We start from the raw sequence: 72,089 nt of genomic DNA on the forward strand, positions 1-72,089 counted from the left end.
GAAGAAGGAAGCAGAGAAATCTGAGCCTTCCATGGTGCTGTTGGTGTTCTCACTGTGCTGGCAGCAGAGGATCTGTCTGAAGGTGGTACTCATCTCCTTGTCTTGGTAGGAGTACATGGTGGGGTTCATGTTGAATTCAGCAAGGAGGAGGAAAAGGCCAGAACATCACACTATGGACAACACACATATAGTAGTAACCAGACCAATCCAGGAGTCCAGCAGGTGATAAAAGCACCAAGCTTAATGACCACAGTTTCAATAGATTCATCATGGTGTCCTGATTCTGCCAGGGTCCAGAACTGTGCTGATACATTCTCATAGTCTTCTGGGGAACATACCCAAAGATGTAAGCAAAGATAACCACCATTACCACAAAGATCACCAAAATGAAAATGGCCCAGAAGACTAAGTAAGAGTCATTATAGAGGGGTGCCATGTTGGAACAATTTTTGAAATCACAGATGCACACTGGGCATAGCACCCATAACAATGTCCATAGACCAGATGACTACAATGACACCATAACCTGCCAGTTGCTCATCTGTAGATGGAGCTGCATGCAGAAAACTGTAATGGGTTCATTGACTAAAATAGCCAGTAAGTTGGCCACAGATGCTATCAGGATGGTGTCAATGAGGCTTTGATGGAGGAGCCATGTGGTAATGGTATTAAGACCTGTGTTAAAATTACATGGAAGTAGACCAACCAAGCAAAGAAATCTGCAGCAGCCAAATTAACCATTAAAGTAATAAATAGGAAATGGAAGCAGCAATTGATGTAGATTACCACCATGATGAGTAAGTTGGCCAACATGATGAAGACACAAACCAGCTTTCTGACTGTGTTCTATTCTGTGGCAACATACTGTCCACTCTGGTTATAGAAGAAGGCGATAGACTCATTGTGGAAACACCATGGTTGATTCATGGCTATGAACTGGAACTGTGAAATTATATGGAGTAGAAGTAGATGCAGCAGCCATGATAGCTCTGTGGTTGTGGGAAGTGATCATGCTTCAGCATTATAGTGCCACACACAGGAACCAATTCTGTAGGTTCATTATTCATTTTTTTTCTGTAGTTGCTAACCAGATCAGAGTTATACTAGAAGAAACTGTGGACCCCCTACTTGAAGGAATTTCAAACAAACTTCAGGTCAAATGGAAACTCCATGTCAGAGGGGGGCCTTACATGTCTCGTTTTCTACTGTCCTCCAGTATATGGTGGAAGCTCAACAATTAATTGGGTGGCTCGCCTAAGTCCCTGTCTTCTGCTTTTGACCATTTATTTTTCTTGGTTTTGGGAAGTGAACCCAAGGCTTTGTTCATAGTAGGCAAGTGCTCTACTACTGAGCCATGTTCCCAGCCCCATTTAACCACTTTTTCTATACACCTGGGAATTGAATCCAGGATCTCTCACATACTAGAAAATTCATCTACTACTGAACTATAGCCTAAATCCCCATTTTAAATATTTTTAAGTGTATAGGTCAGTGGCAGTAAGTATGTTCACATTGTTGTTCAACCATCACCATCACATGTCTCCAAAAATTTTTCATCATTCTAAACTGAAACCTGTACCCATTAAACAATAAGTCTCCAATTCCTATCCTCCCAACCTCTGGTAACTACTCTTCTACTTTCTATTTCTATGACTTTAATGACTAGGTATTTCATATAAGAAGAATCATGATATTTGTCCTTTTGTGTCTGGCTTATTTCACTTAAAATAATGTCTTCAAGGTTCGTTATTCATTTTTTTTTTAGTTGTAAATGGACACAATATCTTTATTTTATTTTTTTTTTTATTTTTATGTGGTGCCAGGGATCGAACCCAGTGCCTCACACATGTTAGGCAAGCACGCTATCATTAAGCCACAACCCCAGGCTTAATGTTCATTTTTAATATGCAAAATAAAATAAAAATAAGACATCTATACTGACAGGGAAATCTGTCCAAGACATAGTAAGCAAAGAAAAAATGCAAATTTATATGTATATTATGCTATAAATTATATATAAAACAATGAGTGACTTGGAAAGTATGGGGTAAGAGGGAGATTTATTTTTTATTGTGTATATTTTTGTATGATTTAAATCTTGGTCAACCTATATATGTATGTACATATGTGTGTATTTTCCATTTAATAGTTTTTCAGTGCCCATATTCTTTGTCCTTGTATTTTGACTCCTAGGTATTTATAGTCAGGAAATAACTGGACAAACACTTAAAGATATACAAGGCTATTTCCTGAAGCATTATTCATAATGGTGAAAACTTGGAATCTGTATAATGTTCAGCAATAGTACACTGACAAAATAAATTATGATATGCCCATTAAGTGGAATTGGCCCCATATATGGCAGGCCTCATATATGAAGTATAAATTTATGCATTTATTAAAATGGAAAGATGTTACAAAGTATTATAAACTGAAAAAAGAAAATGACAAAACAGTATGTCTAGGATGATCCCATGTTCATATATATGCATCCCTATATAAAGATGTAAATCTATAAGGACACACACACCAAAATATTAACAGTGATTATCATTGGGTGGTAAAAGTTTGAGTGGTTTAAATTATTTTTCTGTTAATATATCTTTATTTTCCAATTTTTTCTTAGTCTATGCTATTTGTGTGTGTGTGTATGTGTGTGTGTAAGTGAGTCTCTAAGACAATTATTATTGTTGGGGGCTGGGGATGTGGCTCAAGCGGTAGCGCGCTCGCCTGGCATGCGTGCGGCCCGGGTTCGATTCTCAGCACCACATACAAAGATGTTGTGTCCACCAATAACTAAAAAATAAATATTTAAAAAAATTCTCTCTCTCTCTTTCTCTCTCTCCCTCTCTCACTCTCTCTTTAAAAAAAAAATTATTATTTTTGGTACTGGGATGAACTCTGGGCACTCGACCACTGAGCCACATCCCCAGCCTTATTTTGTATTGTTTAATTAGAGACGGGGTCTTACTGAGTTGCTTAGCACCTCACTGTTGCTAAGGTTGGCTTTGAACTCGTGATTCTCCTGTCTCAGCCTCCACAACCACTGGGATTACAGGCATGAGCCACCACGCCTGGCTCTAAGACAATTATAATGACAACAATTTTTTTTATATCCTTAAGCACTGGAAATGTACTAAAATGTTAATGATAAGTTGTCTTTGTGAGGTGGCACTAGGGATTGATTTTCTTTATTTTACTTTTGTGTCTTCCAGATTTTCTATAATGAATATATATTATTTTATGATAGTTTTAAAACATTGTAGAATGGCAGAGACCAGCTTTCACTTTTTAATTTATTCATTTCTGTAATGTTTGAATGTGTAGGAGCAAGCATGTATTATTTTGCAATGAAAACTAACATCAAAATGTATTTCAGGGGCTGGGGCTGTAGCTCAGTGGTAGAGTGCTTGCTTAGCATGTTTGAGGCACTGGGTTCAATCCTCAGAACCACATAAAAGTAAACAAATAAAGCTATTGTGTCCATCTACAACTAAAAAAAAATATTTTAAATTATTTCAGAATTCTTTTTTCAAATAAAAGCTAAATCATCCACACAAAAACCTTTGAATAACCTGGGAATAATAGCACAAACTTATAATTGCAGCAACTCTGGAAGCTGAGGCAGGAGGATTATAAGTTTAAGGCCAGCCTCATCAACTTAGTGAGACTCTATCCCAAAAGAAAAAATAAAATAAAAAGGGCTGGGGGTATGGCTTAGTGATAGAGCCACCCTGGGTTCAATTCCCAGTGCCACAAACAAACAAACAGAAATTTTACAAATCACATGAATATTTATAGCAGCTTTATTCATAATTTTAAAAATTTGAAAGAAACCATGACATCTTTCAATAGGTCAATGGATAAATTGTGGTACATTCAGACATTGTAATATTATTCAGTGATAAAAAGAATAAGCTATCAAGCTGCAAAGAGTTGTGGAGAAACTTTAAATGTATATTGCTAAGTGAAAGAAGCCAATTCAAAAATGGGTACATACTGTATGAGTCTAAATACATAACATTCTGGAAAAGGCAAAATAATAGTGACAGTAATAGTATTAGTGGGTGCCCAGGGTAAGGGATGGGGAGGGAGGGATGAAGAGGTAGATCACAGGGATTTTGAGGTTTTGGAAACTAGCATGTATGATACTGTGATGGTGGATCATGTCATTATATACTTGTAAAAACCTATAGATAAAGATGGTGATTGTGGTACATACCTGTAATCCAATTACTTGGGAGGCTGAGGTAGGAGGATCACAAATTCAAGGCCAACCTGGGCAACATGATGAGACACTGTCTCAAGATAAAATAAGAGGTCTGGGGTTGTAGCTCAGTGGTGGAGCACTTGTGAGGTACTGGGTTCAAACATCAGAATCACATAAAAATAAATAAATGAAATAAAGGTATTGTGTCCATCTACAACTAGAAATATTAAAAATAAATAATAAAATAAAGGTTGGGGCTGTAGCTCAGTGGTATAACACCTTTCAAGCAGATGCAAGGTCCTGTTTTCAATCCCTAGTACAGCAAAAACAACCCCCTCCAAAAAAAAAAAAAAAAAAAACCTAACCAACCAAACAAAAATCCTGCATGAAACCAAAACAACAGTAAAACAAAACCTCAAACAAGCAAAACAAAACAAAAACCACACAACAGAGAGTGTACCCAATGTAAACTAAACTATCGACTTTAGTCAATAATAATAACATGGTATTCAATACTGGCTCATCAACTGTAACAAATGTACCACACAAATGCAAGATTTTGATAATAGGGGAATTTTTTGTGAGAGGGGGATGGGCAAAGAGAGGGTCAATAGGAACTTTCCATACTTACTGCTCCATTTTATAAAAATATTTATTTTTTTAGTTTTAGGTGGACACAATATCTTTATTTTACATTTATGTGGTGCTGAGGATCGAACCCAGTGCCTCATGCATGCTAGCCGAATGCTCTGCAACTGAGCCCCAGCCCCAGCCCCATTACTGCTCCATTTTTCCATGAACCTAAAAACTGCCCTAAAAAATTGAGTCTATTATTTTTTTTAAAGTTAAGTAATCATAAATGAAGAAAACCATGGATATATTCCCAAATGGCAGAGCAGACCTTCCGTTCTAGCTTTGTGGAGCTCTAGGTGTAAATCCTATGTCCAGGGCCTTCCCCAGGCATTTCTCATCAGGCACAGGATGCAGTGTCCTGTTCAATTCAGTAGACTGCTTCACTTCAATTTCAGCAGGTTTTCTACCCAAGAAAGGATTAAAATACGTCAGAATTAGAAAAAAGAGTTAACCAAGCACCTCTTAACATTAAGCAAGCACAAATATATGAAATAAATAATTGTGATATTAACCTTTTCTATAAACAGACTATTGTGTGTCTATAACTGGATGGGAATGTGAGCAGGAAATGGAGGAAGGTGGTTGGAGGTTAGGGAGAGATTGATGCAAAAGGGGGAATTTGGGAGGTAAAAATGAGGAATGAATGTGGGCCGGGTTTGTGGCTCAGTAGTAGAGCGCTTGCCTAGCATGCGTGAGACACTGGGTTGGTTCCCGGGAACCACATAAAAATAAACAAATAAAATAAAGGTATTGTGTCCTTCTACAAGTACAAAAATATTTTTTAAAATGAGGAATGAATGTATTTCACAATATTAGAGAAATCAGATAATGCATGTTTCCCTCCAAAATTTGTAAGCTGATGCCCTAACCCACAATATCTTAGGATGTGATTATATTATCTCCATAGACATAGGGCTTTTAAAGGGGTGATCACCTTAATCTAAGGGTATAAGGGTGAACCCTAATCCAATATGATTGTATCATTATGAGAAGAGGGAATTTGGATCCTCAAAGAGGCACTAGGGATATGTGTGTACAGAGAGGAAAAAACATATGAAGACAGAGAAAGGAAACAGTTGTCAGCAAACCAAGGAGAGAGAGGAAAGAGGAGGGGTGGGGACTCAGGAAAAAAACAAATCGAGCAGTACCTTGATCTTGAAATTCTGGTCTCCAGAACTGTGAAGAGATAAATTTCTGTGTCTAACCCACCCAATCCATGGTATTTTGTCATGGCAGGCCACACAAACTAATTCAATTCAAAAAGCATTTAGCACGATGACAAGTACTCAATAATTGTCTTCAATTCCATTAGGGTTGTTGATAAAGAAAACTATCTTTGTCAGCCTGGCTCTGGGTATAAAATACAAGTCTTGTTAAAATTAAGAAGCTCAGTGGTAGGGTGTTTTCCCGGTATGTGTGAAGCCTTGGATTCAATACCCCACACTGCTCAAGAAAAGTTCTTTTGAAATTTAAGCATGCTTTCAGTTATTGAACAGAAGTCATGATTTTTTTTTTTTTTTTGGTACTGGTATTGAACCCAGGAGCTCTCAACCACTGATCCACATCCCCAGCCCCTTTTTATATTTTATTTAGAGTTGCTTAGCACTTCTGTTTTTTTTTTTTTTTCCTTGATACCAGGGATTGAACCCAGGGGCACTCAACCACTGAACCACATCACCAGCCCCATTTTTGTATTTTATTTAGAGACAAGGTCTCACTGAGTTGTTTAATGCCTCACTTTTTGCTGAGGCTGGCTTTGAACTCAAGATCCTCCGATCTCAGCTGCTGGGATTACAGGAATAAGCCACTACCCCCAGCCAAAACGCATGATTTTAAACTCTATTGACAAAGCACTGACCTGGCATAGTGAACCAGCAGATATATAGTTCAGGAAACTGATTTTCTTTCCCTTATACTTGCCAATATTACCTGTTGGTTTGGTGTTTTGCTATAATGTTGTTTATACCTTTTGAATTGTCTATGACAACTAAAATTTTCACTCATTGTAGAAAATTTGGAAAATAATGAAATAATTTAAAAATTGAAAATGAAAACACCCAAGACAACTACAACTATTTTAATTTATTTTCTTCTACTATTTCTCTGCAGAAAATTTAATATTGTTGCTGGGTGCAGTGGCACATGCCTGTAATTCCAGCAACTTGAGAGGCTGAGATAGGAGGATCGTGAATTCAAAGCCAGCCTTTGCAACTTAGCAAGGCCCTACGCAGCTTAGTAAGCACTGTCTCAAAATAAAAATAAAAAGGGTGGGGGATGCAGCTCAATGGTTAAGTATCCCTGGGTTCAATCCCCAGAACCAAAAGGAAAAAAATATTAACATGGTTTAAATAATTTTGTATATACAATCATGTGTACTTCTTTTTACATTTAATTTTGTATTAAGAACATTTCCTGGGCTGGGGATGTGGCTCAAGCGGTAGTGCGCTCGCCTGGCATGCGTGCGGCCCGGGTTTGATCCTCAGCACCACATACCAACAAAGATGTTGTGTCCGCCGAGAACTAAAAAATAAATATTAAAAAAAAATTCTCTCTCTCTCTCTCTCCTCTCTCACTCTCTCTTTAAAAAAAAAAAAGAACATTTCCTTTAGTTGTACAAAAGCTATGTAAAAATAATTTTATCCTTTTAATTCCTTTTTTGTGGTACTAGAAATTGAACCATGGGTCCTTTACATCCCCATCCCTTTTTATTTTTTTATTTTGAGACAGGGTCTTAATAAGTTGCTGAGGCTGACCAACTAAGGATCCTCCTGCCTCAACCTCCCAAATAGCTGGGACTAGAGGTACACCACTGTGCCTGGCTTCTTCTTTCCCTTTTCTTGCTGAGATTCCATCATATAGCTATACCATAATTTAGTTAGCCTCTCTAATCTTGAGCATTTAGTATATTTCCCTATTATAACCAGAGCTGAGATGAACATCTTTGTGTCAAAATCTTTGTTTTTTCTTTACTTTTTATGATTACAAAGTTATAACACATGTTGTGAAGTATTTAAATATTTCAGAAATGTATATTTAGATCATCGTCTTTCAAATGGTGGATTGGGGACTCAATATACTTGGAAGCAACTGACATTTTGATATTTTACTTTATTTTTGGTGCTGAGGATCAAACCCAGAAACTTGCATATGCTTGGCAAACCCCCTACACTCCCAACCCTATTTTACTTTTTATCATGAGATACCACATGAGAAGAAAAGTAGAGAAAAGTGTATCATGAACTATCATATACACATAACCTGTATTTCTTTTTTGCTTTTGATACCTTTTAAAGTTTACACGAAGTAAAATTCACTCCTTTTAGTGTATAGTTAGTTCTATGCAAATGCATATGGTCATGTAAGTACCACCATCACGATCAGAATAGAAAATAGTTATATCATCCTTCAGAAAGTTTCCTCATTCTACTTTGTAGTCAAGTCTTTCCCCACTCCAACTTCCATGCACCCATCTGTCTTCTATTCCTTTTAATGTGTGTGTGTGTGTGTGGGGGGGGGTATTTTCTAGGATGCCATATAAACAGAATAAAATAACCCAGGCCAGGACTAGGGTGAGGCAAGTGATATTACTTCAATTATTTAAGTAAATAAATAACACATAAATACATACTTACATAAGTAAGTAAAAAATTAACAGATTTGTTTAGTGGCATGACACATGTAGTCTCAGCACTTGGGAGGCTGAAGTGGGAAGATCAGTTGAGCCGAGAGTTTGAGGCCAGCCTGGGCAATTTAGTGATAACCTGTCTCAAAAAAAATTAACAGCAAGCTCATGCAAGGCCCTGGGTTTGATCCCCTGCAACACCAATAATAATAATAATAATAATAATAATAATAATAATAATAATAATAGCTGGGTGTAGTGGCCCACAGCTATAATTCCAGTAAGTATGGAAACTGAAGTAGGAGGATCTAAGTTTGAGCCCAGCCTTGGCAATTTAGTAGCACCCTGCCTCAGAATAAAAAATAAAAAGTACTAGGGATGGACCTCAGGGGTAAAGTGCCCAGGGTTCAACCCTCAGTACTGAAAAAAAACAAACAAACATACACACACACACACACACACACACACACACACACACACAGTTAACACCTTAGAATCACCTAAAACCTAGTCATATTCAAATTTCCCCAATGGTGCCTAAATGTCTTTAATGCTCTTGTATGAAAACATCAACCAGAATATAAAATGTTAGAACGTGTTGCATGTCGAAAGAGCATTGTTTCCTTCCTCCTCCTCTTCTGGCACTCTATCATTAAACTATATTCTCAACCGTTTAAATTTCTATTCTGAGAGAGGGTCTTGCTAAATTGCCAATGCTGAACTTCAACTTGTGATCCTCTTGCCTCGGCCTCTCAAGTCATTGGGACTACAGGCATACACCACCGTGCCTGGCAAGAGCATTGGTTCTTTAAAACAAAACTGTGTGTGTGTGTGTGTGTGTGTGTGTGTCTGTTTCTGAATGTACTGGGATTGCAAAATAAAATGTTTAGGGGAAGGCTGCGGATGTATCTCAGTGGTAGAATGCATGCTTATGTGCAAAAAGTTCTATGTTCAATTCTCAGCCCATCTCCCAAAAGTGGTTTTTTTTTTTTGTTTTGTTTTGTTTTTTTACTGTGAGATATATTTTAAACAGCTGAAAATCTTTAATGTAGAAGGTGAAAGCATCAATGAAGACAGAACCAAAATTAAGGTGTTCAACAACCCTGCTTCGTGTCAACATTTTTCTGGAAATTCCAGTCAATAAGAAAGAGGAATAAAAATGTATAAATACTGTGTTGCAAAGGAAGAGAAAAATTGTCATTGTTTGCAGATAATATTACTATTTCTAGAAAATCTGAGAGAATAGTTTATCAAAAATCTTTATTATTATTGTTTTTAAAGTAATCACAAAAATGTAATTCACATATGTTCAACCATCCATATCCAAATCTTCCTGATATAGTTCACTGTCGTTCATAGATTGGTGAATGGACCAGGGTCATAGGGATCTGATCAAACTCACGGGAAAATGAGATAGCATCTGTAATGTTTAGATATAACAACCTTGCTTTGTATATGTCTTCTTGTGTATATTTTCTGTTTTCCTGACATACTTTTTCCAATCCTTTCATTTTTTAGCCTTTTTTAAATACTTTTTTTAGTTGTTGATAGACCTTTAATTTATTTATTTGTATGTGGTGCTGAGAATCGAACTCAATGCCTCACACATGCCAGGCAAGTGTGCTACTGCTGAACCACAACCTCATCCCCACTTTTTAGCCTTTTAATTCAAGTACATACACAGAAAAATGCACATATTATGAGCTTGAAATTTCAGAAACTTGGGCTGGGATTGTGGCTCAGCAGTAGAGCGTTCACCTCCCACATGTGAGATCCTGGGTTCAATCCTCAGCACCACATAAAAATAGATAAATAAAATAAAGGTAACTAAAAAATGAATATAAAAAAATCCTAGGCTTTAAAAAAAAAAGAAAAAGAAATTTCAGAAACTTAATGCACCTATGTAATGAACAGTCAATAGGTAACACTGTTAGAACACGAGAAGCCCCGTGTGCCTTTCAGTCACTACTCTCCCAGCACCCCTCAGATAATTAAAACAAATGTAACATATTTAAAGCACTACCTATGAATTGAATTATTATAAACAATCATATTCTAAAAACTTGCTATAAAGCAAATAACCTTTTATAATCAGTAATCATCTGTTACCATTTATCATTTGAACTTTCATATATTTTTGGTTTTATTAAAACAGAACACATTTTAAAATGTACTCCAGAGCCAAACTGGTATTGTTTTGAATTGATAGTTTGAATTATTTATGAAACCATTCACATTTATTCATGAAAGCAATTATGGGTATATATAGTATATCATACTTTGTGTTTAAAGATAATGTGGCTAATAGTGAGTGAAGTGTGGTTGACCAGTTATTATGATAAAACTCTGCATAGTTTAGCTGTGCATGGTGGGCACACACTATAGTCCCAATGATTCAGGAGGCTGAAGCAGGAGGATCACAAATTTGAGGCCAGCCTCAGCAAATTAGCAAAGCCCTTAGCAACTTAGTGAGACCTTGTCTCTAAATAAATCTAGAAAATGCTAGGGATGTGGCTCAGTGGTAAAGTGCCCCTGGGTTCAATCCCAGTACCAACAATGTAAAACAAACACCTTCTCAAACCAACAAACAAAAAACTATGCATAAGTGAATATTCTTCAGTTTCTAACTGTAATAGAGTCTACTGAAATTTGTGAGCTTCTCTCTTGTTCTATGACTAGGCCAATGTCTAAATGAACTTTCTTTAAGTGATTCTTAAAAGTACTTGGGGTAGAGCTCAAGAAACCCGGGCTAGCAGCAGGAAGAGACCAGGATACAATCTTGACGTGTGAAGACTCCTAACAGCAAAGTAGCACATGCCAATGCTCCACATTGAAACTCCAGGACGTTAGCATTCCACAAGACCAGAATGGCTAAAGAAAAAAATAGAAAAGCAGTAACCATCCTAATGTTGTGGGACAAAATAAATCCTGTGCTTATATAGGTTAAAAAAAAGTACTTGGAGTACTTGATAAAATTTTTATAGCTCCCTTTTCATTTGCATTACATATTTTGTTAATTTGCATTACATTTTTGTTCCACTTGGAATTTCACCTATGTTATGATTTAGTAAATTTAGGTGTGTTTCAGACATCCATATGATAAGCTACATGGAACTAGGCTGAGTTTTTGTCATGGACTCTCCATTTCCACATCTTTATCCTACTATTTTTGTCTCTCACGTTTCATCCTAGTTCTCCAATACCCATTATTATTGTATTTCCAAGCCTTCCCTCTTCTGGTAGTATTTGTTGCACTATTCCTTTTAATCCCTTTCAGCATAAAAACTCTAATAATTTCTTGTTCCCATTTCAGGACAATAGATTACTTTCTAATGCATAATATGATGTTACTGGATGGTATTTGCCCAATATGTTAACCCTTCAATGCTCTCTTTAGCCAGGGATTTCCAAACTGTGACCTAAACTTTGCCCTAAGTGGTAGAGTTTTTGTCCCTGGTAGTTCAATGCAAGAAATCTGAGCAAGTTGGCCACTTAACCTACCCTGAAGACATTTGAAGATCATCATCCATTTTTTTTCTACATCTGTAGCTGTCTGTATATGACCCAGAGACTAAATGATTCAATAACAGTTCCTCACATTTTGTGATCTCACTGTTGTTGATCTTTTCTATTTTCCAATGTGGCCCAAAGCAATTGCTCATATTTTTTATGTGCTTGGGATCATCCTTGAAATTTATTTTTTATTTCTTCTTTTGAGATACACATGACAGTAAAACGTATTTTGACATATCATACATACATGGAGTATAACTTCCCATTCTTGTGGTTGTACATGATGTGGAGTTTCACTGGTGATGTATACATATATGAACATAGGAAAGTTATGTTTGATTCATTCTACTCTTTTCTATTTCTATGCCCCTTCCCTTCGCTTCCCTTCATTCCCCCTTTGTCTAATCCAATGAACATTAAAAAATTTTTTTTTTTGTTTTTAGTTGTCGATGGACCCTTATTTTTGTTTATTTATATGTGGTACTGAGTATTGAACCCACTGCCTCACACATGGTAGGCAAGCACTCTAACACTGAGCTACAACCCCAACCCCTAATTCAATAAACTTTTATCTTCCCCCTCTTTATTGTGTGTCAGCATCCATATATCAGAGAAAGTGTTTGACCTTTGATTTTTGGGGTTTGGCTTATTTCACTTTGCATGATAGTCTCCAGATCCATCCAATAAAATCATCTATGACGACCGGAAGAGGGAAAGAAGAAGTCTCACTGCCATAGAGGATGCTGAATGCATCTCTTCTGAGGATGCTGAATAATCTCTTCTGTAGATTTCTTTTTTTAAAAAATATTTTTTCAGTTGTTCGTGGACCTTTATTTTACTTATTTATATGTGGTGCTGAGAATTGAACCCAGTGCCTTACGCATGCTAGGCAAGCATTTTACCACAGAGCTACAACCCCAGCCCTCTTCTGTGGATTTCTATTGTGGTTTTATGGTATCCAGATTCTCTAGGCATTTTATAGTCCAAACACATGCCAGTTTTCTTGATTTCTCTTCCCATAGGTTCACTGCTGGCACACTGGTATTCAGGGAGTCACTCAGATAGCAGAACTTACAGATGGCTTCGGCCTCTAATTAAATGACAAATCTTGGACTTTCCTGATATAGCTTAGGGATGGTCATGTTTCTCCCAGTCTACGTTTTTTTCTTTTGAAGTTTTAATTTTGTGTTTTGAATGAGGAATGCATTAACATGGTTCAAACATAAAAACAAAACAAAGCTTACATTTGAAACTTCCATAACCCACTCCTGTTCATATATACCCTGCTCTTTCTACTCTTTAAGGTAACTATTTAATTGGTTTTTATATACTCTCTCTTTCTTTATGCAGACAACAAGCAAAAATATATATTCATATTTCTCCCGTTCCACAAAATGTAGCATACTTCCATTCTTTTTTGCATTTTTATTTCTTCACCTAACTATATCCTGAAGATCTTTATAAATCAGGACTTAAAAAAACTCCCTCATTCCTTCTTACAGCTTCTTTTAACATCATATAACCATATCAATATAACATAGTTTATTTAATTAATACTCTATTGATAGAAATTTTTCCTGTTTTTGTTTTCTATTTCACATCTTTGTCTCTAAATAATTTTTTAAAGGGGTGGGGATGTGGCTCAGTGGCTAAGTGCCCCTGCATTCAATACTAGGTCCCCCCACCTCCAAAAAAAAAAAAAAACTAGGCCAGCCATCTTAGATTCCTTATCAGCCCTGGACCTCTCACCTCTATAACTGTCAACATGAAAAAGAAACCAACTTCTATCTCATTTAAATTACTTATATAGAATCTTGGGTCTCTTTGTTACAGTATCTGCCCCCTCCCTAATAAAATCATACTAAGCTAACCTTGAAAAAATGCAAAAAGCACATTCTGAGTCATTGGAAGATGAGTAGGCAGAACAATAGGACCATATAATAAGTCCACAAATATTATCAGAGGTGTAAAGATGGACTTTTATTTTGTACCAGTGGTCTTGAGACAATTGTGTAATTATAGAGAAAAGATCGATTTTTTAATTTTTATGTTTGTGGTGCTAGGGATTGAATCAAGGCCTCACACAGGGTATGCAAGCACTCTGTTACACATTCACAACCCTATTATTTTATTTTGAGATGGTATAGCTAAGTTGTCTAGGCTGGCCACAAACTTGTGATCCTCTTGCCTCAGCCTCCAGAGTTGCTGGAATTATAGGTGTTTGCCACCACACCTGACTCAAACTTAATATTCTTAAAAGTGGCTTGACATTTTAAAAACTTGTAAGCTGGTTCACTATTATAATCTCAGCAACTCAGGAGGCTGAGGCAGGAGGATTGAAAGGTCAAGACCAATCTGAGCAATTTAGCAAGACCCTGTCTCAAAATAAATAAAAGGCCTGAGAATGTAGCTCCATGGTAGAGTACCCAAGTTCAACCCCTTTACCTCAAAAATAAATAAATAAATAAATAAATAAATAAATAAATAAATAAATAAATAAATAAATAGAAAACTTGCATTTTATTTACTCATTAATCCAAAATTTATGGGGCAACTACTATTTTTCTTTTTGTGGGGATAAGTACTGGGAATTTATCACAGGGGTACTTTGCCACTGAGCTATATCCCCAGCCGATTTTAGTTTTTATTTAGAGACAGTCTTGCTAAGTTGCTGAGCGTATCACTAAGTTGCTGAGTCTGGCCTCAAACTTGCAATGCTCCTTTCTCAGTTCCCAAATTTGCTAGATTACAGGTGTGCCCCATGACATCAGGATTATTTTTCTTGCTTTCACTTAAGTCAAATTACTAATAAAGCCTTTATAATCAAGTTTTTTTACATAACTTTTGTTTTATCAATAGTAATGCTAGTAAAAGATTAAAATTAAAATATAAATGTATTCAAAATGTATAAATTTTATTATATGGTTTATTATTTTGGTAGTACTAGGAATTAAACCCAAGTGTACTTTACCACTGAGCCACATCCCCAGTCCTTTTTTTTTTTTTTATTTTGAGATAAGGTCTTGCTGTGTTTCCCACCCTGTCTGGCCTGACTAAGCTTTTGCCATCTCCCATACAGGAGGTGTGGGGGAGGCCAGAAGATAGCATGGACTTTTCTTTTTAGGGTCACAATGTGGAACTTGTTCACATGGCCAATTCTATCTGCAAGGGAGATGGGGAAATACAGTTTCTTGCTGGATAGCCATGTGCCTGACTAAAGCTCAAGAGTTACACATCTTAGTAAAGAAGGGGAAAATGATTTCCATTTTAATGGGGGCCTGAGGCTAGAAGGTGTTGGAACATTGCAATAGAAATAATGATATACACCCTTCTCTTCGGGAATTGGCAGTGAGTGACTGGTGCAGAGGAGTGCAGGGTTTATATAGGCTTTCCCTTCTTGCTCTCACAATTTTGGGGTTCTTTTCGCTCAGAGTTATATTTACTATTTGTTAAAATTCTTGCTCTTTTTTCATCCTTCTGCCTATATATGTTGCCATATGTGTGTATTTTTGTTTGTTCTTCTCTCATTGCTTTACTCACATGTCCTTAGAGATATCAATCTATTTATGAGAAAACTCTTGGGGCTTGTTAATGAATTAATTGGCAAAAAAAAAAAAGGCTTCCCAAGGAACAAAAGTCAGAGCCTGTTCATACCTCTGAACTTCCTATCTCCCTTCCCTTGATACCTCACTTGAATGTGATAAAGAATGGACACTTGCAAAAAAAAAAAATGTATGAACAGTGAGAAGTGACCTTTTCACATTTACAGAAAGCTAAGTTGCATATTAAGGGGATCTGGATTGTAGACATTGCTAAACTAAAGGATAGGGATAAAGCCACCAAGGAAAGATCCTGTAGCCTTAGGGAAACCATATAATTTATCATCTAAACTGGGAAACTTCAGAGAGTTTAAGAAATTAAAGTAATTCAATATATTTGAAGTATTTTTCTGCTGATTGACAAACTGGTTTTTCATATTCATGGAATACAAAATAATTCTATAAGACACTAACATCAAAAATAAAAATATTTCTAAAAATAAAACTAAAAATATCTCATAGAGATAGAGCAAAAACTCTTATTTATAATTGATTCCCTGAACATTAAAAATAACATAAACAGAGGGGCTGGGATTGTGGCTCAGCAGTAGACAGCTCGCCTCTTATGTGCGAGGCCCTGGGTTTAATCCTCAGCACCACATAAAAATAAATAAATAAAATAAAGGTATTGTGTTCAACTACAAGTAAAAAATAAATATTTAAAAAAGAACATAAATAGAATAATTTCTTGGTACATATTCACATACTTTGATCACATTCTTAGCTCTATTTGTCTTAAATACATGTTACTAGTATTTTTTTAAAAATGTGTTTTTTCAATATTATCTTTCTATTTTTATTTTTTTACATAAAATTGTCTGCAATTTGTTTACAATTTATGGTTAATAAATTTGAAATTATAGACTTCTTCAATTGACTCTTCTCTATATGTCATATTGTTTTAATTGAGAAAATACTCTCTATAGGAATAGAAAAGAAATCTGTTAAGTGGAGGATAGTCTCAACACTAATATTTATTAGAACTGTGTAAATATTTCAGATCAACTATTTTCATAGGTTGTACATTTTTGCTTCCATTTGGAGTATATTTCTTGGACATTTTTTCTGCATGTGTGTGGGGGGAGTACTGGGACTGAATCTAGAGGCCCTCTACTACTGAGCTACATCCCCAGTCTGTTAAGTTTTTATTTTGATACAAAGTCTCACTAAGTTACTGAGGCTGGCTCAAACTTGTGATCCTCCTGCTTCACCTCAGAGTCACTGAGATTATAGGCATGTACCACCCTGCCTGGCAAGGTTCACATTTCCTTCCTTTCTTCCTTTTTGGCAGTGCTAGGAATTGAACCTAGGGCCTGTGTATGGCAGGCAATTGCTCTCCAACTGATCTACATCCCCAGCCTGAGGTCTATGTTTTCTTGCTGGCTATTCACCAGAGGCTGCTTTCTCATCCAAAAGTCCTGCCAGAGTTCCTTGCCACATGGATCTCTTTATAGACCCTTTCACAACATGGTAATTTACTTCAAAGCCAGAGAAAGAGTCTGTAGTGCATACTAGTAAGACAGAGTCTTATGTTCACATCTTAATTTAATCATGTGAATGATATTACATTACTTTGTCATAACATGATTTAAAAGCAAGTTTCAGGCCAGGTGTGTTGGTGTGCACTTTTAATCCCAGCAACTCGGGAGGCTGAGGGAGGAGAATTGCAAATTCAAGGCCAGCCTGGGAAACTTAATGAGACCTTATCTCAAAAAATAAAAATAATAAAGGTCTGGGAATGGGTATATAGCTTGGTGGTAGAGTACCCTGTGTTCAATCACCAGTACTGTCCAAAACAAACAAACATACAAACAAACAAACAAAAAACAAGTAACAGGCTCAACTCACATTGAAGAGAAAGGAATTATGCAAAGATGTGAATACTAGAGGGTAGAGATCATGGGAGCCATCTGGATAGTCTTTCCAGGATCCCTAGAGGCAGGTTCTGAGATTGAGATTTGTATGAGGATTGATTCTGGGAACAACACCATTTTCACCCCGGAGAGAGGAAATCAGGATTAGATAGAGAGGAAGAAGTTGCAATAGAGATTTCAGCCAATCTCACAGAAAGTTCTGGACCAAAGGTGATCCTTTAGAAATGTCACTGAAACCAGGGATTTCTAACCAGATTAATCAATCATTGTTTGATGGATCTCCTTGGGAATGGGGACATAACCTGAGATAGGGAGCTTCTTTCAACAGAGGACAATTTATGTGAAGGGACTCAGCTGTAAGCTGTCAGCAACCAAAGAATAACTGCCTGATTTCTGAAGGGGGTAATTTGGTGACATATTTTATATAATCATAATAGTTATTAAACTAGAATATATCCTTAATTAGTACATATATTTTCCCACCACTGTGAATAAAGTCTGTTGAATTTATTTATTTTACTTTTTAAGTCAGTTGAATTTAAAATAATAAAAGCATTCTAAGTTCAGGATTGTTTGGACAGTGGGTCAATGTGTGGGGCTATGTGTTAGTTACTTTACCATTACTGTAACAAAAAATTGAGGTAAATCAATGTACAAAAAGGCAAGTTTGGTTTTTGCTCACAGTTTCAGATGTTTCAGTTAATGACTGCTTTGGACCTGTGGTAATACATCACAGTGGGAGCACACTCACCTTATGACTGGAAATGAAAAAAACAGAGAAAGAGGAAGGGGCTAGGGTCTCACTATCCCCAATATCAAGGGCATGCTTCCAATGACCTGAAATCCTCCTACTAGGCCCCACCTCTTAAAGGTTCCATCACATCTCAATAGTGCCATAGACTGTGGCATGGACCTTTGGGGGACACTTAAGATCCAAACTAGGGACGATTACTTGGAATAAATAATGGTGGTATTGAGCCATAATGTTGCAGAAGCTGAAGGGTATAGTCTGGTAGATAATAGCTCTTTCAAGCTTTTCATTAGTATGCAAAAAATCATGGGAAGTCCAGGCTAAGATAATAAATCCCTTAAAGCCAAGGATACATTCCAGTAAAATATAATAAGAGAAGCAGGATGAACTTTAACAGGGAAGAAGTCTAAGGTCCTCTCTGTACGTTTAGAAATGAAGGAATTTCTAATAATTTCTAAATTATTTGTATAAATTAAGGAAAGAGGAGCCATGTTTAAATAGCAGTTCATGTGAAAAATATCTGAGAGGCTTCATTTACCACAAGATTAGCATGATGATAAGGCTGAGGAAAATGATAATGCAACCTTAAGCCTAGTTAACAGAAGTCTAAGTTATTGCAAATAATAGTTCTAATGTACTCTGTGCTAACCAGACCTCATCTGTGCCAGTTTAAGACAGTATTTTATATGAACACAGAAAAGTGCATGAGTCATAAATATACAGCTCAATAAATTTTCACAAAATGAACACACCCATGTAACTGTCAGGGTGACTGACCAACTATTTCAGTTTTTCCCCAGGACTATTCTGGTTTTAGCATTGAAAATCTTATATCCTGGTCCTGGGCAAATCAATCTGCTGATTATTCTAGAAAACCCAGATTAAGGAATATGAAATTACCAGCATCCTAGAAGTCCTCATATGGTTTATTAGTGAATACCCACCCTTCCTTCTTAAAGGAAACCACTATACTGACTTCTAACACCACAGATTATTTTAAGACACTGTATTTTAATATGGGTGCTATGAACTAAAGAGCAGAGGTTATAACCTCATGGCCCATGGGCTGAATCCCAGCTGGCAGACATGTTATGAGTCATGCAATACTAGCCTGTAGAGCCATTTTCCCCACACTAATTTAGTTGGTGGACAGTTTTATGAGTTATTTTGTGTGTGTGTGTGTGTGTGTGTGTGTGTGTGTGTGTGGTGCTGGGGTTTGAACCCAGGGCCTTGTGCATGCAAGGCAAACATTCTACCAACTGAGCTAAGTCCCTGCCCAGTTTTATGAGTTTTAACACATATATGGATTCATACAACTCCTACCACCACCAGGATACAGAAACTAGTGAGGGACAGGGCATTTAAATAGATTCACAATATCTTCACACAAATTACTTACTGATTACAGTAAGGAAAAAAGAGTAACTTTATAGTAGTGAAATTTGTCAGATACTGCCTTAACCAAATGATCAAAATTATCATTGCCAATAATTATATCAACCAATATCATGTATTTCCTAATATAATTGAACTGAGGAAGATGCAACATCACAAAGTATTCCAACCAAAAATACATAGCCAGGGGCTGGGGCTGGGGCTGTGGCTCAGTGGTAGAGCACTAACCTCACACATGTGAGGCACTGGGTTCAATCCTCAGCACCATATAAAAATAAATAAACAAAATAAAGATTTTTTTAAAAAATACATAGCCAGAATAGAATCATGAGGAAACATCAGACAAACTCAGTTGAAGGAGTTTATTTCTACAAAATAAAAAATAAAATAAAAAATAAAATAAAAAGGAGTTTATTTCTACAAAATAAATTACTTGTATTATTAAAATGTCAATGACAAGAAAGATAAAGATTGAGAGACTGTTCCAGATTAAAAAAGATTCAAGAAATGCAAAATAAAAATCAATATATGATCATGGATTCAATCTAGGAGCAAAATATTTGCTATAAAGAATATGATTAAGACAATCAATAAATTTGAATGCTATTAGATAATAGTATTATATTGAGATTAAATTCGTGATTTTTATAATTGTATTATAGTTATGTAAGTGAATAACTTGGATTTTGAGAAATAGTCACAGATGTATCATAGGTAAAGGAGTAATGGCATTGGAATATCTATCTATCTATCAATCATCTACTTAGAATGGCTTTTTTTTTTTGGCAGTACTAGAGAATGAACTCAGGGCATCATGTACACTAGGCAGGCACTTAATGGCTGAGCCATATTCCCAGCTTTATCTATCTATCTAGTGTCAGGATATATAATAAAATAAATGCATCAAAATATTAACAACTAATACATTTGAACCAAAGATATATGGGAGTTCTTTGTATTATTTTTCAAAATTTTCTGTAAATTTGAAAACATTTTCAAAAGAAAGTTAAAAACATTTCAGTATAGTACTAAAGTAAATGTGAGCATGTACAAGGCCCCGAGTTCAAACCCTGGCACCAAAGACAAACAAATCAAAAAATCATTTTAGTAGATAGGGTAAGACCTCTTCAAAAGATCTTTTATCATATCTAGAAATTTTTATCAAATACCATACAACCAACAAATATCTAGTAATTTCTTGTTCAAAATTTTCAGGTTGTTCCATAAATGTGTATGCATATGTACATATGTGTTTACAGTTGGTTTGTATGAATTCTAACAAGGACCACTCATTGTACTTGTTTGAAATGTCTCTTGTTTCTTTAAATCTATAGGTTCACCCATCTCTTCCTTTTCTTGCCATTTACTGAAAGAACTAGCTCATTCTACAGAGTTTCCAACATCTGGGATTTTGCTAATTACAACTCTTTAATATAAAGATTTCCTAATAATTATATTTATCTAACAATGTAACTAAGTGCCCTTTAATGTAGCCATTCATCATTGAACACTCAAATAGAAGCTAGAAGCCTTCAAAGGCATTTTTATAGTATAGAAGGTAGTTGTTTGTATATGTGAGACTTTCAGGATTTCTACTTATTGCAAATTTTTATAATTCCATAAAAATATTAGCATAGACAAGACATGGGTAGAAGTATAGGCAATCTTCAGAGTGGAAGAAATCTACTCTTTTCATTATTCCTCAGTTACATGCATCTCTTCATGAACTAAGGAATATGTGATGTCAGACACCATCTGGCCTAGTCTTCAGCAAAAGAAGAGCCAGGAAAATTGTATGTGGTTTTACATAGGAAAAAATTAAAAACTTTTTAAAAGTCCACAAAATTTTTCATACATTTTCCTTCAAGAGATGAAACCCCATACCCCTCCCAAGTGTGGACTAGACTTAAGGATAAGTATATCTGATGAATAAAATATGACTGAAATGATGTTGTGTGACATCTTAAAATAGGTCATAAAAGATATTGTAGCTTTTTTTCCCCCCAGGGATTGAACTCAGAGGCACTTGACCACTGAGCCACATCCCCAGCCCTATTTTGTATTTTATTTAGAGACAGAATCTCAATGAGTTGCTTAGCACCTTGCTTTTGCTGCGGTTGGCTTTGAACTCGCGATCCTCCTGCCTCAGCCTCCTGAGCTGCTAGGATTACAGGTGTGTGTGCCATTGCATCTGGCTTGTAGCTTCTTTCTTGTTCTATGTCTTGGAGCATTCATTCTGGAAATGAATGGAAAGCCAGCTGTCATATCATGATAATACTAAGTCTCATGGAGATGAACACATGGTAAGAAATTGACATCTCTTAGCCAGGCGTGGTGGCACATGCCTGTAATCCCAGCAGCTCAGGAGGCTGAGACAGGAGGATCGCTACTTCAAAGCCAACCTCAGCAAAAGTGAGGCCGCAATCAACTCAGTGAGACCCTGTCTCTAAATAAAATGCAAAATAGGGCTGGGGATGTGGCTCAGTGGTTGAATGCCCCTGAGCTCAATTCCCCAGTACCAAAACAAAACAAAACAAAAAAACAAATGACATCTCTTGTCAACAGCTATGTGGGTACTATCTTAGAAGTAGATCCTCTAGTCTCTGTCAAGTCTTCAGATAACTGTAACTTGACAAAAGACTCTTTCCTTTGGTCAAAATTTTAATTCTGTACTAGACTAAGCTTCCATCCTTGTCATAGAAGGACCTACTTCAAAGAAAAATCATGCTAAGTTAGTTTAAGGAAAATACTCCACAATTGTCGTCTGACCACCCTCACTACTATGTGAGGGGTATTAAAAATTTTAATTTTAATTTTATTAAAATTAAAATAATTTTATTTGATCATGGATTTGGATGAGAAGAATCTGTGCTTTATTTCTCATGAGGGCTTCTCTATTTCCTATTTATCTTTATTCAGAAGGTGTTGCCCTTCAGAGTAACTTCTGGGGTTTGTCAGATCCCCTTCTCCTTGGTGGTCTCTGAAGTCCTATGAATCTCACCAAAGCCATCCTCATCTTTTAAGCCTCTCAGTTACTTCTTCTGGAATTGGCAGATGCCCTTGTAGGATAAACAACCTCAAATACAGACTTCTTTTCTTCTTCAATCTTTTATGCTTCACTGTCCTTGGTAGTTATCCAGTACCTCAAACAAATGCTTTGTATCCAGTTTTTCTATTCTTTCTCCATAGGAGGATTAGTCCTAATTGGACTAGATAATCAAAGGTTACCAGAAATTAAACTCCCCTGAGAATTTATTTTTAAAATGTAAACATCTCTCACTTAAATCACTTCAACAGGGTAACAAGATGCTTTCAGCTACAAACAAAAAGTTGGTTACATCAGTAGATCACTGATGTCATCAGGGGCTCAGTTTTGTTCTATAGGTCCACTCTTCAATTCTAGATGTTTGGGTGATTATTTACCCTTAAAGCGTCAAAATCATTGTTGGAACTTCATATTAATTATCTATTGCTGAGTAACAAAATATCTCAAAACAACAAACCTTTATTATTTTATACTTTATGTGGGTCAGAAATTTGGGAATAGCTAAGCTCCATGGTTCTGGCTCATGGTGGCTCATGAGACTGTGGCTGGCATGTTGGCCAGGGTTGCAGACATCTGGAAGCCTGACTGGGACTGGAGGATCCATTTTCATGATGGATCATTTAAATAGCTACTTGCAGGAGGCTTACCTCCTTACCATGTTGGCTTCTCTATGAAGCTGTTAGAGTGTCCCCATGATATGGCAGCTGGCCTTCCCCAGAGTAAAAGATACAGAAAGCAAGGAGGAATCTACAATGACTTTTATGGCCTACTCTTGGAAGTCATCCATAGTTACTTCTACCATATTTAACTAAGCATAAGAGAGCCAACTATGTATAGCCCACACTAAAGGGGAATAGAACTAGGGTCCACCTTTTGAAAGGGGTATGGGTATCAAACTGGGCAGCTATGGTGTATGTTTGTAATCCCAGGTACTGGGGAGGCTAACGTAGGATAATCAAAAGTTTGAGGACAGCCTGAGCAACTTAGTGAGATCTAGTCTCAAAATTTTTTTTAAAAGGGCTGGAGATATAGTTCAGTGTTAGATCTCTTGCCTAGCATGGGTGAGACCCTGGGTTTGATCCCTAATACTGAAAAAACAAAAGAGAGGTATCAAATATAACATATTTTTATTTCATTAATTTATTTGTTTGAGACAGGATTTCGCTAAGTTGCCCAGACTCACCTTGAACTTGGGATCTTCTTCTTGCCTTAGCCTTCCCAGTAGCTTGGAACGCAGGGTGTGTGTGCCACCATGCCTGGCTGCACATTAAAGCCATCAAAAATTCTAAATATAATTTTCACATAGAATAGTATCTCAAGCAAGAAGCAGTGGCCAAGGGCAAAAGAATATAAAAGTTTTGCTCTTCTATGTTTTTTCTTTTATCAGAGAATAAAGTTTTTTTTCCAGATGTGTCAGTAGACTTCCCTTTATCTTATTGACCCAAATTGGATCAATGCCCATTCTCAGACCAATCTGTGACAAAGGGAGATAGGAGTACCATGCTTAGTTGAAATCAATTGAGATTCACCCCTTGGGGCTGACAGATAAGTCTATCTTCCTTGAGCATATGCATTACCCCAACACTCAAGTCAGATTTCTGCTAGCCAGAAAGGTAGCAAATGGGTGGGAAATGGCTATTGGGTAGGCAATAGTGACTGCAACACATGGTTTCCCATTTCTCTTAGGGGAGAAATTATAGCTTTAAAAAGTCATATCTTTAACATGATTATAAATTCCAAGGGATCTGCCCCCCCTTTTTTTCTTTTCTTGTTTCTTTTTTGTTCTCCTTAGGTGACTATTGTTTTGTCTTTTTTTTCTTCATTTAAAAAAATTAGTTATACATGACAGTAGAATATATTTTGACAGAATATACATACATAGAGTATAACTTATTCCACTTAGGTTCCCACACTTGTGGTCATACATGATGTGGAGTTACCCTGATTGTATATACAAGTCTAAGAAAATTATGTCCAATTAATTCTACTCTTTCCTATTCCCCCGCTTTCCTTCATTTCCCTTTGTCTAATCCAATGGATTTTTATTATTTCCCTCCCTAACCTCCCTTGTTTTGGGTTAGCATCCACAAATCAGAGAGAACATTCAGCTGTGTTTTTTTAGGATTGCTTATTTCACTTAGCATGATATTCTCCAGTGCCATCCATTAACCCACAAATGCCATCATTTTATTCTTCTCTATAGCTGATTAATATTTCATCATGTATGTATGATTTGGTCCCTTTTGGCAGTTGCCTCACTCACACAATTTTAGATATCTTTTCTCCTCCACTATTTTCTAGCAACACTGGAATTTCTGTATTGTCCCAGGCTCTTTCCTATCTTAGGATCTTTGCATCTCTGCTGCTGCTTCAGATCAGTAGTGGATGAAGCATCCTGATCTTTATGAGTGTCAATATAATTATCCATAAATGGGGATATAATAGTGCCTACTTCATAAAGCTATTGTGAGGAGTAAGTCATGTATGTTCAGCTCTCAGCGAATAGCAAGTGTTCCATAATTAAGAAGAATTGTTAATTCCAGGCTGTCAGATCGTATCCTTGTTCTGTTTCCTTGCTGAATTGTCCTTTTCAATTCTACCTTATCCAAAAACAATTCATTCCATTACAATACTAACCCAGGTGGAATGAAATAAGTGCTCAATGTATTCACAACAGACCACAGGATGGCCAGGAGGCCCAATCAAACCTCAAATGTAGACTTATTTGGAAGTAACTTCAAGCAGTCATTTCCCAAGGAAGTTTCTCATAATACACAGTGACAGGATTCAAAGAAATTGATGTTTATCTTATAACTTTAAATTTATGTGTCATTATTAGACATAATTGTGTATTAATATCAGTGCACTGCGAATTACTATGTTCCTACATTTTCTTGCAGTACTGGGGATCGAACCCAGGGGCACTCTACCACTGAGTTATATCCTTAGCTCTTTTATTTTTATTTTTTTAAAATTTGAGACAGGGTCTTGGTAAGTTTATCAGACTGGCCTCAAACTTATAATCCTTCTACCTCAGTCTCCTGAGTTGCAGAAATTATGGTATATGGCATTATTCCCAGTTTATGCTCCTATATTTTATATGGACATCGAGCACATATAGAAAAAAATTTGTTTCATATTCAAGTTATTTCATTCGTACTAACTCTGTAAACATGCTCAACACTGAATACATAGTCCCTAGCAAGAGCATATATAATGTTAAGTGTACGGATTCTAGATCCAGATTGCCTAGGCTTTAATCTACTAAGCTCTGAAATCCTAAGCAAGTCAATAAACTTCTTTGTGTATCAATTACTTCATCTGTAAAATGATGATGACAGTATCTACTTCTGAGTTTGGGAGCATTAAATTAGTTAATTCATGAAAAATGCAATGTGTGTGTGCTTGCCATTAGCATTAAAAATGTAACACACAGAATAATTACATTGTATTTTTTTTTAATTCTTAAAAAACGGTGGGGTGGGCCGGGAGGATCTGGGTCTCTTTTGACTTCTGAAAGGTCTCGGGATTAAGTAAGGCCTTACGTAGCAGAAATCCATTTTGGGAAGCCTGGACACCATGTTTTCAAAAGGAGGTGGCATTCTGCTGAGAATTCCACGGGTGGGGGTGAGCGCTTTTCCTAAGGCAGCCTAGGACTAAAGCAGCGACACAGATACTTTGGGTGTGGCTCCTGAACCGTGGCTGCAGAAGCTAGGGGCCTCTCAAACTTTCTACGTCCAAGTCGTAGCACGACGCAGCTCCCTTCCGCCCTACCTGCAGGTCGCTAGATGCCGCCTCTTGCTCCGCCCCTAGTCAGGAAGGTTCCCCGCAGCTCGCAGCGTGCCGGACGTGACAAATGGAAGCCGCACGTCCCACCAGTACCCTCGCAGACGGACAGCGCCTTGGAGCAATGGCAGCGAGCCGGCCCCTTTGGGCCGCGGCCAATAGCGGCCGCTCTGCTTGGCGCGCCCTGAGCAGCGGCCGGGAAGGGGCGGTGCGGGAGGCGGGGCGTCGGGGGGCGGTGCGGGCGCGCTCCCGGTGGGCGAGGTGCTCAGCAGTCTGCACGCGTCTGGACAGCACGTCGGTCGCGTTATCCTTCTCTCAGTCTCCGACCTCTCGCCCTCGCCTTATTGCCAAAATGTCGCTGTCTAACAAGCTGACTCTGGACAAGCTGGACGTTAAAGGGAAGAGGGTCATTATGAGGTAATTTTATAAATCTGCCTGCGCGCCCGCTAGGTTCTGCCGCAGCCTTGTTGGCCCCGGGCGGATTTGCTTTCCCATCTGCCCAAAGTTTCTTTCACCATTCAGCGGGATCCCTGGGGTCTTAGGTTTGCAGGACGAGGCTGCCCTCCATTGGGGCTGAGGCTGTGCCCGAGTTTGTGGGTTCCTAACCGTATTTCTTTTAGTCCAGGAAGCGGCTGTAGTCACCTTTTGGGAATAGATCCTACCAAGAAAGGGCTAAGATTGCCGGGACCAGTTTTGCCCCTTTCTTGCTCCTGAAATGCACTTACAGCCCTTCATTGGCGAATGGGACCTAATTCTTAGCCCCAAAATCTTTAGGCCCCAAGAAAGGGACCTTGAAAGGTCATTTGGGTAATTTCCCTTCCCCCACCATTCTAGACCTTGCCAGACAAATGAAAAATTACCCTCATTTTAAAGCTCCTTGCACAAAAGAATATGTTTCTCAGGATGTTTCTTTAAATGTTCAACTGTGGAAACCTCCTAAAGAATTGAGGTTGAGAGGATGGGGCGCACCGGATGAGGCCCCACAGAGTTTATGTAACAAGCCTCTGCTGCTCTACCGTGTCGTTGGACTTCGGGCCAAGGGGTTTGCATCAGGATTGTGACACATACTGGGTAATGGTAGCGCAGGGTGTGGCTCTTCGTACTTGCTATCCTCCAACCTCATTCTGCCATGTGGGTAGAGAAGCAGGATATTAGAAGTGAGTAAGCCTCCCCAAGCACGTGGGGGTCTCTTACTCTGCCGCATGTGGAACCGTGGTCATTTACCAACATGGCTTCTCCCTCATCTGCCAGAATTACTAGCATGGTATATGGAACTTTACATTTATGTATCCTTTTTGTAATTTATGATACATTTCTGCATGCCAGGAATAAAGTGTATGAGGATGGTTAGGTATATAATTGATGAACTTGACTGTTCATGTACCCTAACAAGATTCAAAGGTGATATTTTTAAAGGGCCATAAGAATTTCCATTGATTGCCTTGGGCAGCCCTGACCTTTTAGGGAAGTGGTTGGTTGATGGGCATGTATGTGAATGGTGTGATTTAGTCCCCTTTACAATGTGGGCTAGTTAAGTGAGGCCATCTTTTGGATATTAAGGAATGCATAAGGCAGTAGGGGAGTAACTGCTTTAAACATGAAGGCATTTATGAACTAGAGAACTAAAAATTAATGTAGCTCTCCCCTTCTCATTTCATTTTGGCCAGGAGTAGTTTGCAGATTGCCTTTTTTGCCTTGCTATGGAGATAGACAGAACCCAATAGGATTGTCCATGAGAAATACCTGATGTCCATATTTCCCCAAATGGTATAGGCCTTTGTAATCTTGGCACAGCAGCCATCCTAGTATTAGATAAGGATTCTCTCTGGACCTTCTACCATCATCCTAAGCAAAGGGGATAGTCCCACTGGAGAACAGGCCAGGTGGACATTGGCCTACAACAAGATCTTAGGTTTTAATCATTTTTTCTCATTTCCACAGTGCTTAAAGCTGACTTTTTCAAGGAATGGGTCATTGTGCTAGTCACCTTGCTATAAAGGCAGTAAGGAGCTTTATCTCCTCTTTGTAGGGAAACTGGCTTGACGAATTAATTGGGCTGGTTGCACGTGGGAGCACAGGAGGTGCTTGTCTTTTCTGCCTCTGCACCCAGTAAAATTTCATTTAACACAGATTTCTAACCCTGAGCCTTGAATTGATTGGCTAGTCCTATTTTGCTGATGGAAGATGACCTGTTCAAGGTTACTGAACTAGCAAGTTTGGCAGAGCCAGGACTACAATTTGGGTCTCTTTGGCTACCAATCAGATCCTCTACATACTTGAACATAATGACTAAGGACAGGTTAAAATAGACCTTTCGTCTGCTGAAGGTTACAGTCAATAAATTTCCCACTATAAATTGTATTTATTTAGGCTGAAGACAGGAAGTTACTTTGTTCCCTGTATCTTTTTTGAACAGAGAGTCACATTGTGGGATTATTATTTTAGAAAAGCCCAGGCAGCCCTGCATGCTCAGCTCAATTCCTTTTTGTTTCAGTGCCTTTATGTGGTGGTGGCTGGCAGTGTTTCAGAAATGGGGCCTCCTGAGTAGTGGCTGCTTCACTTGTCTCCTTTCCTTTGTCCTGTGGAAGGGAACTGTGGTGTTTGCTGATTTGTCTGATGGTCCCCTGGTTTGAATTGCCAAGGGAAATCAGCCATTTTGTTGGGGGAAACCTGACTGGTTAATTATCAGGTTCTACATCAGTTTTTTAGGACTCTCATTGACTTTACAGCCTCTTTGAGTAAGTTTCCTTCTTATTTTTTGCAATCTCATTTCCTTTCTTTTCTCTCATAGGTTGCCAGTCATCCTTTGCTTGCTTGTAAAGCATTTCCCCTTTCCTTGTTTCCTCCTGTTTTTTAAACCTCACTGGTTTTCTCTAACTTGTAACTTGTTAAGCAACAGCCCTGATGCAGAGGAAAGAGAGAAAAAAACTCAAGAGCAGGAGAAGAAAAGGCTCCAAAACAGCTATAATACCCCAATTTTCTAGTCAGGGACAGTGATCAATAACTCCCTTTCTGGGAGGCTGCAACAGGGAAAATGACCCACTGTAATGGGATACTTGATTCTCTTTGGAATGTACTTTGAGGCTGGCAAGGGCCTTGTTCAAGATATTTTAAAAAGATGCTTAGAATCAGAATCAAGTGGACTGAAACTAAGCAGAATATATTTCTTTGGTTAGAGGCATACTTATTGCCTTTTAGTTTTGAAGGCTTTCTTCAGAATGATTGAATATAGAACTATTTCCCTCATTTTACCTTTGGAAAGGCCGCTATTCCTGAGGTAGATAGGGGCTCAGGCCTAGGACATATAGAAAATGTGGTGGTTTTGTCACTAGTTCTGAAGGATTTTGTGGTCATCTCCCAGCCCTCAGCTGTTGAGAGGAAGCAGGTGGTGCAAAGGGAAGAAGGAAAAGATGGGAGTTTTATGATCAAGGACAGCAGCAATTTTCTTGACTATTTCATACTTTTCTATAGTCCCTTAGCAAGTTTTTTTTTTTTTAGTAATGCTGGTTGGTTCTGTCTTCCAAATCACAGAATTAAAATTTGGACAAGCATTAACATATAATATATAACACTTTTGTGGCACATAACTGTGCTAGATACTCTATAAGCACTTTACAAATTTAATTCTCTTAATGACTGTGAGGTAAAGTCTATCATTCCCATTCTACAGATAAGAAAACAAATAATGATCTTTGCGGGCAAAACAGACCTTAAAAATGGGTGATATAGGGCTGGGTTTATGGCTTAGTGGTAGAGCGCATGCCTCGCATGTATGAGGCCCTGGTTCAATCCTCAGCACCATATATAAATAAAATAAAGGTCCGATGACAACTTTAAAAATATATAAAAAGGTGCCATACATTATTGCTTTCAGTCACATAGAAGTAGGCTGAGGTTCCAGGGAGTTCAGAATTGGTTCTTAAAAATGGTAAAGCAGTGATCTGTTAGGTTAGAAGGGAAAGATTGTGGTACATTATTAGCTTGTGACATTTGACTAATTCCTTCTAATGATCTGTCAGGTGGGCTAAGGCATGTCTCATCCTTTCAGGCTTTTTTTAAAAAAAAATTTTGTTGTTGTTGTCAGTGGACCTTTATTTAATTTATTTACTTATATGCAGTGCTGAGATTGAACCCAGTGCCTCATACATGCTAGGCAAGTGCTCTACCACTGAGCTTTGACTTCAGCCCTCCTTTCAGGCTTTTTGTATTGTCTGTTCTGAAGGATACTGTCTGAGCTTGGTACTTGACCCTGGGTTTCTTCCTAGTCTTAAGGCTGCAGGCTTTCACCAAAAAGAATGATAGTCTTTTTTTTTTTTTTTTTTTTTTGATTAATTTTTCAGTACCAGGGATTGAACCAGAGGTGCTTGACCACTAAGCTACATACGCAGCCCTTTTAAAAATATTTGTTTTAGTTGTAGATGGACACAATACCTTTTTATGTGGTGCTGAGGATCAAACACAGTGCCTCACATGTGCTAGGCAAGCATTTTATATTTTGAGACAGGGAGGGTATTGCTAAGTTGCTGTAGTTGGTCTCAAATTTGTGATCCTCCTGCCTTAGCCTCCCAAGTCACTGGGATTATAGGTATTTGCGACCTCCACCAGGCAATGATATTCTTTTGATGTGTGTGTTTTTTCCAGTAATGGGTGTAGAATCTAGGGGCACTGTGTCCCTCAGCTACATCCTCAGTGCCCCCTACCCCTGTTTTATGTTGAGACCACTTCTTGCTAAGTTGCTGAGGCTGGTCTCAAACTTGAGATCCTCCTGTCCCAGCCTCCAGAGTTGCTGGGATCACAGGTGTGCACCAATTTATTTTAATTTTTATTATTTTTAAAATAAATACATTATGATTATATATAATATTGGGGTTCATTGCAACATTTATATATACATATAACATAATTTGCTCCATTTCATTGTTTTGTATTTCCCCTTTCCCTACTCATGATCCCCTTCTACTCTACTGATCTCCCTTCTGTTTTTAATTGGTTAATGTGTTTTATTCTTCTAATTAATTTTTTCCTAGTTCTTATAATTTAAGTTAGGCTTTATTTTTTAAATTTTTTTAAAGTATGCTTTAAAAAAATTCAAAAAATAAAACCTAACTTAAACTTAAAAGGGCATAAATCATAATCTCAACAAATTATCACATAATGAGCACATTTGTACGATCACTCAGGTCAAAAAGAAGTAGAACATTACCAGAAGCCCCCTCTGGTATTCTATCCCAGTGCCTAATTATTATCTTGACTTTTAATGCCCCTGGTTTTGTGTGTGTGTGTGTAACTGGGGATTAAACCCATATTCTTGGGCATTTGAGGCTAGCATTCTACCAACTGAGCTATATCCCCAGCCCCCACCTCTGATTATTTTGAAGGTGAGGTTTGAACTTCTGGCTTACTTAACTGGTTCAGTAAAAGCGCTGCTCCTGATCTTGAGAGAACAGTAAGTTGATCTTGGTTCTGAAACTGAAATTTTTGTTTCTTTTTTAGAGTGGACTTCAATGTTCCTATGAAGAATAACCAGATAACGAACAATCAGAGGTAATGTTCTAAATCTAAATCCTAAATCTGGGCTGGGTTTAAGATGTATGTTGGTGTGAATATATAGGATAAAATGGTTTACCTTTCATATTGTAAAATTATAGTAACTTAAGCCATGATTTTGGCTTTCTTTCAATCTACCATCTGGTTTGCTTTCTTAAGAGAATGTAAGAATTGAAACATTCTAAATTTTAAAAAACATTTTTAGTTGTAGATGGACATAATAAGTTTATTTATTTTTTTTATGATGTGCTGAGGATCAAACCCAGTGCTTCACATGTGATAGGCAAGCACTGTACCACTGAGCCACAACCCCAGCCCCTGAAACATTCTAAATTTATGAGAAAATACAAACTGAAAAAAATCATCCTAAGAAAGTGATTTTTCTCTCTCCTTTTTTTTTTTATTAATTTGAAGAATTTGGAGTTGTTCTTTTTTAAAGAAATCAAAGTTTTAGGTTAATTGACTTCTCTTGTAAAATAACTATGCAAGAGAAGGATTTTTTAATACCAATAATTACATATAGTTTTGTAAGACTATTCCAGATAGTTTATTTTCTCTTCCTGTGTTAGGATTCTACTTACATGAGAATAGTGATTATTTATTCTAATTTTTATTTATTTATTTTGGTACTGGGGGTTGATCCCAGGGGTGCTTTACCACACTGAGCTACATTTTTGAGACGGGGTCTTGCTAAGTTGCGAGGGCCGGCCTTGAACTAGAAATCCTCCTGTTTCACCTCCTGTTTTGGCTGTTTTTTTTTTTTTTTTTTTTTTTAACTTTTATATTCTTTGCACCTAGAATGATGTTACTGGCACAAAAGAACCATTTAGTAAATGTTTGAAGGAAGCTGGGCAAGGTGGTGCACATTTGTAATTCCAGCAATTTCTGAGGTTGAGGCAGGAAGATGATAAATTACAAAGATGTTGTGTCCGCCGAAAACTAAAAAATAAATATTAAAAAAAAATTCTCTCTCTTAAAAAAAAGACACCTCTGAGTTTAATTCAAAGTAAAAAATGCTTAAAGGGAGTTTTTTATTATTGTTACTGTTTTTGATGGTGGAGACTGAACCCAGGGCCTCCTGCATGCTAAGCACATGTTCTACAACTGAGCTGTGTTCCCAGCCCCAATTTTTTTTTTTCTTTTTGTACTTGGAATTGAACTCAAGGCCTTGCTTATGCTAGGTAAATACTCTACCATTGATCTACATCCCCAGCATTTTTGTTTTTATTTTGGGACAGGGTCTTACTGAGTTGTCCAGGCTGACCTCTCAAACTTGTGATAATCCTGCCTCAGCCTTCCAAGTAGCTGAGGTTACAGGCATGTGCCACTGTGCCAGCTCAGTCCCAATTTTTTGATTAAATTATAATATAATAAATGTAATACATTATAGAAATCAATTTCTATATAATGTGTTTATCTTGTGTATATAAAAAGTGATTTAGTATCTATAATGGATGCAGAAAAGTTGCTACATATTTCTTATTGTTTTCCCAAATATCCTTTGTGGTTTCAGGATTTGAAACATTATGTCTTTTATCATCACTTAAGAGTGGTGTTTTCAGAAGTCTCCAAAAACACCTATGTATTCCATAGTGAGTTTCTAGGACTCACAGGACTCGGCATATAATTGTTCTTATGTCCAGACTTTATTAATGTGAAAGGATACATGACAAAATCAGCAAAGGGAAAAGACACAGGAGGAGTCTGGAGATTTCCATGGCACAGGCTTCCAACATACCATGAGGGGACATATTAGATGGGCTCCTTTCTCCACAGTGAAGAGTATAGTGATTGCGTGCAATGATTTTGTCCTGAGAAGTCTATTAGACTCTCATCCCATTATTTTTTTGTTTATTTTCACAACTACATATTAGTTGTATGTATTAATGAGATTCAGTGTAATATTTCCATACATGCATACAAAGTGCACTGATCAAATCCAATCACCCTTTTCTGACCTTTCCCACCCTTCCCAATCTTTAATAATCACCATTCCACTTTAAAGATGACTTTGTTTAGATACCACATATGAGAGAGAACCAGTACTTGTCTTTCTGGTTTCATTTAATATATTTTCTAGTTCCATCCATTTTGTTGAAAATGATAGAATTTCATTCTTTATGGCTGAATAATACTTCCTTGCGGGGCTGGGGTGTCTCAGTGGTAGAGCACTTGCTTAGCATATGTGAAACATTGGGTTCAATTCTCAGCACCACATATAAATAAATAAGATAAAGGTCCATTGACAACTAAAAAATATTTTTAAAATACTTCCTTGTGTGTATATACACATGATGTGTGTGTGTGAATTTTTTTCTTTACCCATTCATCTGTTGTGGGGATCTTGACTGATTGATTACCCTGTCTAAGCTATAGTGAATAGTGCTGTAGTAAACATGGATATGCAAAGATCTCTTTTGTATGCTGATTGCATTTCCTTTGACTTTACACTCAGGGGAGCTGGTTACATAGGTACCCTTTGCCTAGCAACCACCCAAATTTTAGACTTCTAGATGGGAGCAGATGTTCAACATAATTACCTTGTTTATGCAGTTTAGAACAGTGAACAGCCTTGCCAGTTAGAGAGCTTAGAGAACATTTTGAAAGCCAAGTGCCTAGACACCTGCCAAGGGTCAACCTTCCAAGCAGGTCCTCCTATAGATAGAATTTTCAGGCTTGCTTTGCTAACTCTTTTCTGCACAAGGAGCACATCCGTGATGACGCTACAATCCTAGGTGGAATATTTGCATCATATTTAATTTCTTCCCCTGACACAAATTTAAGGGATACCACTGACTTGCTGACAGTACATTTGAAGGAACTTGGAAAAGTAAAGGGGCTTTAGGTTTTTTAAGTCATGAATAAAGCATGTCCCAGTAATCCCTAGGAATAACATTGTTTTGTCAACTATATGTATTTATTTTATTTTATTTTTTCAGGATTAAGGCTGCTGTCCCAAGCATCAAATTCTGCTTGGACAATGGAGCCAAGTCAGTTGTCCTTATGAGCCACCTCGGCCGGCCTGATGGTGTTCCCATGCCTGACAAGTACTCCTTAGAACCAGTTGCTGCAGAACTAAAATCCTTGCTGGGCAAGTAAGTGCCAGGCTCTGGTGCTGGTTGAGTATATAGGAGGACAGATTGTCAGGCATGTTGTTACTGGTTTTTGATTTTCAGACTGCTTAAGTGGCTTCATCTGTTGCTCCCCCTAGGGATGTTCTGTTCTTGAAGGACTGTGTGGGCCCAGAAGTAGAGAAAGCTTGTGCCAATCCACCAGCTGGGTCTGTTATCCTGCTGGAGAATCTTCGCTTTCATGTTGAGGAAGAAGGGAAGGGAAAAGATGCTTCTGGGAACAAGGTAGGTCCTGTGATTTTGACATTATTGAAGATAAGGTCCTGAATCTGAAAGAGACTATGATGGAAGAATACAAGAAGCTTGTATTTTTTCCTAGACACTTTCTCATTGAAGTATAAAATACAAGTAAGAATGCACAAAAACACAACTTGATGAATTATCACAAAATAAATGCATCTTTGTAACTACCACCTGGCTCAAGGATAGAATATTACCAGCATTCCAGAAGTCCTTCTGGTACTCAAATGGTTTTGAAATATATGTGAACATTCTTGGGGTATATGTTTATTCAGTGAATTTGATGATCATGGTGATATTACCTTGGATTTAAGGTATTTTTCGAAGAACTATAAAACATTTTCCTTGAATCTATCTTTAAGATAAGGGGGTATAGGCTTCATCCTCATTTCAGGAAAAGTCTCAGGAAAAAATACTAAGTTTCAGAAAGGTAGTCATTTGACTAAGTTAATGGTGCTATTGCTGGACTTTGTAGCTAAGGTCATTAGATCAGCAAACTTTCTGAAGTGGCTAGATAGTAAATATCTTAGGCTTTGTGGGTCTTACAGTCAGTCATAAAGGCCATATAGTCTCTGTTGGCTCTGCTGGGCTCTACCATTGTCATGCAAAAGTAGCCATAGATAACCCACAAAACACGTTACTATGACTTGACAACCAGAATTCTATTATTAAATGATCTTTGAGCATGATTTTTTTCTTTATTCTTTCTAGTCATACATGACAGTAGAATCCATTTTGATTTATTTATACAAGTATGAAATATATCTGATTTTAATTAGGATCCCAGTCTTGTGGATGTTTGAGCATGATTTTGAATTTGATTCACTAGAAGGGAAGCTGAAGGCAGTTTTTAGTACTTTCTTCCATTCTGCTGGTCTTTAGCATCTGAGAACACATGCTCTAAGGCTGGTATCTCAGTCCCCTTTCGACTTCTGACATTTCTTAAGGTCATTGGGAGTGACTGCTTTCAAGCAGTTTCTTTTCTTAGTAGCACAGCACAGGTTTTGCCTTATCCTGTCTTTGGCACAGTCTTGATAAAGTACTAGGAGTCAAATGCTGACCTAAAATTTGGTGCCCTTTTAAACTGAAACCCAAGATGCACAAACTCTAGGGCTTAGAAATGGTGGGAGGCAAACTGGCAAATTGGGCAAAATGTTTTATTATATGATGAAGTGCTTATGCTATTCCGTGATTTATTTTTTAGTAGTTAATTCACTTGGCATTTAGTGTCTGATGGCTTTAAATACCTGAAATTTCAGGAGCCTGGTGATAAGTTCAAACTGGATATAAGAATACAGTGAGGACCTAAAATTTTTATTTTATCCAGTATAACCACATTGATCTTTCAGAATGAACATTATCTTCCTTTTAGTTATTGGCAAATTAAAAATGAAGAATGAGTTATGATTATTATCGTTTGTTCCTATGGCACTTTTTTTGTGGAGAGACTTCGATTTATCCCATTTTTCTTATATTATTATTATTATTAGTAGTAGTAGTAGTAATAGTAGTAGTAGTAGTAGTACTGGGGTTTAACCCAGGGGCACTTTACCACTGAGCTACTGAGGTATGTCTCTGGTCCTTTTTAGTTTTCACTGAGTTGCTAAGGGCTTCACTAAATTGCTGTGGCTGGCTTTAAACTTGCAACCCTTCTGTCTTACCCTCCTTAGACACTGGGATTACAGGTGTGGGTCACTGCACCTAGTGGCTTCTTAAAGAGCTCTTAAAATGGAATGCCTTTTTGGTTAATAGGAATAGTTGAAGGACAGAGAGTAATTTCCCAATGGCTATACAGTAAATTAATGTAAGAGCTAGTCCTAGAACCCAAGTCTTCTGATGTTTGAGCATAATTAACCATTACTTCATTTATCATCTTCCAGTTACCAATGGTAGATGGCTTTCCATCCTGAAGAGGTTTTAGGGGCTCCACAGTCTGTATTTTTAGTGTTCATGGCTCTGTGATTCTTTGGGTCATAGTGGAAAATGCCATTCTTTGTGGTGGCCTCCTTCACCTCTTAATACATACAAAATGGGAGTGGGCAGTTATTAAAATAAACATCTGTTCTGTTCTGTGCTGTGTACTATTCTGTGCCATGTCCCTCTTCGTCTGGCATACTTCCTGTGTATCCTTGCTTAGATGCCTGCCAGAGACTTTATTTTGCTCCTCCTGCCATTCTGTTTCTGTCTCCTTTGGGGGAGCCCTGGATGGTGAGCTGATACCTTGCACTTGTGTTTCATTTCTTTTCTACTTTTTTCCCCTCTCTCTTCATAGAAGTGTATGTCTTGATTTCTCAGATGCATAACTTTGAGGGAAGGCTGTAAAATACCTCCTTTTACACCAACAAAATGTCTCTGAGGTATTTTTCTATTGTCATATTTAATTTATCATCTCTGTCCAAACCTTTCCTTGTTGCTTTTATGAGGGATATGTATGAGGGCCACTTTGCCTTTGCAGAAGGGCCTTGGTAGTCAGAAACTTGAGTCAAGTATAATACTTTCACAAGGAGAATATATTAAAATAAGAAAATGAGTTAGCATAAGGAAAGGGAAGAACAGTCAGAATCTTGACCTATAGGTTGAAGAGAGACCAGTGGGATGCAGTTAGCTTCAAATGATTAAAAGTTAAGCCATGGTTCAAGAGTATTAGGTTTGTAATTTTGAGGGAAGGTGAGGGAGTACAGGATCATGAAGAAATAACAAAAGGACCTGGAATATTTGGGAGAAAGAAACAATCCTGTTAAAAATTTGCTGTCCCACCTATTCAAGGTCTTTAGAGATGTTCAAGAGGACCCTTAGTGGTATGAAATGCTTTTACAGTTATTTGTCTTTGGAGCCATAAGCACTTCCTGTGTTGGCTTTTCATCACAGTAGTTGTTTTTCTTTGCAGGTTAAAGCTGAACCAGCTAAAGTAGAAGCTTTCCGAGCGTCACTTTCCAAACTAGGGGATGTCTATGTGAATGATGCTTTCGGCACTGCCCATCGAGCCCACAGGTACCAAGAGCCTTGTTGGATACTGAGCTGAGAGCAGCTTTCTTGTTTACTTGAGCAGCTCAAACTCGAGGTTGCTTTTAAGTATTTCTGCACTGTATTGTGACTGTTTCAATTTCTATCTCTAATTGGAGCCACTATTGTGGCTCTTCCTGATCTAGAGAGGAAACAAAGGTAAAAACTTGGGAATTGTCAAGCATTTTATGTAGCTTTAGGAAAAGGTTTCTCTTTCTAATGGATATTACTTTGGGAATGTTTCCAGATCAGAATCTTAACATTCTTATCAACTGGTTGATTACTTATTGTATAATCTCTTTTGGGGGTATCTGGGATTGAACCCAGAGGGGTTTTGACTACTGAACCACATTCCCAGCTGGTTTTTATTATGAGACAAGGTCTTGCTGAGTTGCTGAGGCTGGTTTTGAACTTGGTAATCCTCCTGCCTCAGCCTCTGAGCTGCTGGGATTACAGGTGTGCACTATGACACCCAGCTTATTGTATATTGTAATTCAGCCCTTTGCCTGAAGACTATTACTTTGGGTATCTTAGAGTCTACCTAAGTTCATTGCTTTTTACTCTTTCGGTTTGACCCTGTTTATTAGTCAAAAACCTTATCATGTACCTAAGTGTTTTTTGTTGCAGTGTCAGGATGAAAATCATGATTTCTTGGAGACTCAGAATGAGAAAAGCATTTTAGTGATGAGGAGCTGGCTCCTAGGACTGGGAGAAATGGTAGAGTTTTATGAGAATTTGATTGTCTTTGGTCTTTTCTAGCTCTATGGTGGGAGTCAATCTTCCACAGAAGGCTGGTGGTTTTTTGATGAAGAAGGAGTTGAACTATTTTGCCAAGGCCTTGGAGAGCCCAGAGCGACCTTTCCTGGCCATCTTAGGCGGGTATGAAAACCACTTTTGGATTATGCTTTAAGTAGTGTTTGTGTGGCAGTAGGCCATAACTTAGGTAGTTTATTGTCAGATAGCATAGTCATGCTGAGTAATTGTGGAGAATTTAATAAAGGGACTGTCTATAGAAGTGATGATAGATTTAGGGACACCAGAAAAGGACAGTATAATAATTGGGCTAGCAATAGTCATCACCATCCCTAGGCCTGAAAGGACAAAGAAGGGAATACAGAGAGGGGAGTTATGTGGAAGAGCCTTCCAGTTAGAATGGTAGTGTTTATTCAAGGGAAAGATGAATATCTGGAAGAAAGGGACCCCAGGGAAATAAATACTGTGATCTCCCTTCAATCTCCTGATGCTGCATCCATACCCACCACCAATTGCTGAAACTCAACTGGAGGCCAGAGGTAAGGGAGTCCCTTGATGTGGTTTGTGCAGGTCCGCCTCCTGGGACAGGTTGGAGAAGGGTAGAAAATGGTTGTGGAGGGAAGAATAGGGAAAAATCTGCCAAAGTGCTCATCTCTAATTTTGAAGTTTTTTATGAAGCTCTTACATACAACCTGGCTGGGAATAACTAGGAAAACCTGCTCCTGTGTGTTCAATATTATGTCTTTATATCATTTAGACTTCATTTGTACACATTATGTACCTATTTTATGTTTGTTCCTAGGGGGAAAGGCAGCATGTGGATAATGAGATTCTCATGCTTAGTAAAGATTAGAAATTTCAGAATGGATAGTTGAGAGAATACATTTTAGATGATAAAGTAGGGACAAGGGGCTGGGACTGCTTGGATGAGATAGCTTTGTGTCATTTGGCATGGCTGTTAGGTTGCAGCCTCTCTATGGTTAAAGGAATATGACCCTTCTGTGAGCAGGGTTTTTTTGCCCCCATGGGACTGGACACAGTCAGCATTTCCTGATGAAAATTGACTCTGGAGTTGGCTGTCAACTTGAGGTAGTTGCTCTCTAGGCTTTATGAGCCCAGTTTCAGGGTCCTAAAAATCATCCAGGGGGATTCAGGTTGTAGTGTTTTGTTCCTGTAAAAAGGTAAATTACTGGAATCATTGCCCCTCTTCACTGGATTATAAAGATCAGGCTCAGTTTTTTGATTTTCCTGGAAATGAGGATTTGAGCTGTGTGGCTTTGTAGACTTTCAGTAGACTTGTAATAAGAAGAGTGCCACCTAGTGGTTATGGTTAGGTTTTTGTTCCCAGTGTATGCTTGAAACCAGATAGATAGATAGATATCTTTGCTATGTGCCTATGATAAAGTTTAATTTATAAATTGGGCACATTGGGAGATTAATAACAGTAATGAAATAGAAGAATTATAGCAATATACATATTGTTATTTAAAACTTATGAGTTATTTATTTCTGGAATTTTCCATTTAATACTTTTGGATTGTGGTTGACCACAGGGAAGTGAAACTGAATAAGGGAGTGCTACTGTAGCTGTTTTGGTGAAGCTAATATGGAAAATTTTGCCACATTTCTTAATAGTGTAGTCTTCCTAGGCAATTAATAATTTCTGGAAAATTTTTACATTAAAAATACTTCATTGTGGATACATTCAGAAGTTAAAAGAATAGCATAATAAACCCGTGGGTATCTGTTACACTGCTTTAACAGTTAATTGACATTTTGGGCAATCTTGTTTTATCTGTGAATCCTATTTTGGTCAGGATGTTTTTTCCCCCCCCCCCGTCAGTACTTGGGGTTGAAGCCAAGGACACTCTACCATTGAGCTACATTCCCAGCTTTTTTTGTGTGTGTGTGGTGCTGGGGATTGAACCCAGGGCCTTGTGCATGCATGTGAGTCAAGCACTCTACCAACTAAGCTATATCCCCAGCTCTCCAGCTATTTTTTTATTTTGTAACAGGGTCTTTCTAAGTTCTGTGGCTGGTTTTGAACTTGAGATCCTCCTGCCTCAGTCTCCATAATAGCTGGGATTATAGCCATGTGCCACTACACCCAACTAAATAAATAACTGCCATATATTATACATAAATTACTTTGTTAAGGATCATTTATTCTATAATAGTCCTCTTCTTACTTTCATCCCAACAATGTGTTGAAGAAACAGGGACATTTGAGCTGTATACTATCCCTTAGAGATGAGCATGTATTTTCTGTATGCAGTGATGCCAAGATGGTGTGAAGATGATACATGATCAGTAGAAACTGTACTTTGAATTTTGTTTTTTTCTTGGGCTAGTTATGTGCAGTACAAGTATTTCTTGAAATAATTTCTTGAAATTCTTCTCAAAGAAAGTATTCCTTGAGAAGAATGAGAAGCTAGAAGGGACAGTGAGCTGCACCTCCCAGCCAGTCATACAGTCATGAGGGTAAACAGTGTATAACTCTATAGTGTAATGTACTGCTAAGCTGTGGTGTTCATCAGGTTAAGTGCATTAAATGCATTTTTTTCTGTTTTCCCCCGTTTTCATTGGTGCATTATTATTACAGTGGGATTTGGTATAATATTATTCATATATGCACACAATGAAACAGTATAATTTGATCCATTTAATTCCCCAATACCTCCCCTTTCCCTCTCCTCCTGGTCTCCCTTCTTTTTTTTTAATGTTCTAATTAGTTATACATGACAGTAGAATGCATTTTGACACATTGTACACAAATGGAGCACAGTTTCTCATTCCTCTGGTTGTACATGGTGTAGAGTCACACCAGTAGTGTAATCACACGAGTATAGGGTAATGATGTCTGTCTCATTCTACTGTCCTTCCCATCCCCACACCTCCTCCACTCCCCTTATTCCCCTCTGCCCAATACAAAGTTCCTTCATTCTTTCCTATCCCCTCCCCACTGTGGATCAGCATCCACTTATCAGAGAAAACATTTGGTCTTTGGTTGAGATTGGCTTATTTCACTTAACATGACATTCTCTAGTTCCATCCATTAAATGAATTTTCAGCGTACTATATTTTCAACTTACGGTGCCTTTATTGGATGCAAGTTCAGGAGTGTGTGTGTATACACATTTTAAACAAATAATCCATTCTTTTCTTTAGTAGTGACCAGTCTGTACAAGTGAAGTAAACAGCCTCTTGGCATCCATTCCCCTGTATCAGTGTTGTTTTGTACTATAAGATCTCTCCCAGGGTAGGCATCATCTTGTTTATTGAATGAAGAGGGAAATAGTCCTGAAGTGATTTGGCCATTTAAGTGGGATTTAAATGTATTGAAATGTTTATGGAAGGCTAGCTAGCTATTGCTTTGTATCTCTTACTTAGGATATTTTTTTCTCTCACAGGGAGGTAAGAGGTACGTATGTTTTATTTTCCTCCATTGCCAAATAAGATTCAAAAGGGCAGGAATCTTTGTTTTGCCCACTAATGTTTCTTAAACACCTAGGATACTGCTTGGCACAGATTAGGTGTTCAGTGAAGGTGTTGAATTAAGCAGTTCAGCAGAAAAATGCTATAAAGCAATTGTCCCCAGCAATTGAGTATGGGATGTGAATTGAGACTAGAAATATCTATTTTTGTTTAGTATATGTTTGTACAGTCTTATCCCCTGCTGTAGAATTAAGACAGTTCTGAGTAGATGCAGGGATTTCATGATTAGCAGATACAGTTGGCAGTCTGGATCCTGTGAATTTTGAGGGGGTATATGTGGAATCCATGTTTTCTTTAGATAAGGATAGGTTTTCTTTTCCTTTTTGCGGTGCTGAGGATTAACCTAGGGCCTTGTGAATGCTAGGCAAGTACTGTACTGCTGAGCTATGCCTTCAGCCAAGGAGTAGGTTTTCTAAGCCCCTTTTTGATTTGATGTCATATCTTCAAAGATTTCTTCAAAATGGATTAGGCTTTTGGATTGGAGAAATACAGGGCAAAGTTATGCAGTACTTTGCTAGGAGCCACAAGCAAATAATATGATGCCTGGCACTTTCTGTTGTAAGGTGTTGGTTAGAGCTTGGTGCTGATAATGCCAAGGTCGCGGGTTCGATCCCTGTACAGGCCACCAGTTGCCTCAGTCTGGCTGGGCACAGAATCACGAGCCACTCAAGCAGGAACAAAACTTTATTTTTGAAAAAGCCGCCAATACTCCGTACGCACTGGCAAGCCAAAACCGGTCCACCCACTCAGCCCCCCCCACCTCCCCCGGAATTCCCTCCTACTATCCTTCCCCAACCAATGGGAACGCTCCAGGAGTCCCATAACATGAGTCCCGTAGCAGGCCAAGGTGAACAGCAGGAGTCCAATTTCCATATGAATGTAAATCTTAACATAATCATATCATCTCAATGGCTAGCTGGCGTCACCTTACAACCGAAAGTGCCATGCATCATATTATTTGCTTGTGGCTGCTAGCAGTACTTGGTCACTTTGGGCCATTTTTTTTGTTCCTGCCTTAGCATAAAATGTCAGGCTCCATTATATTATTACTTTTAGTTGATTGTTCTTTTGGTGGTTTTCTTTCTCTTCTAGAGCTAAAGTTGCAGACAAGATCCAGTTGATCAATAATATGCTGGACAAAGTGAATGAGATGATTATTGGTGGTGGAATGGCTTTTACCTTCCTTAAGGTGCTCAACAACATGGAGGTAGGAAACCAATGCCAATGTGAAGTAGCTGTTCATTATAATCACACTTATCTAAATTTAAAAAAAAAAACAGCTTGATATGAACTCTCCCTAAAAACTCCTATTTTTATCTTAGCAAGTTGTTTTTCTTTTTGCAATTGTTCCTTTATCTCTTATCATATCTGGTTGCTGTGAAGCAGTCATGTTCTTAGTATAGAGGCTAATGTTCATCATCTTTGCCCCCTTGTATAGATTGGCACTTCTCTGTTTGATGAAGAGGGATCCAAGATTGTCAAAGACCTTATGTCCAAAGCTGAGAAGAATGGTGTGAAGATTACTTTGCCTGTTGATTTTGTCACTGCTGACAAGTTTGATGAGAATGCCAAGACTGGCCAGGCCACTGTGGCCTCTGGAATACCTGCTGGCTGGATGGTGAGTCACTTCAGTATGAGTGAACAGAAACTTTTTTGTGTCATCTAGCCAACCAACTAACATTTTTTTTTTTTTTTTTGTAGTACTGGGATTAAACCCATGAACTCGTACTTGCTAGGCAAGTGCTCTACCACTGAGCTACAACCCCAGCTCTCCAACAAACATTTTAAAACACTAGGAGTTGGGTTCCAGATGTTGTAGTAAGGCACTTTTTGTGGGAGAACTCATGGGGTGAAAGCAGTGGAATCAGATTTCTGCTGTCTTTATCAGTAATGAGATAAAGCACGAATGTTTCTTTTTCATCTAAGTAATGTTTAAGGACTTACTATGTGTTGGAGACACTGCTGTATACTTTCATAGTTTGGGCTATTCTGGAGTATGTTGCTACCTAGAAACCTGTATAAGAAAACTTCACATGAAATCTTGAAGATAATAGAAGTATACTATTCACAATGAAAAACATATGCATTAAAGACTAATATGAAAAAAAGACTAAATAGTTGGTCATTGTGTTTTCCACATATTATTTTGACAGCAGTATAACATTGTCTCATTGACATGCCCGTTTGCTGAGTCATTTTTCTTTTGTTAGGCTTTTGGGTGTTACTTCTCGGTGTGAGGCCTTTGGGTTCATCATTTCTCAGTGTGGCCCCAAGACCAGCAGTATAGGCATCATTTTTGGAATTTGTTGAAAAAATGAGGGCTGGGGCTACGGCTCAGCGTGGCATGTGTGAGGCACTGGGTTCGATTCTCAGCACCACATATAAACAAATAAAATAAAGCTTTATTAACAAATTAATAATTTAAAAAAAGAAAAATGTAAATTATTGAGCTTTACTCCATAGCGACTGAATCTGAAACCCTGGAAGTCTGGGAGTAGGGCCCAACAGTTTGTGTATGAACAAAGTCTCCGGTGATTCTGATGCATGCCAGAGTTTGAGAACTACTGATCTAGTTCAGTATTTCTCAATTTCAACATTATTGACATCTCCATTTTTGTTGTGGAGGTCTGTTGTTGCATTGTGAGGTATTTAAAGCATCCTTGGCCACTAGATGCCAGAAGTGCCTCCCAAATTTTATCTTTAGAAATGTCTCCAGACATTGCTGCATGTTCCTTGTGGAGAGGCAGGTTTGACCCAGGTTGAGACCCACTCATCTTGTTCTTGATTGTCATACATAGAATGGTCAAAAATGCCTGTATTAAATAACTTGAAGTTTTCCCTTGAACTTGATCTTTTATAAAGTAGAACTTTTGAGTCAAAGGTCATAAATACATTTATAATTTTAAAGACTGAAGAGTACCTTTGGTTTTAGAAGAAACTCTGGTGTTTAGCCTTGTTTGATCTTGATGAAGGTGGTATTTGTTCTTTCAAGTAACTTTCCTTGGCAGCTCAACTTCTCTTTTAATTCTATCCCTCAGGGCTTGGACTGTGGCCCTGAGAGCAGCAAGAAGTATGCTGAGGCTGTTGGTCGGGCTAAGCAAATTGTATGGAATGGACCTGTGGGCGTCTTTGAATGGGAAGCTTTTGCCCGGGGAACCAAAGCACTCATGGACGAGGTGGTGAAAGCCACTGCCAGGGGCTGCATCACTATCATAGGTAAGGTGTCCTTTACAAAGCTAATACTAAGGTGAACTGGCAGAATTCTAATCAGAGGAAGGTAGAGGGGGATCATTGACTATTCCTGGGCCTCATGGTGTTAGGTGAATCTTGAGCCAAATGGGTGCATAGTTCATGTAGGAGCATCTTAATGAAAGAGTTCAGAGTTCACCAGCTACTTTTGAGTTGCCTTATAGTTTTGGTGCCATTCAACTTTTTTCTTCTACTTTCCCTCTTCATCTGGCTTTCATTCAACAGGTGGTGGAGACACTGCCACTTGCTGTGCCAAATGGAACACAGAGGATAAAGTCAGCCATGTGAGCACTGGTGGTGGTGCTAGTTTGGAGCTCCTGGAAGGTGAGGTTCTTCCCTTTTTTTGGCTTATTTAGGGGTAGGGTGGGGAGAAGTGGGTAGAATGGAATAAAAAAATTTAACAGCTAGTACTGTCATTAGCAGTCATTATTAGCTGGGCAGTACAAATGGAAGAACTTCAGATAAAGCTCTTGCATCCTTTTGAGGAGGGGAGGGACAGATAGGAACTTATTCTTAAACATGTCACATTCTAGTAGACCTGGGACACATTTAAAATGCAAAAGTTGCCCAACTCCTGGCTATATTATCTTAAAGAATAGCTGATGTGTTATTGGGAAGAGAGAAGGGGTCATATCTGGCTTAGTTGGCCCTATAGTAATGCTGTCTATGTGTATGTGCTCTCTCAAAAACAGGTAAAGTCCTTCCTGGGGTGGATGCTCTCAGCAATGTTTAGTACTTTCCTGCCTTTTGGTTCCTGTGCACGGCCCCTAAGTCATCTTAGCATTTTTCACATCTCCACTTAGCATTAGCTAAAATCTCCCCTCACATCAAGGTTCAGCTAGTGGCCAAGAAAGGTAGCACCAGGAACCCTTAAACAGTTGCACAGCATCTCAGCTCATCTTTACTGCACCCTGGATTTGCCTATATTCTTCAAGATCTCATTTAAATTTCTTAGTGACTAAACCATTGTGAATTCTAGAGTGCATCTATTTATATTTTGCCTGTTAAAACAAAGTGAGCTGTGTTAGCTTAGTTCTCTTTTTGAAGTAGCTTATTTTGTTTAGCTGTCACTGTTCACTACTCGGCATGGAAACAAGATGAAATTCCAGTTTTAGGGAGAAGCAATTGATGAACTATTAAATGATCAATAAACATGTCCATTGAAACTGGAATTTTTTTCCTGTCATACTTTGTTAGGAAGGGTAAGAATAGAAACTTGAAGGGACCAAATATCTACATTTCTAAATGTAAGAAATGGGATGGCAGCAGTGGGGAGGTGGGGGGATTAGATGAATGCCTACTCCTTATTGAAGAATTACACTGTTAGTGTTTTTATTTTAAATTTTTATCAGTTTGACACAGTCATAATGTAAACAGTCAAGGTTTTAACTGCAGCAAATAGAGCCTCAGCTTATTCCTCCCATGTGTGATTCTCATTTGCCAGAGGTAACCACTGTTTTTCTAGTTATTTGCCTCCATGTTTCTAAGTAACATCCTGTGAGCTTCTTGGAATTTTTTTTTTAAAAAGGTACCTATTAATTTCATACCATTGAAGATTTAACATATATCCTCTGTTCCACATATCCTACTACTTCATTCTTACAGTATAGTTTTGTCACAGATTAAAGTTTACAGTATGATTTTAAATATTGTTCTGCTTAACTATGTAGTATGCTATATTTACTTATGTGATTTTTAAAAATATTTTTTAGTTGTAGTTAGACACAATATCTTTATTTATTTATTTTTATGTGGAGGATCGAACCTAGCACCTCACATGTGCTAGGCGAGCGCTCCAGCACAGAGCCCCAGCCCCATACTTATGTAATTTTTATTGTCTTGGAAGTTAATGTCTTTATTTTTTTTCTCTTTTCCTATGTATCCGTATCACTGATTCACTCCCAAATCTGCTGGAAGTATTAATGTTTCAAACATACAGATAATCGTAATTTTTACTGGAGACATCCTGCTGAAGTTCTTGGTGTTTTTACTCCAGTTTGTACTGGCTACCCTCTAGGTTTGCTATATAGCTGTTGCTGTGTTGTTGTACTTGGGTGCCCTCTGGTTTGAGCTCAGGAATTCTAGTCCTGTATTTGTAGATGAGACCTAAAGATACCACCTACAGGTCTAGCAAATTAATGTTACAGCTGGGCTAGAACTTTAGCAAACTGATCACTGTTATTTCCTATTGATTATCTTTTCTCCAATATTTTATTTTTTCAAGTACACAGAGAAATGGAATGAAATATACAATAAACACCCATAGGCCCAAGATCTAGACTATGATTGCCAGCATCATCCATCTATCCAATCCCTGATAATCTCTTAAGTACTTCCTATTAGAATCTACTTTCAGATCATCCCTCATTGATTGTTTTTAATCCAGACTGAGGAAACTCCAGTTTTAAATATCTGTGTACCTGCTACATGCTTAGCTTATGGTAGAAGGAAATGTGAGCTAGCATTTATGTCCTGAAGGAATTCATAACTTAGTCAAGATAGTGGATAATGTACAACTTATGAGCGTATGAAGTAGAATAGTATGAGGATATGCTTTCTGGTTTAATATAAAATTATGCACTACTAATGAAAATAACTGCAACGATATAGGCTTTAAGTGCTAAATTCACTTTTTAAAAAATTATTTTTATACATTAATTTTTTTTTTATTTTTTAGTTGTAGTTGAACACAGTATCTTTATTTTATTTATTTTTAAGTGGTGTTGAGGATCGAACCCAGACCACGCACATGCTAGGCAAGTGCTCTGCCACTGAGCTACAGCCCCAGCCCACTAAATTCACTTTTTTAAATTTTTTTTAGTTATACGTGACTTAATATCTTTGTTTATTTTTACAAGGTGCTGAGGATCAAACCCAGTGCCTCACATGTGCAAGGCAAGTGCTCTGCCACTGAGCCACAACCCCAGCCCAAATGAAATTCACTATTTAACAACACATATGTATGTCTTCATATGGGGGGGAAACATGTTATAAATGAGGAATTGAAATATATTCTTTAGCTCAGTGTTTCCTGCTTTCCTTCTCATGTCCCAAATTTCCCTCTAGCACAGGGGTTTGCATGTGAACAAAAAGGGTACAAAGAAAGGAGATAGCATCCTACCTTAGTTCCTTACTGGCTTTAAAACTAATTTGTTCAGTTCACAGCTACTTAATGCATTTGAAGAGCATATCCATGTGTGTATGTACATATATAAAATATGAATGGTGGGTGACCTGTTAAGTGAATGAACACTCAGGATGTAACCTCAATTATATGTATAGATTACCCCCAAAGCCCCAGCATGTTAATTTTTTAAATATATATTTTTTGTACTAGAGACTGAACCCATGGATACAGTCTTGACTGACCTTCATTCCTAGCCCTTTTTATTTTTTATTTTGAGACAGGGTCTTATTTAGTTGCTTAGGGCCTAAGTTTTAGGCTGATCTCAAACTTGCGATCCTCCAGCCTCAGCCTCCCAAGTCAATGGGATTATAGATGTGTGCCCCTGTGCCAGGTGAGTTTTAAACCTATATTCTTAACATTCATTTTCATTTTGCTTTATTATGAAAAGTCAAAAGCTAGCAATTTCCTGAATATAATAATTAATCCATTAAATAAACGTTAGTCTTTGACCCTCAAAATTAGCCTTACTCGTTTTCTTTGAATGCCTTCAGTCAGAAATGGAAGATTGCTTTAAGCTTAAATTTTTATTAATAACCTCAGGACAAATACATTAATAATTCCTTATAGATATATAGCATTTTACAATTTTGAAAGAACTTTCACATACACCAATTAAACCCTCACAACATCCCTGTGAGGTAGGCAGGGTAGGTGTTATTTTCTATTACTAATGAGAACAAGGCTCAGAGGTGAAGTAAGGTCACACAGTTGGTAAATGATGGAGCCAGGACTAGAACTTGGGCCTTCCGACATGCTGCCTCCCTGAGAACATTCAAGTAATGATATCCATGCTATATAATGAAAATTTCTCTCCTATGATGTTGATCAGATCCATTTTTGTAAGTTTTTATATCACCTTTCTCTAATATGCCTAAACATTCAAACTGATAAGACATTTCTTCCCTGTTTCTGGACTATTTCTTAGATGTATCAAGCACCATCCTAAGATGAAACTTACGATTAAGTTTTGAGGATCCTTGGCTACAAATGCTTAGATTATGATACGAAGATTTATTTCAGAAAATTCTGCCTAAATATTTCCATGTCATACATGTCAAACTGAAACCAAACAGGTCTGTTTTTATTCTCAAAAGCTTTGTGATCTTTCCCAGTAAGACTTTTATGTGTATAAATGGAAAATACGGGGAGGTGTTTAGCAATATTACTGGGAAACCTGTACACAGTACACCTAAATGCAAGTCACATGACACTAATTTGTTTTCCTTGGCCTTAACAGAAAAGGAGGAGAACCATTATATTCTACTTTCAAGTCTGATCCCATCTCATGTGTGAAATCCTTAGCAACAAGCTATAAAAATGATCTGAATTATACCAATAGGAGGACTCAAGCAGTAGTGACCAAAACATATATGTATGTGGTACGAATAAAACACTTGCTCTTCAGTGGTTCATCTAGGTCCAGTGTAAATTACTTCTCAAGGCAGATTTTAAGCTATATCATCTCTTTTAAATTTTAAAATGTGAAATATGGTAGAGTTATCAACTTGGAATATGACTGAATGTAAATGACCCCCCAACTACCTTTCAAGCAGACTAAAGCTCCAAAGATATGAAAGGCAAGGGATAAAACCTAGTTTTTCTAGTATGGAGTGAAAAAGAGCAACTGCAAAACTGCAGGTTCAAGTGAACCACAGAACATCGAGCATGTTTTAAAAACATGAAAATGACCTGTATTATCAGGAATATTTTGAAAATTCCAGTTATGACCTTTTACATTTAAGAGTAATGGGGATGAACCTAAGCCTGTGGGGGATCTAGAGAGGGAGTTGGGATGGGAAGTTAGGGAAAACCAAGAAAAACCTTAAATACATTCATCTTTCCAAAAATGTTTTCTAAATAGACTCGGTCAAAAAAGTTAGTGACAATTAAAGTGACTATTTTATCTTATAAAACAAAGTAGAACTTTAAATGCAAGTTAGAAATTAATAGATTAGTCCACTGACCAGGCTGTAGAAACTGAAATGTAAGTGCTGCTGTCAATAATAGCAGAAAACTGCTTCCAAAAATAGAATTGCTGTGGTAGGACTAAGCATTAATGGAACTATTAAAAAACAAGTACTTTTGTACTTTAATCCTAATTGAAAAACATTTGTACTCTTAAAGAAATCTAACAGTTTGAATTAATGTGAAAAATACTGCAGCTACATTTAAGTTTTCTAAGAAAAAAAATGTTAAGATCTACAATGTTCTAGTACAGTATATCAGCTGAAAACCAACTACACACTTCTTAAATGGATGTAGATTAGACTCTACCCTTTACATAGTATCATTGTCATCATCATCTTCATGTTTCCTCTTCATTGGGTTTGATTCATTGCCTGTGTTCTGTGATGAAACCATGTTGGTAGTAATAAGAATATTTTTGGGCCCAATCATTGAAGGATTAATCAGAACATTTTGAACTGCAGTTGTTGCAGGAACTGTAAACAGAAGAAACCCCCCCACAAACCATGAATTACCCAGAATCCAAAATATACAGTCAAAAGTACACAACAAAGCTGAATGTAATTCTAATAGAAATTTCAGTAGCATGGAGTGCAACTACATCACAGAAGAAACAGGTAATTTATACTGCATTTTGAGTTGAATTAAATTTTTAAAATATTTTATTTTTCATTGGCAAATAGTATGTGATAAGGGTACAATGTGAGGTTTTGATCTGTGTATACATAAAGATTAAATCTACTAAAATGTATCTAATGCAAAGTTAAAAATGTTTTATTTTTACTACATTAAATTTCAATTAGTACATTGAATTGGTCATGAAAAATAGTACAGGCCTATGTTTAAGGCAAGGAAACGTGCTTCTCTTACAGGCCAATATTTTATATAAGTTGTTTATTGTATGTAGTTAGGGTTCAAAGGATGTGAAATCTCAACATACATATTAGTAAACTATGCTATATCAGAATTATATTATTCCAAACAATCTATATTTTATGAAGTGAGTAAAACAATTTTCATTTGAATTTATATTTGCATTCTGGATCACACACATATTCATTACTAAGTTTTATCATTTTGAGCTTTTACTATAAATGCTTGTCCCTGAGGATGCCTTAGATTTGTGGATGCTGACGGTTTTTACTTCATTGTATTCTTTTGAGATTCTGATAAGCATGTGGAATACTCTCCCCTCCCCCTGAAAATGTATACACAGGGAAAACTTCATTCAATTTTAGAGGATTCATACACCATCTCTGAAGAATGCTGATTTACAGCATTACTGCCAACTTCCTGTTGATATTATATCAGTTTATTTCTTGCCACAGGAACACAATCTGTTCTTTAATTGCAATTATTCATGAATTCTGACCCCCACCCAATCGTGTTACCTGGTTTGACAGAAGTGGACTGAGAAGGTGGAATCTGCACCGTAAATCTTTGGCTTGTCACTGACACTGGAGTTGCAACTTTATTTGGGACAGACACTGTTTGTGGGGTTGCTGTAGTTACAATCAACAGATCTTGTTAGTTAGATGAGTTATTTTTCAGACAAATATTCTATACTCCTTAACTTAGACTACCTTCAAAGCACAGAGAACTAGGGTAAAGTGAGAAGGTATCATTAGAAACAAGAGCAAAGTGATTTTTATTTGAAAAAATTGTGGTTCTGGGAATTGGACCCATGGATGCTTGAACACTGAGCTACAACAGCCCTTTATTTATTTATTTTTTTAATTTTGAGAAAGAGTCTCCATAAGTTGCCCAGACTGGCCTTGAACTTTGTGATACTTCTGTCCCAGTCTCCCAAGTTGCTGGGATAAAAGCAATTTTTAAAAAGCTTACAAACTTGTACAGATGCTATAAAATTGGACTTGGAGTATAGCTCACAACTCCAAATTCAGAATAGTATAGTAGTAAAGAATGTAGAGCTCTGGAGCTGGGCGTGCTGGCACAAGCCTATAATCCCAGCAGCATAGGAGGCTGAGGTAGGAGAATTGCCAAGTTTGAGGCCAGCTTCAGCAACTTAGATCCTGTCTCTAAATAAATAGGACTGGGGATGTGGCTCAGTGGTAAAAGTACCCCTGGGTTAAGTCCTCAGTACTCTATCCCATCCCCAACAAAGAAAAGAAAAACTCAAGTTGTGGAGCCTACCTGCTTGAGATTGAATCCAGGCTCTATCACCTACAAGCTGGTTTTCCTTGGGCAAGTTCTTTTGCACCTCTGTTTTCTCATCTGTAAAATGGAGAGAACTGTATTTAAATTCATAAAATTCTGAGAATTAAGTAAGATAATCCATGTATATTGTTGATAGATCTTTATTTTATTTATTTATATGTGGTGCTGTGAATCTAACCTAGTGCCTCACATGTGCTAGGAAAGCACTCTACCACTGAGCCACAACCCCAATCCTAGGTGTGATTTTTAATCTCACTTGCTGAGAATTAGATGTCTACTTGCCCATGAAGGTAAATCAACATGCACTTAATAAAAAGAAGTTGATTAAATACATACCTTGGGTCCCCAGGTGGGCAAGAAGTTTTACCTCTTGCCTCTGTAATTTCCCTAATGTGTCATAGGAGTCATATTAGTATCTTATTTCATTCACTAGCATAGAAGTCTTGGCTAACATTTTTTATCCTGGTGAGCATGTGGCTCTTGTGCCTTTTTCCTAACAGGTATTCAACAAATGTTTGCTTAATGAATGGTTTTGCAATAAATATTTTAAGTATTTTTTTAGTTGTGTATGAATTCAGTGACTTTGTTTTTATGTGGTGCTGGTATTGAACCCAGTGCCTCACACTTGTGAGGCAAGTGCTCTACCACTGAGCTCCAGCTCCAGCCTCACAAGATTTAATATCTATGTGGACAATGCCCTCTCAAAAAATAAATTTGTGGAAGTGTGACTGTTTCTAATGTTTTCCTTTGGTGATGCAGGCTTCCCATATATCCCTCTGTGACCAGCGGTCTACCCAGGGTGAGAGCTGCTTAAGACAGTATAACTAGCATCATCTCTAGGGACAAAGGAAGAATGTCTAAATAGGAGAAGAAAGTCCAAAGGTATCCAGAAATCTGGGTTCCAGTGATTTCTTTCCCAAACAGAAAGTGAGATCTTCCTGATATAGCTCCATTTTTAGGCAAGTTTTCTCATATTAAGTAGTCCAGAGAATTTGGTGAAGCTTAATGAAGTAGTATATTTTGTCAAGAAAAAATTTATAGTTGGTTGATGTTTTCCTGGTAATTATCTTAAGGAATTGAAATTTAGGCTTTAGAACTGAATAGATTAGATGTATAAGCCTTAATGTTTATGCAAATAATTTTTAAGATTAAAACATGCATCTTTAATAACAGTTTGAGTAGCAACCTCACTACAGATCTGGAAAAAAAAAATAAAGCAGTACAAGAAATGACTAGGAATCAAGACTACAATTGAGACCTGAAGTTGGTTACCTTGCATGACATGTAATTGATTACCACATTCTAGGGGTTTAAAATATTAGTATTGTTGCTGGGTGTGATGGTGCATGCCTATAATCCCAGTGGCTTGGGAGGCTGAGGCAGGAGGATTGCAAGTTCAAATTCAGCCTCAGCAAGTTAGTGAGGTCCTATGCAACTCAGCAAAACAATGTCTCAAAATAAAAAAGGGCTGGGGGTGTGGCTCAGTGTTTAAGAGCCTCTGAGTTCAATCCCTGCTATCAAGATAAAAATATTAGTATTGTCAAGTGAAGTAGTATGCTCCTGTAGTACCAGCTACTTAGGAGGCAGAATCAGGGGGATGCCATGAGCCCAGGAGTTAGAGGACTCCCCATCAAAACAATTAAAAATAAATACATGTGAGGGGCTGGGGATGTGGCTCAAGCAGTGGCGCGCTCGCCTGGCATGCGTGCGACCCGGGTTCGATCCTCAGCACCACATACCAACAAAGATGTTGTGTCCGCCGAGAACTAAAAAACAAATATTAAAAATTCTCTCTCTCCCCTCTCTCTCTCTCTCTCTAAAAAAAATGTTTTAAAAAAATAAATACATGTGTATCCATAGATAAGAAGTATATGATCAAGAAGTTATGCAGATAATACATGCAAATTTCTACCACAAAGATCATATGTAGGTATTCAGAAGTGTACACCTGATTCTATACCAGACTGGTTTTAAAATGCTTAAATGTTAATTTGTCTTGAGAACAAGAGATGGTTCATACCTCAAAAATCAAATTGCTTACACTAGAATTATGATAACTATAGGACACAAGTTATAAGCAATGAGAACCATGAAATTGGGAAAGGAGATTTTTCTGAAAATACTTAAATAATTAGGATATTTGAAAACAAAAACATATGGGAACCTAATTATGTTATTTGTTTTCCTCATCTAAATAATGATGACATTAAAAGATTAAATAATGATTTACAAATACCATTCTTCACTAAAAGGAACCAAGTCTCTTTGGAAAAGTAGCTGAATCTAGATCTGACAGCAAACTCTAAGATGGGCTTTGAACATCTTGTGTTAGAAAGAAATGTTCAAAGTATGATGGAAATCTACCAAAAAGAATATAGGGCACACAGATTGATGGAGCTCTCACTGAGTACCACTATAGGACAACCAATAAAGGATAATCAGTACATTTGTATAGGAAATGGAAATACCACAGCATAAGAGTAAATTCCTGTTTCTGGTATCATAGTTTATACCAACAACAGTGTTGGGCAATGTCCAATTTTATACACATGGGATTTTATACTCTTATGGGATCAGAGAAACCTTGTGGCTTTCTCATTTTAAAATGAAGTAAAGTATGTTTATAGGTTTGTCAGAAGATGAGTACAATTATGAATGGCAACATACACATGGGAATTTTGAGTCACATTTTTACTTGGATTATAGTTCAAAACCAAGTGCTAAGTACAAGCCAGAAAAGCCATTTCCCCCTTTTACTCACCTATAGTAGGAGTAGTAGGTCTGCTACTAACAGTACCAACACTTAACCGTGGAACTAGTCTTCCTTGGTTTGACCCCTAGAGGGGATTTAAACACAAGTTAGTTTCAATGTTGTTAACATTTGATATGGAAACTTAACCAAGAGTGAAACTACAATTATTAATGTGAATTATTAGTGGATAATCCATGACAAGAATGTCTTATTCTATTAGTGTTCTAAAATCCAATATTTAATATTGAGTTTTCACAAATGTATATACATGTACATATCTATGTAAACATAATTATGACTCTCTTAATTCTCTGTAGTGCTTAGAGTCTTATCTGAATGGGGATAACAGCTAACTTCCTTGTGATTTTTAATCTTCACTAGTCAATGTCTTAACCCCAAAAGAAATAAAATTCTCTTATAGCAAAATTTCAGAAACAAAGGCAGCCAAATGTGTAGAGAACTAATTTCAGTAGTGGGACAACCTTAGGTCATATTTCAGAAAGCAGGCCTAATTTATGGTAGTACAACATTTACTCTGTTATTAGACCTCACTAAAAAACTATGGTATAGTGTAAAGATGAGTAATTATGAGACCTGGTAATCATTCCTAGCTTTGAAACTGATCCCATAAATAAGTCCAGGCACAGTTTTAAAAAATGTCTACTGGATTAGATGAACACTAAAGTTCCTTCTAGCTCTAAAAGTGTTTTAAGCTAATAGTAAATTATCTTAACCTTTAATTAGCTGTGTTACCTATACGAATTTGCTTTTTACAAATTCTCCTATCATATTCCACTTTCCAGGGGCTCACTCCTGCTAGACAAGTGCTCTGCCACTGAGCAACATCCCCACACCCCTGTATCTCACCTTGTTAAAAAGCAAAGTTGACTAAAAGTTCTTACCTTTTTAATTAAGGACTTCAGTCTGTAGTTTGGTGCTGTTAAGCAGTATCTATCAGGTGGCAACCTAGGTCCTGAATATGGCTTAATCAGTGGCAAAGGTGTCTGATTTTTCTGTCTTGCAATATCCAGCAAAAACTAAAGAAAAAAATCTTCATTAGAAGTACAATTTAAAACCTTCTAAGTAAAAATAACTTGAAATAAACATTTGCTCACATCTCTCGGGGGAGGAGAGGTAAACGATTGGTCTGCACGACACTGGATTGCCAGTCTCACATCATCTGCATCAACATTAGGTTTCTTAGCATGGCTTGAATAAATTTTTGCATCATCCAGAATTGTAGTCACATATCCTTTAAGAACAAAATTTTTTTCTTAAGTACATGAAGACAGCTTAATGGCAACTTGTCTTAGTTCCCACTAATTTCTGGAAAGTTTATGAATTTAGATTTGAATGGCTAATTGTTCTACACATAGGATAAATTTTTAAACAGATATTACAATGTAAATACTACTACCCCTAGCTTGAGCTCCTTTTTAATGATTGACTTATTTACTTATTTGCAGTATTGAGTGAACCCAGGGCTTCACAAATGGCTCTATCACTGAGGTACATTCCCATCCCTTTTTATTTTGAGACAGGGTCTGGCTAAGTTGCTGAGGCTGTGATCCTCCTGTTTCAGCCTGACAAGTATCTGGGATTACAGTCGTGTGCCAACACACCCAGCATTTTAGTTATTTTTATATTAATAACTCAATATAAGTTGGTTGAAAATATTCTTATAATAAAGTGATTTATTTTTCAAATTCACATATTTGGCAAGTTTTTGGTTTTAACTTACGGAAAGCAAATTCCAGCATCTGATTTATAACTCTTGGTTCATACTCTGTGATTCCCATATCCTTCAAGATCTGTGCCATCACCTGTGGATTCAAATAAAAATGCCAGATGCAAAATCTAGGTATTGGAAATCAAGGCTGAATTGAAGGTAGTTGTTTGTATTTATGAGACAATGTTCCCATTCTCTGGGCTCCAAACTCCTACTTCTTGTCTTCCCAAGTGTCAGTGATCACACCAGATCAGTTATATGCTCTAGCTGAAAACTTTTTTGTTTTTGGCAGGGCTGACAAAAGAAAAAGGTCGGGGTTGGCTTTTCCAGCAGAGGTTGGGTGGCTCCAGCTGGTTGTCATTTTCAGATGGAGCGGTGGGGGAAGCTAGCATCAGAACGCTGGACGCTGAGAGTAAGGGCTCATAGATGGGACAACGGGACTAGGCGAGGTGGTGACGGCGGCGGCCCGAGGCCCCGGAGACAAAGCGTGGCGGCCCGGCCGCGCACTTGGTTGAACCACGACCCTTTGGAGGGGCTACGCAGGAGCTGAAGGAGAGCGCCCCTGGGGCCAAGGCAAACCCCCATCGCCCCCTCCACCTGGTTGCCTTAGCTGGGCTGAAGCAGGCGCGCGAGCCCAGCCCCTAGCCCTCAGTCTGGGTCTGCCTCACAGTTCACGGGCCTCACCAGGCTTCACGCCTCGCCTCTCATCCTTCGCACTTACCAAGGCATCTCTAGGAGCGTTCTTGGGAGGCGCCATCTTACCCGACTCCATGTTATCCAGGCTCTCGTCATCCGGGGAGAGAGGGCAGCTCGAGGACTCCCCGCTCAGGCTCCACCTCTGTAGGGGCGGAAGGCGGGGTTACCGCGCAGGCTGGCGGGTCTGTGGCTGTTTCACAGCTGCTACTCCTGGCCTGTGCGGTCCGTGGGAAACCTGGCTCTCCCAGAGGCTATCCGCGCAGCGCGCCGGCGCCCCAAAGAGTCGGGGCCGCCTCGGAGGTTTGGAAGAGGAGGGTAAGCCTTTCCCTGGTAGCCCTTCCCTACCGGGAGCTAAATAATACAGAAGAGCCTAGAAGCTTCCAACGTTGTCCACTGGCAAAGCACACCGAGTGGGTTGCCCTCTGAGGTCCTTCCTCACACCCTGCACTACCAACCTGGCTCCTTCCAGATCCCAAAATTACTGCAGAGGCCCTTCCCTCACCTGCCTCACTGTTAGGAATGCCCGGTCAAGCAGAACACTCAGTTACATTCGACAACCAATACACTTGGGATATACTTTAGCATAAGTATGCCCCAAATATTGCATGAGCCATACTTATAGTACACAATTATTTACTGTTGATCTGACATACCAATTTAATTTGGTACCCTGGCCTTTCGTTTGCTAAGTCTGGCAGCCCTATCCAATAACTTGTTCTCCACACCCAGGACTTTGGTCAGTGGGACTTTGGTCATTTCTTGTTGCACATTGATGGAAAGCTAAAACCTTTTTTTTTAAGGTACTGGGGATGTAACCCAAGGGTGCTTTACTACTGGGCTCCATCCCCAGCCATTTTAATTTTTTTTTTTTAATTTTGAATCAAAGTCTTGCTGAGTTGCTCAGGCTTACCTTGAACTTTGGATCCTCCTGCCTCAGCCTCTGGAGTGGCTAGAATTACAGGCTTGTGAGAGCTAAAAAAATCTTTAACTACTTATCTCACTGAAGCCCCTAGAAACTTATCTCTTGGTCAAAGTAGCTCTGTCCCCAAGGAAGCCCACACAGGGACCTTCCTTGCCTTCCCGATTGCCCACCTCCTCCACACCCCCAATTCTTAGAAGAACTCTTGCGAATTTGTTGAGAACCAGTCATCCAGCCCGAGTTATTTTAAAAGGACAAACATCAGCTAACCATTTCTGACTTAGAATAGCTCAGAGAACTCCATTTTACTCCTGTATCCACCAATGCCCTAGCATCCTCCATTTCAGGATAAGGCACCATGACCGCCTCAGACCGGAAAAGGAGCAGGTAGCCATGTTGCTGCTTTCCCTCACAAGCCACATGTAATTTAGCAGTAAGTCATGTTGTGGCGACCTCCCAAAGTTACACATCTGTTTCTCTGCATCTCCCTCCAGATATATCATGCTAACAAGTCTTAAACAACCGCCTTACTAAGATTACAGAAAGAGGACCCTAAAATAGGGACCCCCCACATTCCTCATACAACAGGAGCGATCTCTTATTTATAAATAAAAAAAATATTGTTTTCCTTAACCCCCCCCCCACCCAATAGCATCTCTCTTTCTGTCTTCCTCTCCCCCTCTGATTTCCTGGGTTTAGTGGGCCCTTCAGTTTGGGGGAGCAATTTACCTCATCGGACTCCTCCGACTCGTCAGCCCACCAGGTAGCCATCTTGAACTTTGAGCACGTCCCCCAAGAACCACGTGTCTCAATACATTGTTTCCAGTGGGAGCACTTTACTGCCTTCTAACCATGCCAGACTCTCTGTTAAAAAAAAAAAAAAAATTCCTTTTAAATAGGTACTATATATACAAGGTACAAAATTAAAAATAAAGGGAAAAAAATCCTCCCTCACCTGTTTCATCCACCCATTTGGCTTTCTCAGAAGTCATCACTGTTTATGTTTTTTGTCTGTATGATTTACAAATAGTTTATATCTTCTTCAACTGACTGAATTGTACTAAACTCTTAGGGTCACCAACATTTAGACAGCCAAACAGGAATACAGCTATACAAGGTGGGAATAAAAAGTCATTGCACTCATGTTGTTATTTGAAAGTAATTTTTCAGCATCAGATTTTGTATTATTTACTTTTCTGTTATGTAAATACTGTTATCTAAACATAACAGGATTCCTTAACAGTTCCAATTATTGCTGATTAATTTTAAGACTAATTAAATCATATGTGGGAGGAAAAGGGATTTTTGCAGGGGTTCCATCTGTGTGGGTGGGACCTATAGGATGGTTTCACCGTGGTTAGGGAGCACAGGCCTGGATAGAGAGCAGGGGAAGTAGCAGTGTAAAGGTATGGGTAAAGGGTAAAAGTGTGGATAATTGTAAGTTCACAGCTGAATGAGTAAGATAGTGAGGAACCCAGTCTTAGAGATGCTTTTAAATTTTTATATCTGTCCTTTGACTTGAACCATTGAAATAGTATAGAACTGGAAACTGTAATCTGTGAGTGCAATTGAGCCCTACCTCTGACATGAGAAAACTAAACATGCATTTAAAGTGGATGTTAAGACAACATAAACTTATAAGCATCCAGGGCTGAAATTGTGGCTCAATGCTAGAGTGCTTGCCTAGCATATGTGAGGCACTTTGTTTGATCCTCGGCATCACATAAAAAATAAATAAATAAAATAAAATTATCATGTCCATCTACAACTAAAAATTTTTAAAAATATATAAGCATCCAGTACTGGGACACAAAATTAGCTTATTTCTATCGCACTGAATGGTACTTATAGTCCTAGTACAATTGGCACTTTACCAGGATACAACTTCTTATAGGGACATCAAGCTTATGCTTGTCTGCTGCACAGTAGCTTATCCTGTGTACTTGAAGTATTTCTTTGAGATTTTCAGATATTTAATGCTGCCCCCATCCAGCATGGGCAACTGAACCAAAGTCATTCCTGTGAATTTGGGGTGACACCAAAAGACCATGCAGACATGGAATACCTTTTTCTATGAGCTTCAGGATGGCGTCCCTGGCTCCCAACCTCAGGCTCCCACAAGGGGGTGAGAGGCTGAGGAGAGAGAAGGAGCACATGTTCTGGAGTTGGCTTTATTGGGGGATACTGTTTCTTAGAACATTCTATCCAAAAAAGGGGGGGCAAGGGGTAAGATTACAAAGGAACGGTGAGTGTAACCTCAACCCCACCATGTAATGCCTATGCCTGGAGTCACACCTCATTATCCGAGTGGAGGTAAAGCCCAAGTTATTGTGGGGTGCAATAATTGTTCAGGACTTAAGGATGTATATTTCCAGAGCAGCTCCCAACAATTTACACCTACTATTGATCCAGTAAATCATTATCATTTTTTTCTGAGAATGATACCCAGAACCCCTTTGAAATGGAGCAAGCACAAGTTATTTGGGAGAACTTTCAAGAGAAATAACTGATTTCCTTTTCATATGAACGTTATGAACTGCAGTTCCCTCAGTGAGAATAATACAACTAAAAAGTGGTTCTAAGTTTGTCTCTGACCTTAGCAGATGTCATATATGACACTATTTATTCTCTGGAAGTCAAACAAGCTAGTCTAAATCCATTATCTACAATAATAATAATTTTAAAAACTAGTACAATTCATCAAGTCATATAGCCCTTGATTTCCTCTTGAATAGTCAAACAAATTTGTGTTTGACATAAATAAATACCACAGAGCAAGTATAACACTGTGTAACTAGCCACAAACAAACAAACACAACAAAAAAACAAAAATTTGACTCTATAAGAGAGACCCACCTGGATTCTAGGATACCCTTTAGATGCCTGGAGTTTATGATTGAGGCCCTCTGGCTTTGATGTTTGTTAGAAGGACTGTGTTAGTCAGCTTTTCAGCACTGTGACCAAAATACCTGGTAAGAATGTGGGGGGCACTGGGTTTGATCCTCAGTACCACATAAAAATAAATAAGTCAAATAAAGTCATTGTGTCCATCTACAACTAAAGAGAAATATTTTAAAAAAAGAACAACTTAGAGGACAAAAACTTAATTTTGGACTCATTGTTTCAGAGGCTCGGTCCATTATTGGCTGACTCCATTGCTCTAGGCCCAAAGGGTGAGACAGAGGAAGAGCTAGTCAGCTCTTGTCATCTGGCAAGTAGAAAACTAGTTGAGGAGCTAGAAACAAGCTATAGGCCACACGGGCATACCTCCACTGACCTACTTCCTCTAGCCATGCCTCAGCAACTTAGCAAGGCCCTAAACAACTTGGCAAGACAACATCTCCAAATAAAATAATTAAAACAAAATAAAACAATTAAAACAACCAGCAGCCCATTCAAATTATTGATCCATCAAATGGATTAATCCACTGATGAAGTTATAGCTCTCATAGTCTAACATTTTCACCTCTCAGCAATGTTACATTCCCTAACACATATGCTCTTTGGGGTGGGTTTTAAAATCCATACCATAACATGGACCAATAGTCATTTTGTTTCTGATAATGGCCTGTGTTAGTTTGGCAAAGTATCCTAATTGGTATTCATCTCATTTTGATCAGCAACATTTTGGCAATGGTGAAAATCTGATTAACATGGATTGAAGTTTTCTGGCCTGACTTCATCTGCCTTGGGTCAAATGAGGTAACTGACAAAAAAGTATGCTCTGACATTCAGGAAATGGTCTAACACAGCTAGTCCTCAGTGTTGTTAGTAGCTTGCCTGGTGCAAAGTTAGGTCATGTTATTCCCTTTTACAGACTCTCAAGGAACACCAATATCAGACAAAGTCACTCTGGTAGTATGAAAAATTGAGACATACCAAGACCTCTTTATAACTTTGTCTAAGCACAGACAAAACCAAGGTCACTATGACCTATAAAATACCAAACACATCTCTTGCTCAGATACTATGAGTGACTGCTATATTACCAATTACACCTTTATCCTTGAAAACCTGCCTTCCCTGTAGATGAGATTTATTATGATACACAATCAAAGTTGTCCTTCCTTCCTTCCTTCCTTCCTTCCTTCCTTCCTTCCTTCCTTGTATTGGGGTTTGAACCCAGGAGTGGTTTAGCACTGAGCTACATCCTCAATAATTTTATAATTGTTTTATTTTGAAATGGTGTCTTGCCAAGTTGCTTAGGGCCTTGCTAAGTTTCTGAGGCTTTCCTCAAACTTGCAATCCTACTGCCTCAGCCTCCCAAATTGATGGGATTACAGGCATATGCCCAGCAAGTTGTCCTCACATTCTAATAATAGTTTCTTTTTTAGATCTTCTAATGCCCTCTGAGATGTCCAGTAGTTCCCCATGGTGCATATTCTCTCTTGCTACAATGAATAATAAGCCTAGCTTGTTCAATGAGAAAAAATGTCCATGTTCTACTCCTGGGAGCCTGTGAATGTTAACCTTATATAGCAAAGGAACTTTGAAGATATGATTAAGTTAAAAAGATTATTTGATATTATCTACATGGACCCTAAATGTAATCACAGATGACTTTATAATAGGGAAGCAGAGGAAGGTTTGACTATAAGAAAAAAAGAATGAGGCTTTGAATGTGGCCTAGTGGTAGAGTGATTGATTGCCTATCTTGCACAAGCCCCTGAATCCTGTTCTATCCCCAGCACTGCAAAAAAAAAAAAAAAAAAAAAAAAAAAAAAAAAAAAAAGAAAGAAAGAGAGAAGGGAAGGTGATATGAAGATGGATGATGGAAGGAAGAAGTTGGAGTAATCCATGGGAAGGAATCAGGAGCCAAGGAATGAACATGGCCCCTAGAATCTAGAAACAACACAGAAATGGTTTCTTCCCAGAAGCCTCTAAAAAAAATTACTCATCTTAATTGTAACCCACTAACACTGATTCTCGACTATAGACTTCCAGAACCAGAGGATACATTTGTTTTATTTTAGAGCAGTAGGAAAATATACTTGCTCATTTTTCTACTTGATTTCTATTTTAGATGACTTGCAGTTATTTTATATACATCTATTCACTGTTAGTATACAACTAGTTATATATATATATATATATATATATATATATATATATATATATATATATATATTTAATACAGATTATAATTATTTTCTTTAAATATATAACTTATCTTTTCAATCTTATTGAAAAGATGTCTGATCTGGTTGAACAAAATTTAAATTTTAAAGTTTCAATATAGTCAAATTATTATCCTTTTTGTTAACAGCTTATTTGGTATTGGGATTGAACCATTGGGCTACATTCCCAGTCTTTTTTATTTTGAAACAGGGTTTTGATTAGTTGCCAAGGCTGGCTTCACACTTGCAATCCTCCTGCTTCAGCTTCCTGAGTTGCTATAATTACAGGTGTTCACCAGTAAAACATACCTGGATAATGTTTATTCTTTTGGTATCATGTTTAAAAAATCCTTTCCTGTCATGAAATAATAAAGATGTCATGTTTTCGAATCTTAAAAGTTTTGGTTTTCAACTTAGGTCTGCAATCTACTGAAAACTTAATATTTTTTGCATGAAAGTAAGTTTTACTTATGAATAAAACATTTTCATAGTACTATTTATTGAATAATCCATACTTGGTAACAGACTTGTTTTTGTACTTGAAACATATAATTCTATTGTCTTTGGCTGGCTTCCACTGTTTCTGTTGAAAACTAGTTATCGCTCCTTCAAGTAATTTTTGTTCTGGCTGCTTTTAGGGTTTTCAGCACACTTACCATAATGCACCTGCATATGGATTTGTTTTTATTAATTCTGATTAGATTTTCTTGATTCTGTCTTAGACTTTCTTTAGTCTGTGACCTTTGTCTTTAGTTTGTAGAGTCAGTGTTATGGTTTGAATATGAGGTGTCTTCCAAAATCTCCTTTTAATGTAGGAATGTTCAGAGGTGGAATGAGTGGACAGTGAGGGCTGTAACATCAGTTCATAATAGTTTGAATGAACTGACTGGGTGGCAATGGGAGGCAGGGGGAACATGGCTGGTGGAGGTGGGTCACTGCGGGTATGCCCAGAAGGGTGCACCTTTCCCTGTGGCCTCTTCCTATGCTGTTTCCAGATCCCATTATAGGCTGAGCAGCTTTCCTCCACTGAGTCCTTCCTCCATGGTATACTGCCACATCTTGGACCCAGAGCAATGGAATTGGCCATCTATGGACTGAGAACTCTGACATCATGAACTTCAAATAACCTTTTCTTAGTGACAAAAAAGCCAACTAAAACAGTTATTATATTGTTAAATAATCTATCTCATTTTTTTCTCTGTCCCTCCATATGAACATATGTTAGAGCTTCTTATTACGGACTCTATTTCTCTTACACTCTGTTTTATGTTTTCTTTTTATGTCCATGTTTCATTTTGAATATTTTCTTCTGACTTCTGGTTAATAAATTCTCCCTTTAACTCATCTATCTATAGTTAAATCTGTTATTTTATGAATTTCAGTTATTGTACATTTTATCCTAGAATATCCATTTGGTTATTTTTTTTACCCTTTCTGGTTCTCAGCTAAAGTTTTCAGTCTTCTCTTTTATCTCTTTGGTAATGGAAATGAGTTTAAAAGTTTGTGGCTAACTCCCTATGAATATATTATTGTCCATTTTTTTTCTGATGGTTTTTGCTTTTATTGTCTTGTCAGTCTGGTTATTTTTTATTGTATAAATTTAAGGTGTGCAACATGATGTTTTAATGTACATATACATAGTGAAATGATTATTACAGTAAGCAAGTTAACATATCCATCATCTTCCATAGTTACCTTTTTTGTATTAAGAGCACCTAAAATGTACTCCCTTAGCAAATTTTCAATATTCAGTACAATATTATTAACTATAGCCCTCGTACTATACATTAGAGCTCTAGACTTATATAGCCTGTGTAATTGCAAGTTTGTCCCCATTGACCTATACATCTCTATTTCTATGTATCTATGTTTTTTTGTTGTTGTTTGTTTTAGATTCCATATACAAGTGAAATTATGCAGTATTTTCCTTTTTGTGCCTGTCTTATTTCATTTAGCATAATGCCCTGTAAGTTTCATTAATATTACCACAAATGGCAGTATCTCCTTTTTAAAAGGCTGAATAGCATTCATATATATATATATATATATATATATATATATATATATATATATATATAAATATGTGTGTATCTCACAATGTCTTTATTCATTCCTATGTTGATAGACCATTAGGTTATTTCCATATCTTGGCTATTGTGAATAATGTGGCAATAAACATGGGAGTTGCTTGATAAGTTTTTACTTGTTCTAGATATTATATTTAAAAATTGTTAAATTAAAGAAATATGATATGATTTTTTTTCTGTAGAAAAGATTTACATTTCTTCTGCCGTATGCCTGAGATCACTTCAATCCAGTTTTGGGTACTGAGATGATTGAAAGCTGAGTTGTGTCCCTGGAATGGACTCAAATTTCCTTATTGCCCTTTCATCCTTGGTGAACTTTGTACTTGAATCTCTGTTTGTTTATTCCCATTAGATTTAAAATCCTCACTTACTCTGTTATCCTCTTAGCCACCTCAGAAAGAAACAACAAATATTCCAAGAGAACATAGCCTCAGATGTTGGTTTTTACCTTCTTGGGCTTCCATCCTCCTCTGAATCTTGGTTAAATAATTCATTATCTTGCTAGTTTTTCAATGATTTCTGGATTCAAGAGACTCTGAAAAAATGTAAATTACAAATTTCTAGATTTTCTTTAGTATGGCAAAACACACAGAAACAGGTAGGAATAGATAGATGTTGACTAATAATTGACTCTATTATTAGAGTCAATAGTTATCTCTTTAACTATGTAACATGAAGATACAACCTTCAACCTGTACTTAAACTTTCAAACAACAGTTGTTAGAGAATTTCCTCTCATAACATAATGTGGGTATTTCTTTTTTCTTTTTTTTTTTTTTTTTGTGTGTGTGTGTGTGGGGGGGGTTACTGGGGATTGAACTCGGGGACACTCGACCATTGAGCCACATCCTCAGCTCTGTTTTCTATTTTATTAGAGACAGGGTCTCACTGAGTTGCTTAGCACCAGCTAAGTCTGATATGAACTCGTAGTCCTCCTGCCTCAGCCTCCTGAGCTGCTGGGATTACATGCGGGTGCCACTGTGCCTAGCAATAATACAGATATTTCTTGTACAAACAAAAATGCACTCATCTTCTCCCAATAGGAAATACCCAAAGTCCATCATTTACTGCTTTCATCACTGGATGCTATTCTTTCTCTTCCAGTTCAGTTAAAATTCTTATCTATTAAACATTAATGCATAAAACTTAAGAACATTAACAGGATTAATTTACAGCCATTGAAAAAAGGGAAAGAGAAATAAAATTAGTTAATACATAAAAGTATACATAATAAAGAAGGAAAACATTGCTAGTTTATACAAGCTTTAGTTTGTGTAATTTGGCATGAGGCTATCTTTGTTTTTTCAGATTCTTTTCTTTATTTCCTATTCCATTTTCCTTTTGTTTTTCACCGGAATGGGGTTCTTTTCTGGTGGAATATATCAGTGTTTCATTCCTAAGAATCTGATCACAGAATTGGGCCTACCTGTATTTGGTTGATAAGTCTTACATTTTTTAACTACTGAGCATGGAAGTATATTTGGAGATTATCTGATTTCCAGGTATACTCATCTCTTTCTTCTTATTTTATTTTTTAATTTGTTCTTTACTCTTTTTTCTTTTATTTTATATGTGGCAGCAATCTTCAGAAAACTTGGAATGGAACCACTATTTGATCCAGTTATACCATTCCTCAGATTATACCAAAGGACTTAAAATCAGCATACTTACTGCAGAGACATGGCCACATCAATGTTTATAGCAGCTCAATTCAAAATAGCTAAGCAATCTTTTTTTTTTTTCTTTTTGATGATCAGAATTAATCTGGTCAACACAGTAATCCCTCTCTACCTTTCTTGTTTATTCACTGGCAGAAATAACTCAAAAATGCCAAGGGATAGTCTCAATTTGTAGTTCAATTAACCTTTGTAGTGTCATTTATGGACTCATTCCTCCCTTGGGAGCTAAGACCTGTGAGGCCGAAGATCCCAGAGTTAAAGTGACAAAAATCAAACATTTTTTGTTGTTGTTTTATTTTTAATTTTAACTTGTTATATATGACAACAGGATGCATTACAATTCATATTACACATATAGAGCACAATTTTTCCAATCTCTGGTTGTACACAAAGTAGAGTCACATAATGCCGCAGTCTGGCTGGGCACAATTCAGGAGCCACTTGTCAAAAGAAACTAACTTTATTTTTAGAACTACAAACGCCAAACAAAACAGCTCCTCAGGAAAAAACCCTCAGAGCCCAACTGCCACCACCGGCTTCCCACAAGCCTCTCACCCCCACACCAGCCTCTCCACCTCCTACAATCCTCCTGCTCTTGAGGCCGATTGGCTGGGTTGCATGGGCGGAGCCAAAGAAGTCCCCCAATGAGCAGCTCCGTGGAGGAGCCAATCAGCTAGATGTTGCTGGGGCCGCTGTGAGCCAATCATCAGCTGGCAGTCTGAAGGGCAGGGAAACAGCCCAATGAACATCACCGCAGAGGAGCCAATCATCTAGATGTTGCTGGGGCCGCTGTGAGCCAATCATCAGCTGGCAGCTGGAAGTTTGCTGGCAGCTGGAAGTTTGCTGGGGCCCCTTTGGCTGTGGCTCTCAACAACATTCTTTGTGTCTTCATACATGTTCTTAGGGTAATGATGACCATCATATTCCACTGTGTTTCTACTCCTATGCTCCCTCCCTTACCCGAAATAAAACATTTTATTGTGAGTCATTAGATAAAAAAAATTGAAAAATGTTTCTCCCTCTTTCATTCTTGGCTTCTCAATCATATAATCTGCATATTAAACAAAGAATAGCATGTACTCAGAGCTTTTCAGCAATATACTGCATCCTATGGGATACCTTGCAACTTTGCAAAGGTTCTTCTTTCTGTTGATGTTATAACTGAGCCTTAAATAGGCTATTTCACAATCTTTCATGTCAGCTCCTTATACATTATGGTATACATAGCAAGAACAATAAATCCCTACGGTGTGGGCCATTTCCCTCCTTTTGTTATAGGAAGTACATTCATATCCAAAATGAATTTCTATTTTAGTGAGGGTAAGTCATTTCCCGCTCCATGATGGAAGTTTTTCCAATATAATTAATTACCTTCCAATTTTCCAATTTTGTCCTCCTGGAATATAGTGCTATATTAGGGACTGTTGTCAGATTTCACACTGTGGTAGACACTGTCATGCCCCTGTTATTTCCTTCTTCAGAAATAAAGAATTAGTTCTTTTTGGAAATGCTGTTGGAAAATGATCCTTACCTGTTAGCCCTCTTTGGTATTGTCTTGGCTGAAGAAAATTGTCTTGCCTAAGATTGCCTTCTTTCATGGGAAATATGTAATCAGTGAGTAAAGTGGGATTATAAGGTTCTGATACCCTTTCCCAACTTGAGACAATGTTGAGAGACATTCCAACTGTACACAGATCCCTGTGGAGTCACTTGAGGACATTATTGGGACAGCATGACAGCTTGACTTGTTTATATGCTAACTTTTGTATCATTGCCTCTATAAAAGATTCAGGTCCTTCCTTCCACAGGTATGGATCCCTAGAGTATTCCATAATAAGTATACTGCTTGTTAACGCCTCTCTTTGGGAGCCTAACCTGCAACAGGCATTCAGTTGTTAAAGTACCCAGATCAATATGATGAAGCTGATCTTGTCTGTTTTATGGTTACATGGCTGCTTTGTTCATGGCACACTGAGAAAGTACTATAATAGATGAAAAAGATGCTGGTAGGCAACTTTGTAATAAGTCAGAGATTCTACTTGTTATAGAATATGTCTATTTCAAATATACATTCAGGAACTCAGGAAGTAATCATGGGATGGAGCCACATATCCATCAGCTTCATTGTGAGGTATGGTTGTTCAGAAACTATTTATCAACTGAATTTCTATTAAGCTCCTGCTCTGACCAGTAGACAGCTAGTCTGGGATTAACATAACCTCAGTGCTAATATCCAGCAATCCCCAAATATTAAGATATTTTTCTTTCTCCAGTGTAGTCACCTGATAAATGGCTTCAGGCATCTTTGGAGAGGGTTGGGAGAAAGATTTATTGTGCATGCTTATGATGGTGTATAGGGTCCTTTCTCAAGCGTACTTATTTTGCACCTTAATAATCTCTAGGTTTTAAAAATAACTCAGATCTGGCAATTGAGTGAAGGATAATGACTCTCCAAAAGATATAGATAAGTAGAAAATTTTCAAATTCCAGAAAGTAGATGCCTAAAGATACTCCAATGAAATGTCTGAATTCCAAGTATATAGGACAATTCCTAAAATTTACAGAAGTTTATTTGTTCAAGAAATTGAGTATATACTGTATATCAGGTTCTGGACAAGGCTTGGGGAATCTAAAGGGGGTGCAGAATGCTGATACTTTCAGCCTATTTTTAATAACTTTTTCCTTTTATTATTGCCTTCATATGTATTTGCATTCTAGTCATTCAGTTGTCTTCAAATGTCCCTTGTCCTTTTCTGACTTTACACTATTGTTACTTAATGAGTGCAAACATTTACTGCACACCTTCTTGTAAAAGAATCATTCTGACCATTCCATTGCCAAGATTGCCCTAGGAAGAAATATTCCCTTTTTTCTTTCTTGGTCCAGTGCAGTGAAATCTTATTGATCACCCCTTTATAAACCCTTCTTGCATGAATCTAACCAGAAGAATGGCTCTACTTTCTGAACGTGTATAGCATTTTGGTCGTACTACTATTTGTTTACGTATTTTATATTGCCCTGTAGTAGTATTAAAGTTATCTAGGCATGTATTTTTATTACAATGCATGTCTATTGAACAAACTAATGTTTCACCATGACATTTCAATATATGCATACATTGTGTGTTGATTATTTCCTTCTCTCCCCTTTCTGTCTCTTCCTTCTAGTCCATTTCCACCTTCCTAACAATTCTTCTCCTTCAAAGTCATCTTTTTTTTAATTTTCGCATATGAGAGAAAATATATAATACTTACCCTTCTGTGTCTGGCTTATTTTGCTTAACAAGCTATCCTCCACTTCTATCCATTTATACTGCACATGACATGATTCCATTCTTCCTTATGGATAAATAATAATTCCAATAATTCCAATACATGTGTGTAGGTACATATGTGTGTGCACATATGTATATGCATGATACATATGTATATGTGTATACTTACATACTGTTTTTGTCAAACTTTTTGCTGCTGTGACTAAAATGACCTAACCAGAGTAACTGTATAGGAGGAAAGGTTTATTTAGGTGCTCACAGTTTCAGAGGTCTCAATCCATAGACAGCAGGCTCCATTCCTTGAGGCTCCAGGTGAGGCAGAACAACATGGCAGAAGTGTGGAAGAGGAAAACAGCTCACATGATGATCAGAAAGCAGAGAGAAAGAGAGACTCCACTCTCCAGATACAAAATGTATACCCCGTAGCCACACTCCCAGTGAACCACTTCCTCCAGCTACACCCCACCTGTGTCCATATCTCATTTACTTAATCCCATCATGGATTAATTCACTGAGTAGGTTAAGGCTATAACCCAATCATTTCTCCTCCAAACCTTCTTGCATTATCTCACATGTTAGCTTTTGGGGGATACCTCACATCCAAACCATAACATATACAAACCATATTTTCTTTATACATTCATCTGTTGATGGGCAGG

General features: G+C 37.7%; 2 protein-coding genes, 1 long non-coding RNA gene and 1 pseudogene across 5 annotated transcripts in view; 1 reads left to right on the top strand and 3 right to left on the bottom strand.

The window, feature by feature from the left end:
- LOC308639852 (lysophosphatidic acid receptor 1-like) overlaps window positions 1–982 on the bottom strand; it is a 1,033-nt pseudogene extending 51 nt beyond the window's left edge. Inside the window, exon 1 of the transcript in view lies at window positions 1–982. This exon is cut by the window's left edge and continues 51 nt beyond it. The product of the transcript in view is annotated as a lysophosphatidic acid receptor 1-like (transcript).
- A 3,917-nt stretch (window positions 983–4,899) lies between these two features.
- On the bottom strand, window positions 4,900–17,575 carry LOC308639794. Its single transcript, XR_014020119.1, has 3 exons — window positions 17,426–17,575; window positions 5,992–6,019; window positions 4,900–5,246 (listed from the first exon to the last, which is right to left on the bottom strand). It is a non-coding gene; the product is annotated as an uncharacterized lncRNA (long non-coding RNA).
- Window positions 17,576–26,652: 9,077 nt separating this feature from the next.
- On the top strand, window positions 26,653–47,019 carry PGK1 (phosphoglycerate kinase 1). The gene is made up of 11 exons (XM_081277116.1): window positions 26,653–26,846; window positions 31,923–31,973; window positions 34,916–35,071; window positions 35,188–35,332; window positions 38,235–38,338; window positions 39,110–39,229; window positions 43,691–43,805; window positions 44,037–44,216; window positions 45,637–45,814; window positions 46,073–46,171; window positions 46,540–47,019. Exons 1-11 carry the CDS (start codon window positions 26,782–26,784, stop codon window positions 46,578–46,580), a joined length of 1,254 nt encoding a protein of 417 aa, XP_081133242.1. The 5' UTR covers window positions 26,653–26,781; the 3' UTR covers window positions 46,581–47,019.
- Window positions 47,020–49,539: 2,520 nt separating this feature from the next.
- On the bottom strand, window positions 49,540–58,697 carry TAF9B (TATA-box binding protein associated factor 9b). Of its 2 annotated transcripts, XM_081277117.1 has the most exons (8): window positions 58,380–58,697; window positions 57,671–57,752; window positions 57,045–57,181; window positions 56,832–56,966; window positions 55,939–56,014; window positions 53,154–53,234; window positions 52,391–52,501; window positions 49,540–51,475 (listed from the first exon to the last, which is right to left on the bottom strand). In XM_081277117.1, exons 1-8 carry the CDS (start codon window positions 58,428–58,430, stop codon window positions 51,312–51,314), a joined length of 837 nt encoding a protein of 278 aa, XP_081133243.1. In that variant the 5' UTR covers window positions 58,431–58,697; the 3' UTR covers window positions 49,540–51,311. The 2 variants fall into 2 exon arrangements, with proteins under 2 accessions (XP_081133243.1, XP_081133244.1); XM_081277118.1 differs by lacking the exon at window positions 52,391–52,501 and having other exon boundaries at window positions 58,380–58,600.
- Between the last annotated feature and the right edge of the window lie 13,392 nt (window positions 58,698–72,089).

The sequence above is a fragment of the Spermophilus citellus genome (genome assembly GCF_964194105.1).
Source record: "Spermophilus citellus genome assembly, chromosome: X".
Taxonomy (NCBI): domain Eukaryota; kingdom Metazoa; phylum Chordata; class Mammalia; order Rodentia; family Sciuridae; genus Spermophilus; species Spermophilus citellus.

Excerpts from the sequence above, each read along its gene's own strand:
- PGK1 (XM_081277116.1), top strand. The coding sequence starts at position 26,782 with ATGTCGCTGTCTAACAAGCTGACTCTGGACAAGCTGGACGTTAAAGGG. Across the intron at positions 26,847-31,922 it reads GGGAAGAGGGTCATTATGAG|AGTGGACTTCAATGTTCCTA; the intron begins GTAATTTTATAA and ends TTTCTTTTTTAG. Across the intron at positions 35,072-35,187 it reads CTAAAATCCTTGCTGGGCAA|GGATGTTCTGTTCTTGAAGG; the intron begins GTAAGTGCCAGG and ends TGCTCCCCCTAG.
- TAF9B (XM_081277117.1), bottom strand. The coding sequence starts at position 58,430 with ATGGAGTCGGGTAAGATGGCGCCTCCCAAGAACGCTCCTAGAGATGCC. Across the intron at positions 56,015-56,831 it reads TGAAGTCCTTAATTAAAAAG|GGGTCAAACCAAGGAAGACT; the intron begins GTAAGAACTTTT and ends AATCCCCTCTAG. Across the intron at positions 53,235-55,938 it reads ACCTACTACTCCTACTATAG|ATGAGAAAACAGAGGTGCAA; the intron begins GTGAGTAAAAGG and ends TCCATTTTACAG.